The sequence below is a fragment of the Terrapene carolina genome, unplaced genomic scaffold (assembly GCF_002925995.2).
Source record: "Terrapene carolina triunguis isolate 2854851 unplaced genomic scaffold, T_m_triunguis-2.0 Scaffold68, whole genome shotgun sequence".
In the NCBI taxonomy this organism is placed as follows: domain Eukaryota; kingdom Metazoa; phylum Chordata; order Testudines; family Emydidae; genus Terrapene; species Terrapene triunguis.
Genome location: NW_020664419.1, coordinates 36,774,178 through 36,844,598, shown reverse-complemented (window position 1 = coordinate 36,844,598; position 70,421 = coordinate 36,774,178). Strand labels below are relative to the sequence as shown.

The 70,421-nt window shown below is 40.7% G+C and overlaps 1 protein-coding gene across 1 annotated transcript; it reads right to left on the bottom strand.

The window, feature by feature from the left end:
• Positions 1 to 18,572: 18,572 nt before the first annotated feature.
• SLC13A1 (solute carrier family 13 member 1) lies at positions 18,573 to 62,493 on the bottom strand. Its single transcript, XM_024219622.1, has 15 exons — positions 62,395 to 62,493; positions 52,336 to 52,464; positions 49,474 to 49,610; positions 44,837 to 45,024; positions 44,673 to 44,730; positions 44,533 to 44,581; positions 42,560 to 42,720; positions 37,361 to 37,480; positions 30,559 to 30,657; positions 30,363 to 30,464; positions 25,018 to 25,121; positions 23,015 to 23,124; positions 20,393 to 20,554; positions 18,865 to 19,002; positions 18,573 to 18,716 (listed from the first exon to the last, which is right to left on the bottom strand). Exons 1-15 carry the CDS (start codon positions 62,491 to 62,493, stop codon positions 18,573 to 18,575), a joined length of 1,800 nt encoding a protein of 599 aa, XP_024075390.1.
• Positions 62,494 to 70,421: the final 7,928 nt, after the last annotated feature.

Sequence of the window (70,421 nt, the reverse complement as noted above, 5' to 3'; positions counted from 1 at the left end):
GAGAGAGAGAGAGAGAGAGAGAGGGGAATTGGAAAAGGTTCAGAAAATGGCAACACAAATGATAAGTGGCATGGAACCGGTTCCGTATGAGGAGAGATTAATAAGACTGGGACTTTTCAGCTTGGAAAAGAGATGGCTAAAGGGAGATATGATTGAGGTCTATAAAATTATGATTGGTGTAGAGAAAGTAGATAAGAAAGTGTGGTTTACAACTTCTCATAACACAAGAACTAGGGGTCACCAATTGAAATTAATAGGCAGCAGATTTAAAACAAATAAAAGGATGTATTTCTTCACACAATGCACAGTCAACCTGTGGAACTCCTTGCCAGAGGATGTTGTGAAGGACAAGACCATAACAGGGTTCAAAAAAGAACTAGATAAATTCATGGAGGATAGGTCCATCAATGGCTATTAGCCAGGATGGGCAGGAATGGTATCCCTAGCCTCTGTTTGCCAGAAGCTGGGAATGAGCGACAGGGGATGGATCACTTGATGATTACCTGTTTTGTTCATTCCCTCTGTGGCACCTGGTACTGGTCACTGTCAGAAAACAGGATACTGGGCTAGATGGACTCTTGGTTTTACCCAGTAGGGCCATTCTTATGTTCTTATGATGAGATGGAGAACCGGGACTAACTTGGCAAAGGACTAGGACAAGGAGCCAAGAAAGGAGGAGAGAGAGAGAGAGAGATTCAGATAAATTGAGAAGCCCAGGAAGGGAGACTAGGACTGGGAGTCATTGGGAAGGATGTGGAGAGAGAGATCGGACAAGGAGCTGGTTGGGGGAAACTGGGACTGGCTAGGTCACTGGGGTTTGGATAGTGAGCCTGGAGTGGGTAAATAGGACTGGATGGGCAAGGAGACTAGAACTGGGATGAGAAAACTGAGGAAGAGAGACTGGGAAGGCAAGGAGAATGGGACTGGGACAAGAAGCTACTGGTGGGGAAGAGACAAGACTGGGGATGTGGACAGGTTGGAGGGGTAGGGGGAAAGGGGTCAAGCTTGGGGGCGGGGAGGGAAATGAGCAGGAGAGTCTGTGCTCACTAAGGAACACTCCCCTCCAAAGCCTGGAGCAGAACTCAGTTCCACTGCTGTCAGCAGACACCTGTGAAATCCATTGGCAAACTGTGTCTCTGATCTCCCTCTAGTGCTGGTCCACACAGAAGATGACAATCCACAACGGCTATTGGTTATTCTGTTAGCTCAAGTGGCAGGAGTCTCTGTGGTGGATCTAAAGATTCAACCTTGCTGATTAACCATGTGGTGAACCAATATGATACCACATCATGGAATTTCTGGTTTTTTTTTTTCCAAAAAAAAAAAAAAAAAAAAAAAGTTAAGCCTAGGAAATCACATACAAAATACTGTTCTAAGAACGTTAAGAGTGCAAAGTGCAAGTACTGAAAAGTTAGGAAACACCAAAATTATGATGATCTGTGCACCCTTAATTCTACCCCCTTGTGCATATACACTATCGTACAGTCTTAATTACATAATCATTTATTATTTTGTTAACTTTGCTACCTTAAAATATTTTAAACATAATTTGTATAATATTATGAAAGCAGTTGTTAGAAACCCTTTATTTAGATTGTCCACAACTTTCCATTTTAAAAGATTCCTGCAAGCTTTTCTTTGAGAAACATCAACACCTCCATTGTTAGCAGTAGGCCTTTCATATTCAGCTGAGGAAAAACCCTCAGACCCTAGAAGTGACTTTTCTTTGTAATGTGAAATTCCATTCACATTTAGCTGAGTTGTAAAGGGTTAAAAAAAGTTACAATTTCCCTTCTCTCACTTGTGTGCTGGTGCAGCCTCAATTTCACTCTCATACATATGCATTATGATACAGTCTTTAATTACACGATCACAAACTACTTTTTCTCTCAGATCCTGCTTCATTCAGCACATAGGATGAATGCACAAATAGGCCAAATTACGGTTTCACAGGCAACCATAAATCTGGCATTTTGTAACTTTTCAGCATTTGATTTTGTAACTTAAATAACATTCATTTAACATACTGCTTATGCACATATATGAAATAAACTAATAAAATTGAAAGTATGAAATAATACTGGGTTTGCTCAGTGACTAGGAGAGAGCTGCACAAAGAGGAGCAGACAGGCCGACAGGAAAAAGCCAAAGAAATAAATGGATCAAAAAAAAAAAAAAAAAAAAAAAAAAGGAGCAGAGGTGGAGTAGAATGAAACTCACACAGAGAGACTGTTAAAGAGGAACAGGGTCAGGGAGGGAAATAAAATGAAGAACCTGGAGTCTTTCCCTGTGGCAGAGAAAAGCTCCAACTGCAGGGAGGCAGTAAGACACTACACTGCTAAAAATAGCAGCATAGATGAGGCGGCCCACCTTGGGCGAGTAGGAAGCTATGTAGGACATGTACTCGAGTGGATACCCACGCACTCCAGGCATGTCTTTACTCTACTCACCTAAGCTGTGCCTCACCGTCGACACTGATATATACACCCATGCTATGGGGCTATATGCATATATACATGACACAGCCAAAAGAAGTGTGCCGTGTAGATGTACCCATAGTGTATGCTTCTTTTGGTGGCATGTGGTGTATGTACATGTGTAGCCCCTCTAGCACAGGTGTATAAATAGCAGTGCAGATCATGAGGTGCATAGAATTAAGACAAGTCTGAAGGGTATGAGTATGTACTAGAGTACTTTCTTTACATGGCTCTCTAATCTCTCAAGCCATGCCTCCCCCTTGATGTTTCTATTTTTAGCGGTGTAGCATCCTGCTGCCTCCCTGCTGCTGAAGCCTTTCCCTGCTACAGAAAAAGACTGTCAATGGGGAAAGGCTCTTGCACGGGAGAGCCCTTGAGGACAGGCTCTGGCAGCTCCCTGTTGCTGGAGCCTTTCCCCACCACAGGGAAACACTCCAGCAGCAGAGAAAGGGTCTGGCAGCTCCCCACTATTGGTGCCCTTCCCCTGCCACAGGGAGAGACTTTGGCAGCAAGGAAAGGCTCTGGCAGGGGTGAGGCTATGGGGAAGTTTTCACAGGATCAGAAAGAGAGCAGGATGACAGAACATCCAGGGTGTGGGAGCCAACCTCTCACTATAAGTCTAGAGCCAATGGAGATTAGACAGGAGGCTGCTGGAGTCAAGAAAAGTAAAAGAAGGACAGCATTTATCAGGTAAAAAGCTGCAATGCTACCACTGGTAATAAACCTCAGAAGGAATCCCAGAGAAGGCTTCCTGATAGACTGTCTGCCCACATTTTCACTCTTTTTAATATATTTACAATACTTACTGAAATACAGACAAAAATTACTCATTAAAATATCCCTTTGAGAACCCTAGTAGCCATGTGGAGATCTCTTATGTTTATTTACATTTAGATTGACCTGAAAAGGCCTGCCCTTTAAATTCTTGTAAAATGTATAACACCAGTGCAAAAGGCATTTGCTGCCCCCCACCCCCAACAACCTACACTTCCATCCTTATCTCCATTTTGAAGGGCCTGTCAGGCCACCCCACTTTCAAGCTCTGGTTTCATATGTACTCTCCTGGTAATTCTGAAATGTGTTTTTGAGTTCCCTGACACAGGATGTGCTGAAGATTCTGTACACCCCATGCTAATTGGTGTAGTAAATAGAAACAAATCTTAGTTTCCTGTGGACCCAATTCATTAAACCTTGACATATCATTTATAAAGGCTTTCCTTAGTGTTTTACCTGTATAAAGTGTAAAAACATTTTTTCAAGTTACACATTCAAAAAAAAAAAAAAAAAAAAAAAGGAAAACTAGTTGTCTGCCATATAAAAGTGGCTTCCTTCTCAGACACCCTGAGGATGGCAAGAAACAGATCCAGTAAAGCACATAGGCACTGACTTAATTTTAAGCACATGGTTTACTGGACTGGAGCCAGAATCTTGTAGGATTGATGCCAATAATTAGCATTTTGATAACTACCACAGCAAACTCTATATACTGCTTACTGGTAAAGGATTGGAGCCTATCTTATGGCACCCTCCTCCTATTGGACCAGGTTTTGCCCTTACTGAGCTAACTCACTCCCTGGGATAATTCTGTCAGAGCTCTCTCACAGAATCCAGGGAAGCAGTTTCCAACAGGGTTAGTTGGTTTTTATTTTAAGCCTTCTTAACGAAACAAATCAAACCCTCACAGACTCCTCCCTCAAAGTCTGTGCAGGTTGGGCAGTCCCTTCCCCAAGTCTTCCTTTCACACCAGTAACTCCAGCAACCCAAAATTTCCTGGCTCTTACCTCAGAGCCTCCATAATAAAGGACTTTGCACTGTCTCCCTTCCATCTGTTTGGTTTCTGGAATAATTCCTCTCTGCTGTAACAGTCCATGGGGAGCATAACCCCCAGCCCCTCTACTTTCTGAAGAATGTTGCAAGCTCTACCCTCTGCTTCCTGCTACTCTCTTTCATGAGGATCAGACAGTTAAGTTTCCAGCTCTTTTCCCAGGTGCAGCAGGTGGGGCTAATCAGCCACTTAGCTAGCTGCAGGCCTGACTGCAGAGGAATGGTATCCCTTATACCAGGGATTGGCAACCTTTCAGAAGTGGTGTGCTGAGTCTTCATTTATTCACCCCAATTTAAGGTTTCGCGTGCCAGTAATACATTTTAACGTTTTTAGAAGGTCTCTTTCTATAAGTCTATAATATATAACTAAACTATTGTTGTATGTAAAGTAAATAAGGTTTTTAAAATGTTTAAGAAGCTTCATTTAAAATTCAATTAAAATGCAGAGCCCCCCGGACCGGTGGCCAGGACCTGGGCAGTGTGAGTGCCACTGAAAATCAGCTCACGTGCTGCCTTTGGCATGCGTGCCATAGGTTGCATACCCCTGCCTTATACTGTCACTCTGCTACTTCTTAGAGAAACCCATACATTATTAATTCTAAAACACAAGCATTTACTTTATCTATATATTTTAAAGAAAGACATCAGCAATTTTTCTCCACTTTTAAATGCTGATTTTTTTATAGTGAAATTCTTGTTTTTTCTACAGTTTAACATTCAGGTAAATAATAATACATTTCTTCCTTAAAAACGAATAGCTGCATTTGATGAAGAAGGGGAGCAGAGAATGAAAGGAAGAACTAACATGCATCTTCTGGCCATTCTCTATGAGGTCAATCTTTTATTGCTACTTTTACAAGAATTCAGCCATATCTTGTTAGATAAGGAGCTCTGTGGATTCCAGTGATGAATATATGATTGGTTCTTTCCCCCCCATTATACAAATATTATTTGATTTTCATATCTGTCATTTACTCACCCTAAATGCCACCACTGTCAGTGAATACTTAGGATTCCGCCCCCTCGCCCCTCTCTTTCCGTTTTGAAGTAAAAGGTCATTATGTTACCCAACTTCAGTTTAAATGGCTTGGAACAAAAATACCCCATGAAGAGAACTTTTAATGTATTTATAATGAAGCTCCTCCTTTGCCATGGCTCTGTGCTCACCCAGAGTAGTGCTATTTTTAAGCTCTTTCCTGAACGATGGAGTTGCCAGCCTCACCGATATTGCTGGGTGAAATTCTATGGCCTGTGTTATACAAGACATTGGAGTAGATGATCATAATTACCTCTTCTGGCCTTAAAAAAAAAAATCTATGAGATACCTTGATATTGTTTCCATCCAGTGTTTGCCCATATAAATCAGCCTGGAGTTCTAGGAGACACCCATGGTTCACCCCTGTGGCAAAGTCTTTGGTTAGTCTTGGAATGGGACCAATTGCTTAAGCCATATTCTGAGGTTTGTTTCTTAAATTCCCTCTTGACTGCCCAGCTAATGAGGTCATTCAGGACAACTCTTTCATAATGGTCTGGTTCCACTTGGGTAAGGTGACTCTAAGGGATCTACACTGCAGCTGGGAGCGTGCTCCCCTGCTCGGTAGACAGCCACACTAGCTAGCACACCAAAAATAGCAGTGTGGCCAGGGGTAGCATGAGCTGCAGCTGCCTGAGTACAAATCTGCCAAGACCCCCTGCATATGTACTCGGGTGAATAGCCCAAGCCACTGCCCATACGACCCCCAGCTACACGGCTATTTTTAGCATGCTAGTTCGGGAAGCATGCTCCCAGCTGCAGGGTAGACATGCCCTCAGAGATGCTTTGAGAAGACACCTCTTAAATAAGTTGCAACCAAAGCAAATGATAACTATGGTATTTTTACCACTATTTACAAGGCCAATGTCATGAAGCAAAACAAACAAGAAATTAAAATGGAACATATTGAAACTGCATTACCAAAAACCTAGCTAGAGAATTAAATTGGAGTATTGGAAAGCTCTACTTTGGACAGATAAAAATTAAACTTCATAAGACTTACCAACACCCAGATTCAGGAGCTGACATACATTCTCTCTGAGTGAGCCCTCCAGGAACAACATTTGCTTATTGAGCTTCTGGCCCTGGCCTCTCTCTTCTACAGAGCTGAGAGAAAGGGTGTCTGCCTTTCCTTCTTCATATCCAAACTGGGACTTTAAAGGCACTTTAGCCTTTGTTAATAACCAGCAATACCTGACTTCAAAATGTGCTTTGGGGATATTATATTACTGATCCAGCAGATCTTCACCACTGACCAGGAAATCTCAGCTCCTGGGCAGGCACAATCATAAGAGGAGTTTCACCTTTGTGTGTGCGTTTTTCACATTGTGTGCTCTGCACAGTAGACATCAGCCCTGCATAATGAAATGAATCTAAAAGGTCCATATGACACACGCAGAAACCCTTCTTTGGGGGTGGGAGAGAATATTCCAAATAAACAACTGATGCGATGAAAACAAGCAAATGCTGTTTAAAAAAAATCCAGTGGCTTCAATCAAAGCTGTTCTAAGTAATTTTAAATTGACAGGCTAAACTCTTGCTGCTATCACTTCACTGTAACACTATCCCTAACCATGACATCTGTGTAGCTCGAAAGCTCGTCTCATTCACCAACAGAAGTTGGTTCAATAAAAGATTATTACTTCACTCACCCACCTTGTCCCTCATTACTTCAACATTCAGGAGCAAATCTTTTTTCCTAGCCAAGAGCCAGAGATCTGCAGAGAGTTTTCCCTCTAAAGTTCCCCCCAACAACTCCTTTTTGGGTCAGGACCCCTACAATTACAACACTGTGAAATTGCCAATTTAAATAGCTGAAATCATGAAATTTACAATTTTTAAAATGCTATGACAGTGAAATTGACCAAAATGGACCATGAATTTAGTAGGGCCCTAACTATGATGTGTTTCTATACAGCAGCATTCATACAGAAGCATCACAGAATCCATTGCATCTCCCTTGCACTGTGTGCATGCAACTCCATGTGTGTTAAATAGGCTGCCTCACACCTTTATTTCCATGTAAAACCCATTTAAATTATCAGACTGTTAGGCCAGGGCAGGTATGTCCAGCTGCACTGACCTAACAAGCTCATTAGTTATTTGTTTCCGGTATGATACTCAATAGTATGTGATTACTGCACTTAAGAAGGAAAAAAATCCAATGCACAACTACAAAATGGAGAATAACTGGCTAGGCAGTAGTATTGCTGAAAAGGATCTGGGGGTTATAGTCGATCACAAATTGAACATGAGTCAACAATGTGATGCAGTTGCAATAAAGGCTAATATTGTTTTGGGGTGTATTAATGGGATTGTTGAATATAAGACCTGGGAGGTAATTGTCTTGCTCTACTCAGCTCTGATGAGGCCTCAACTGAAGTACCATGTCCAATTCTGGGCCCCATGTTTAGGAAAGATGTAGACAAATTGGAGGAGAGCAACAAAAATGATAAAAAGTTTAGAAAACCTGATCTATGAGGAAAGGTTAAAAACACTTTTCAGTCTTGAGAAGACTGAGGGGGGGACAGATAGTCTTCCTCTTCAAAGCTATTATAAAGAGGACAGTGAGTAATTGTTCTCCATGTCCCTGAAGGTAGGACAAGAAGTATTTAGCTTAATTTGAAGCAAGGGAGATTTAGGTTAGATCTTAGGAGAAACTTTCTAACTATACGAATAGTTAAGCTCTGGAGTAGGCTTCCAGGGAGCTTTTGGAATTCCCATCATTGGAGGTTTTTAAGAACAGGTTGGACAAATATCTGTTAGGGATGGGCTAGGTTTACTTAGTCCTGCCTCAGTGGAGGAGAATGGACTAAATGATCTTTCACGATCCTTTCCAGCACTACATTTTTAGAATTATGTGATTAGTAATGGTGGCATTTAAGGACTGAAGCCATGACATTTAGAGCTGGATTTGGATTTTGAACACCTAAAATTTCTGGGCTGTGTAGGTGTAGTGGGGCAGCTGCCCCACTCCCTGAGATTATGGGCTGTGGCAGGCCAGTGGGCCTGCGCAGACGCACAGCCAATCAGAGAAGGGCTTACTGGGAGCCAATCAGGGCCCAGGTTGGAGACAGCCAATCAGGGCCAGGCTCAGCCCTATAAAAGACTGCACGGGGCAAGAGCAGTCAGTCTGTCCCAAGCCTTTAAGAGGGGAAGGTCTATCTCCAAACTGGGAGACTAGTACTGCAGACAGCACAGTGCTGGCCAGTCTCAGGGAGCAGAGGGGAGCTCTAGCCTGAGGCCTGCCAGGCTGCAGGCCCTGATTGGAAGGGCCTAGCGGGTGCAAGGGGCTGTAGGGGAAGCGGACAGACGAGGGGAGAGTAGGAGGACAGTGAGGCTGCCGCCAGAGGGTCCCTGGGTCGGGACCCAGAGTAGAGGGTGGGCCTGGGTCCCCCCCATCCCCTTGCAGTACATCTAGCCATTGGCCGTAGGGAGTGGCCAGTACAGACCATGCCAGATCCCTGACGGGAGGGATTAGACTTTGGGGTGTGTGGTTGACTACGGTGGCTGAACAAGGAGACTGCTGATTGACACCCCCCTGGAAGGGGATGTGGAAAGACAGAGGGGCACTGCCGGAGGGCAGTGTTCCCGAAAAGGCGCGAGTTGGTGAGCGATGAGGGCTCAGACACGCCAACCGAGGGCGAGACGATGGATGGGACACCACCAGGAGGGGTGCTCCACTGGACTGAGCTAATTCCCGGAACAACCAGTAGGAGGTGCTGCAATGGTGAGTCCCAACCCCGTTACAGTAGGGTTTTGGACAGCATGTGTCGGATCCTGTATTTTGACTTACTGATTCCATGACAACTATGCAATCACTTCCAACACTGCACAGCTTTGGCCTCATGGAGATGACACCATCCCCATAATCTGCCTTTTAGTAACACAGCCCCCCACTTGCTGCTCCTTAGCAATTTTCTAGTGATTTGCATCTTCCAAAAGTCTTGTAGGCGTAAGCGTTTCATCTCTAGTATCCAGCCCAAGTTCCAGTTTGAATTAGGATAACTCCATTAATTTTTTTTTATCTCCTAGAACTGAAAGGGACCTTGAAAGGTCATTGAGTCCAGCCCCCTGCCTTCATTAGCAGGACCAAGTACTGATTTTGCCTCAGAACCCTAAGTGGCCCCCTCAAGGATTGAACTCACAACCCTGGGTTTAGCAGGCCAATGCTCAAACCACTGAGTTATCCCTCCCCCCCATAATAATTACCCTCTGCCCACCAACAGTCTCACTGCATTTTCAAATGGTTATGGTATTCTTCTTTCTGCTTTAGTTAATTATGTAAGTGTTACTCTTTGCTGGTAAGAAGCTGCCATGTTCCATCTGGGCTTTGGCTGCATTTCATTGTGGGTAAAGTGAATGCTTCACCATATTTGGAGGCTGGTGTGACCTAATGACTACAGTTAGGTAATTTTTTTCCCTACAAATTGCATTTATTTTATTTTTTTGCCAAAAATGCATGGGGGGGGGGGACAAAACTCCTGAATCTGGCAAATAGTTGCAATAGGAAAAATGTTCAAAAGAGTCAAAACACTTTGTTTCAGCCAGTTCAAAACATTTCATTTCAATTTTTTCATTTTGAAATGTTTTGCTTTGACTTTTTGGCTTGAAATGGCATTTCAATTTCAAACTTGGACAATTGGGTGTTTTTCACTTTTTCAAAGAGGCTGAACTGAAAAAAAACAATTAATTTTTTTTCAGTCAACTGAGAAATAGTTTTTTCTGTTTTTTTTTTTTTTTTTTTGATTATATGAAAATGTTTCAATTTGAATGAACCAGACCATAGTTTTTAATTTTCTGTTTGGCCCCTGAACCAAAATCAATTATTTGCTCAGCTCTACTAATGACTTGCACTGTGCCAGAAGCCAAGAATTTATATTAAACATATGTTACTAACTTCAACAAATGTTTGCAATGAAGGTTTCAGGCACCTGCCTAAAGTCTTTATAAATCCCAGAAATTTATAATTTTCTCCTGGATTTCCTTTTTCCAGTACCAACATGAAGATATGAATTCTAACACTAATAATACTTAGTAACTTTTTCTGTTATTCTCCAGGATCATCTTTGAAGAAAGTAAGTGGGAGTTTTGCCATTGTCATCAGAGGCAGCAGGATCAGACTGAGTTTCCCTCAAGACTTACACAGTGAATCAGTGACAGGGTAGAGAAGAGAACCCCATGTTTCCTTCTCTCTCTTCCCAAACAGCTGGTGCCATTTTATTATATGAGGTGTTTTTTATTTGTTTGTGTGAGCTGGCCAATAGTTCAATAAGTAGTTTCTGGAGTTTAATGTATTAATGGCTAACTGAACATTGTTACATATTTTAATTGCATAGTGTGATTAGATAATGCCATGACAAATTAAAAAAAAAATTAAAAACCATCTTTCTCCAGTTTACCAGTCTTCATTACATTCTTATCATTTAGAGCCGACTATTCTTGACTATCAGTAAGCAACTCTAAGCATGAAATTGGGGCAGTGATTGTCATTAAATCAGTGTTTGCATTTTACTCTGTTTCTCTTTTTCAAAAAGCTGTGGGGAAGGCACTGGAAAATGTCAGTAGCAATGAACAAAGACCCTAATATATTTGCTGACCTTTATTCCCGGAGATGGGTTAGTAGTCATTATAATGCTGTGGATGCTCTCTTAAATAATTTAGATGCTGTTGCCTGCCTCGTGGAGAGTGTGGGCACTTCATCAAGCTCTATTAAAGCTCACAAAGCAAGCATAAATATGGAAATTCTTCAGAAATAAAATACACAAAATTACCACGTTATTGCATTTTAGGTGGATTACCTTTTAGTTTCTGCTCAGCTATTCAAAGGGCGTCCTCTGTACTCTCTCAGATAAACGTTACAATAAAGAGGTGCATTCTGAAGCAGAAACGCGTGAAGTGAACATATAGCCATGCTTAGTAAATGCATGCTCTTTGCTTTCACTTCAGCAAAATTCCTCCAGTGCAGATGACCTAAAGGAAAGGAAGCCAGGCAAAGCAAAGTAACAAGCTTAGCCATATGGCCACAATCCATAGAAAAAGAATGGTAAATAAAAATACAGAGACCAACTTGTGATTTAGGGTCACATTTTCAAAAGCACCTAATTGATTTGGAAGCCTAATTTCCCACTTCAGAGCCTCAGTCCTATTGATTTTCAGTTAGGCTTAAGCTTCTAAGGGCTAGATCTACAAAGGGGATGTATGGCTTGTCTACATGAACAGTTTGAGGCAAGATGGGTTATGAATCTACCCTGCAGTAGCTTGGCACAGACTAACTGTCCATTTAGCCCTGGTGATGCACATGAACTGTTTGTTAATGCACTTTGATCTAGTCCTCATTGAAATGGGACTAATCAAAGCACATTAACAAACTGTTAATGTGTGTCAGCAGGGGCCACGTGGACAGTTAGTGCATGCAGGATAGTGCAGGGTAGATTCACATCCCAACTTGCTGCTAACTAAATGTTTGTGGAGATAAGCCCTTAGACTCAGTGTTGCAATGCTTAAGTAGAAGGTCCCTGCTACCTACTGGAGTCCACAGCCCTGAGTTAGGCATCCAAGCTCCCTGTATAATGCATGGGGAAAGTTAGGTGCATGAGAAGGGGATTCACAGAAACCAGCATGCTGAGTGGGGAGCCACCTAAACTTGTCAGTAGGAAATAATGAGGAGAAGGGTGGGGCTTAGGCTCTGCCCATCAAAGGGAGTTAGGCAACTCCTTGTGCTGAGGATTCATGGGTATGAATACTCTTCTGGAGTTCAAGCCAGGTCAGGCCTTTTTCACAGAAAATCCAGAGGCCACTCCCTTTTGCCCAATGGGTTGAGCACTCACCCAGGATGTGGGAGACCAGGGTTCAAATTCTCCCTCTACCTGATGTGAAGCAGGGACTTGAAGCCAGATTTCCCAGGTGAGTGCCCTAACCACTGGGCTATGTGTATTCCAGGGTGGGTCACTACCTCTCCTCTTGAAGCTGTTCCACTTTGTATAAAATAATTACATACCTATTGGAACAGGGCCTGGGGTTTCTAGGCGAGTACACAAGCCACTAGACTATAGTCATTCTCTCTCTCTCTCTCACCCACTGCCTGTTTAAGTACGTTTTTATGTCACTTTCTGAAATGGGACTTAGGCTCCAAAGTCATGCAAGACCTTCTGAACATTTTACCCTTCGTTGTTTCTTGATTGCTGGAGGAACAGAAGTTAACTTTGGAGGCTGAATTACTTCATCTCTTCAATGTCTTTTGAACCACTTCATTGACTTACTAAACCTCACCCTGGTCCTCTAAGATTCTCTACCTGCCTTCAGTTCCCATTGACTTAAGCAAAAAATGCTTAGGAGCTTGCAGGTCTGGGCCCAATGACATACCAGTACAGATTGTACAGCATGACAGGCCACCCTACTGAAGTTGGGCTAAAATACCTGTCCTCTTTGAGCAGATAGTTGATGTACCTTGTCCATTCCACTTTCTTATTGTTGAATACAAAGTAACCATTCACATTACTCATTTGAACGCTGAGTGCTTTTGTTGGCAGGTACTATTCATAATGGCTGCCAGGGGATATCATAATGAAAGGAGACGTGGCAGCCATATTAACGTTGTGCTAAGCAGGGAAGGAGAGAGTTTAAGGAACACAACTATTCCCCACTTGTTACTTAGGTCCAAGGTTAGAATTGTAACATCCAAATTACTGCTAAAGTAGGTTTTATGCCATTTGGAACAATACTGTTTTTCACCCCCTGCTAATATCAAACACAAAAATTGTGACAGGTGCTAAGTTGTGTAATCAAACACTTTTAAAAGCAGTCTTTGTGCCAACCCTGCATAAGTGGAACTGGGAGATTATGTTATGGGCAGAAGTGGTCAAAAAAGAGAAACAGTTTTGTGGGAGATTTCTAAACTTTCTGTTTCACAGGATTTCAAATGCACTCATTTTTGGAGTTTTGTGAAAGTTTCCTTGACATTCTTATGGCTTTTTAAAATCAAAATTCTGTTTAGAATCCTTATCAAACAAATATTCAATAATTTTTATATACATTTTGATTTTTTAAAAATGTGTTAATGTCTCAAACTTCAGGAAAAATGGAAAATTTCAAGGCTGACAATTTTCACAAAAAATGTGACTTTAAAAGATTGTCTGCAGAAAAGCCTTTAATGTGAAAAATTTCAAGCAGCTCTAGTTACAAGTGATGACAGAGAGGCCTATAGACTAGAAAGGCTGTGCAAGAGCTCCACAATCTGGCTCTGGGCTGAAGGCTGTGGGCTGGATTTCACCCACACAAAGCCTGATGTGCATGGAGTTAGTTTTATCCCCAGTGAAAACAAAAACCACCAAGATTAGGAAAGTCTTGGTTTTTTTAAGTATCAGAGGGGTAGCCGTGTTAGTCTGGATCTGTAAAAAGTAACAGAGTCCTGTGGCACCTTTAAGACTAACAGATGTATTGGAGCATAAGCTTTCGTGGGTGAATGCCCACTTCGTCGGATGCATTCACCCACAAAAGCTTATGCTCCAATACATCTGTTAGTCTTAAAGGTGCCACAGGACTCTCTGTTGGTTTTTTTTAGTCATTTATTTAGGATTAATGACTTTGATGAATTGCATCTCTTCCATTTTTTTCTTGTTTCTCAATAGATTTGGAAATGGTTTGGATTTGCCCCCACAGATATTCAGAAACAATGGTTAAAAACTTGTAAGGTTCTCATGGCTCTAAAATTTATTCATTGCCCTTAACAAATGAAATGCTACTTGCCTTACTCACTTGATGTCTCATCCAGGACTGAATTTAGACAATCCTGGAAACCTAGTCACGTTGTAACTCCTCCCCCATAGTTCTGGCCTTTTTCCATGTCCCCCTCCTCTCCTGACTTGCTGGGACACCAGCATGGGCCCTCCTTCTTCTCTCCCAGCAGTGGCAACAGGGTTCCTCCTCTCAGGAGCTGCATCAGCAGGCATCCCCTTTCCCACCTCAGGGATGGCAGCAGGGAATCCCCAGTATTTACCCCCAGCAGGCAGGATATATTCATTTAGTTGAGTGGACTAGGCCCACTGCACTCTTCTTCTCCTGCCACACATACAGCCCTTTGCTGTATGATCAATTTCAGACTATGTTGCATATCCTTGATGAGTGCCCACTAACTTATTTCAACAGCGGGCTACCAGCTCTCCACCTGGCTGATGATGACACCATCAAATGGCTGAGCACATTGAACATACGCTGATATATTTTAACTGAAATATTCTTTAAAAGCTTTTTCAAAAAAGTTATGTCTGAACAATTTTAGTTCCACGTTAACAAAGCTGTTTTGTTTGGGAATTGTCTTAGTTTTTTTTAAAAAGTTTAACAGTGGTTCAGTCACAGGAATCCCACATTCACTCAACCACCCACTCCTTTACTCATGAAAGGATAACATTCTTTTAATGAAAATTGTGCTCATTTTAGCTGTCACTACTATCATGTAATATCATAATTAAAATATTGCTAAGAATAAAAATCAACTCACAGCATTGTATTTCATTTTGAAAACAGTAATATAAAATTTATAGCAAATATTACTATTTTTATAAGTTTAAATAAGGACTATATTTTGTAATGCACCCAATACCTCCTCCATATCATCCAAAGTATGATATTCCCTCATCGTTAGTAATCATGTAGACAAACACCTTATATTAAATAAGTTTGGCAGAATTTGATTTTTATTTTTTTATAATTTTGACATAAATCTTAATTTGTAAGCATTTTTTCAATTTAAATTTTCAATTGCTCAAAATTATGGGTTTTAAGGTTTTTTTTATTTAAGTTAAGTTATTTAAATTTTCACACCTGCGGGAAATTATAGGGGTATCAGAAAATAGGGGGTTCAGACAATTAATGACAGTAGATGTTGAGATTCAAAAAGTTAAAGCTTTATAACCATTAACACACAAATTGTCGACATCACATGACAAAATATACAAGGTAAATATCTTTAAATCAAACTAATAAGTTCTCAAGCAGCATTTTTGTTACTTCGCTATCTGTAAATTTCAATCATCATTGATGGAAATATTTTTTCTTCATTTTGTGTGTGTACAGTGAAATCAATATTTACTGACATTTGCCAGTAAAAATCTAACCCTTCCAAGCCTAATCATAAAGAACATGGACTCTTTGAAGGCCCTTTCAAGCCAGAGCCAGAACATGGTAGGGTAGGAGGAATGCATGTCAGGAGGCATTGGGAAGTGTCCCCTGCTACATGCTTTAAAATATCCAAAAATAGACAGAACAAATCACTGCAGTTTATATTTTCTGTACAACTCTCACTCCCCCCTCCTGTCCCCTGCAAACTATTCACTTCAAATGCAATCTATTGGTAAAAATAACTTTTAAGAGTGCATCCTTTCTTGAAATGTTTAAACTTGTCTCTAGTTTACTTGGATTTTTTTTTATGCTGTCAATGGGATCATTAAAAGCCTCTAAATAAAACAGCAGTAAAGCTAACTGATAGTTCTACTGTACAAACTAAACACCAGTTTTATAATGAAACAGTGGTATTAACTGTTAAGGGGCTGTAACCAGTCAGCATTTTCTTTAACAAAGATGGAGAGAATACAGGTATCCAAGCATGCAAGGAGCTCCATTCTGATTTGATAGAGTATTGCATGCTGGGACCAACAAACTTGGTGGGCCACAATGCCATATTCAAGATGACAATTTCAATCAGTTCTGCTGTATCAAAATCAAAACACTGGGTGTGACTCTTAGACAATAAGGAATTGCCTTGGTAAGACAATAGCTATCCTTGGGATTGCAAACCATGGATAACTAAGGATGTCACATTCATTGTGGCAAAGGCACAAGAGGTTTGCTTACTTCATGTTCTCCATGGCAGAAGACAATATGCCCCCTTTCTTTAAACTTGCCAAGAAAATATCTTTGTAAAATTTTGTTCCCTGGGATTGCCTGAAGAAACACCAATCTTATTTTTGTGAGGTTCCCCAGGGGGAAAAACACTCCTATTGTCCCATCCCACTAGGGTTTACTGTTTGTAAGGCAGCCCCGAGGGTGAACCGGATCTCAAGTATGCAGACTTGAGTCTGTCTAACACTTGGATGATGGTACACATAACTCACTAACTACTATAACACACTAAGAGGCGAATGTTATAGCTCTTAATCTGCAAAACACATTATAACAATGTAAATGATCTCTAAACAGCTTTAACTGCAAACTTCCTCTTCAGTCACATGGACTTTTTAAAATATTTCTAACATTAATACAGTCTAGGAAGCTTAAAATTGTACCTATTCTGAAGGGGATATCAACTTGTTAAAGAGAGTTGAATTTTAACTCACCAGGACTGTATACTGTGTATTAATCTAAAGAATGCATCTATTGTTTTGACAGGTCCTGAGCAGAGAATTATTCTGATAGTTTATTCTTCACTCTTATAGGCTCCAATTCAGGAGAGCATCTCTATCCAGGACAACTCTAAAGTGTCCTTAACTTTAAGCAAATGCTTAAGTCACAGATTCACCCTACTCTGGGTGCCAGCCCCAGGGGCTGACCCTGAGCTCCAGCAGCTGCCGGTCCTGGGTGCAGATCCCCGGTGCTGGTCTTGGGCTCTGGCAGGTGCTAGCTCTGGATGCTGACCTTTAGCTCTGGCCGTTCGACAGCAGGTGCAGACCCCAAGTGCCAGTCCCAAACCTGTTGGCAGTCAAACCCTGGCCACGTGCTCTGACCCGCAGTCCTGGCCGCTGACCCCGGGCACTGCTCCTGGATGTTGACCCTGGGTTCCGGCAGGTGCTGGCCATGGGCACCGATCCCCAGCCCCAGGCACCAGCCCCGTGTGCAGATCCCCAGCCCCAGTCACGCAGCTGTGGACACCAACCCAAGGCTCCGGTAGATGCTGGCCCTGGATGTCGACCTCTAGTCCCAGTTGCGCAGCGCTGGCTCCAGTGGGTGCTGGCCCAGGACACTGACTCCTAGCCCCGTCTGTGCAGCAGCGGGCACGGACCCCAGGCACCGACCCTGGGTGCTGACCCTCAGCCCAGTCGCACAGCAGCAGGTGCTGGCTCCGGGTGCCAACCCCCGGCTGCATGACAGTGGGTGCTAATCCCCAGCCCTGGGTGCCAATTCCTGGCCCTGGCCACGCAACTGTGGGCAATGACCCTGGGCTCCAGTGGGTGCTGGGCCAGGGTGCTGACCCCCAGCCCCAGGTGCCGAGCCACACCTCCAACCATGCAGTGGTAGAGCCCCCCATCCATTGCCCCGGCCTCTGCTGCCTCACCCCCAACCCCTCCATTCAGGTCTTACCTTGCCAGGACTTGCTGTGAAAAGTGATATTAACAAACACACAAATATCACTTTTCACAGCATTATTTGCATTGAGTCTGCAAAAAAATCCTACATAAATAAATTACAATGATCTGGATGTGTATACATGCATATTTATTTGTTTTTCCTAAAGTTAATTAAGTATGTTAGGAAAAAGTGTCAGTGCGGCCACCAGCAAGAGTTGGTGGCCACACTCTGAGGCCACCAAAAAATTTGTTGTGAGAACCCCTGGCTTAAGTACAGTCCTGGATAGATTTAAATAAATGCTTAATTGCTTTCCTGAACTGGGGTCTAAATGATTTTCCCTGCAGATAGTGAGGGGATGGCCAGAGAAACGTTGACAGAAAAGCGGTAGTATAAATACCCAGGCAGCTCTCCACAGATTGTACTTTTCCTACAAGATCAGATTTATGGACAGGGCAGTGAATGGATTGTTCAGACAATCCCCAACCTGACCTTTCATTTGTAATCATCATCATCATCATCTAAAATTTTATGACTTGAAAAAAAACAAACCCAACAACCAAAAATACAGTGTGTTCTACAGACCAGCAGCAAATGTTCCTACATTATTTAAAATGTTAAAATAGATAGCTCCTGTTATTTTAGGACCCTAAGAACAGGGCCAAATTGTCATTCATAAAGAATGTGCACATTCACAGATGGTACTCAACAACATGTACAAGTAAAATCTGAATAAGATGACCTGGATAAGAAACACATTCAAGCTTGATGGTGTTTGCAAAGTCCATATTTGGATAACATTATTCCTGATTAGGATCAGCAGATCATCAATCCCTGGGACTGGGAAATATGGACTTCAAAGTAACATGGATCACTATTATTATTGTGGTGTATTTTGCATTTCTACTAACTCACCAAATAATAGTAAAAAACCCCACAAAAACCTTGCCAGTTAGTTTTTATGGCCCTGTGTTATTCACAGTGGAAAGATCTGGTGCCCAACTTGGATATGTTTGAAGATCAAACAGGGGCACTGCCCATGTTGTGACAGCAAGCATAACTACAGCAACTCCGATGATATTAACACCCAAGCCAGCTTTCACCTAGAGTAATAATAAAAATCAAAAGTTGGTATCAGAAAAACTAAGCAATTCTGAAGAAAATTTCCAAAATGGCAAAATCAGACATTAGCATTAGTGTGATTATCAGAGAGTAACACTAGATGTTATGGAAGTTTTGTTAATAACTCACCATGTCAATAACATTCAAATGACCATATGAAAATACAATGGCATTGGGTGGATTTGATACGGGAAGCAGGAATGCAAATGAAGTACACAGTGTAGTCGGTATCAAAATATAAAGTGGGTTCACATGAATAGCTTCAGCCTGCCAGATGGTAAAGATAATGAGAAATAACAGATTTCCAGGGACACATACCTACAAATGCTTACTTGCTACAATAATACAAGCGCATGAATGAACTGAATAACTTGTTCAAATACAAAGAAACAACCTTTTGAAAGAACGACTTATTTGTTTATATTGTGTAACAAAATATTATAATTGCAGCTTGATTACATTATAATACTTATTGTAATTATAGTTAATAAACATTAGCATAGTAAGTACAGAGTGTTTTATTAACCACAGAATAAAACAAAGGCCCCTGCATCAGAGTGTTTACTTTCTAACAGATACAGTGCAACAGTTCAAGGAAGAGCTTTAAAAGAGAGGGGATGAACTTGAATTTGGATGTGGTAAAAGACAGGAAGTTAGCAAAGGGAGTCAGGAAGTTAAGTAATGTGACTGGAGCAGTGGGAGAAGATAATTATATAGGAGCCAGGCAAGACGAGAAGACGGGGAGCTGAACATAGTAGGTTACAAAGGAGGAAGAAGAGTGGAAGGGTAAAGAACACAGAGGGTGCTGATGGTAAAAGGAAGGAGAGGATGAACTTTTTGCCATTGCCCCAGTATTTGATCAGGAGAACAGGGAGAGATGGAGAAGTGATTGAGAAAGTGGGAAATACATATTCAGCAATTCTCAGTTGGCTTGCTACTATTTTTCAGATTGAGCTTGTCAAAGATTTTGACTTTTGATTTCTCAACAAAGTGTTTTCTCAAAAAATTTCAATGTTGATAAAACCCTCCATCAGAAATTTTGTTTGAAACACTTCAGTTTTAAAAAACAAGATTAGAGCTGGTTGGGGATTTTTTGATTTTCAAAGCATTCAAAATTCCATCAAAATTTTGAATTTTTTTTTAAATCAGGTTTTTTGTTTGTTTTAAACTATTTCTTTGACCAGGTTGGTTTTTAAGCTGATGGCACCCATGCTTTGAGAGTCCATTATATATTATTGTTATGGTCTCTTGGGGTGGTCTCTTGAGGGGTCTCAGCTTCTTCTGACTGACCCACCTTACTTTGCTTCTCAGTCAGGTCAGTTCCTGGACCCTCACCTTCAATTAGGTCTATCAGTCCTTCAATTTTAGGACTTGCCATCTCCTTACTTTTTCTTGAAGGCAGCCTGGCACAGGACTGTCACCCCTTTGCTATCCCAGGGCTTTCGACCTCCCCTTCTGGCTCTGTACTCTCCCCTTTATAGCAGGCTTTGTTTTCTCTACTGGTTGCAGCTGTGGGTGCCTGCCTCCACAATTGGCAGCTGTATAGTGTGTGTGTGTGTGTGTGTGAGTTTATAGACACATTACAATTATATAGTGTATTTTTCTTGGATAGAGCAAGGAACATGAAGGTTAAAACAGACCTAGATAGAGTACTCACCAAAGGTGCTAGTATAGGCAAGAATATAGTGATGGTAGCTGGATTGCTTGCCACTTCTGTTACTGAGGTGACAATCAGAGATGATATTAGGATAATCGACCACATTGGTAATGATCCCAGAGGGGTTAATTTACTTCCTATCCAAGCTGATAGTTTTGAAACCTGAATAAGGAATAGGATTATACAATTATTGAATGAAAAATTTAAACAACACAGTATTAATGAAGTTTATTCACTTATTAATATGTGGCATATTTGTATGGTTAGAGATAACACAGATCATAAAATATACTTCATCCTACCATGTGTTTTTATTGCAGTGCTCTCATATCAAGACATTGCATTTCTTCTCATAAGCCAAGTGGACAAACTATACTGCAATGTTTATACCTCACAAATGTTTACAGAGACAACCTGGAACAGGTACAGAGAAGGGCTACTAGGATGATCTGAGGAATGGAAAACCTGTTTTATGAAAGGAGACTCAAAGAGCTCGGCTTGTTTAGCCTAACCACAAGAAGGCTGAAGGGAGATATGATGGCTCTCTATAAATATATCAGAGGGATAATTACCAGGGAGGGAGAGGAATTATTTAAGCTCAGTACCAATGGGGACACAAGAACAAATGGATATAAACTGGCCATCAAGAAGTTTAGACTTGAAATTAGACAAACGTTTCTAACCTTCAGTGGAGTGAAGTTCTGGAACAGCCTTCCAAGGGGAGCAGTGGGGGCAAAAGACATATCTGGCTTCAAGACTAAGTTTGATAAGTTTATGGAGGAGATGGTATGATGGGATAGCCTAATTTTGGCAATTCATTGATCTTTGACTATTAACGGTAAATATGCCCAATGGTCTGTGATGGGATGTTAGATGGGGTGGGATCTGATTTACTACAGAGAATTCTTTCGCGGGTGTCTGGCTGGTGAGTCTTGCCCACATGCTCGGGGTTTAGCTGATCGCCATATTTGGTTTCAGGAAGGAATTTTCCTCCAGGGCAGATTGGCAGAGGCCCTTGGAGTTTTTTGCCTTCCTCTGCAGCGTGGGGCACGAGTCACTTGCTGGAGGATTCTCTGCACCTTGAAGTCTTTAAACCATGATTTGAGGACTTCAATGGCTCAGACATAGGTTAGGGGTTTGTTGCGGGAGTGGGTGGGTGAGATTCTCTGGCCTGCATTGTGCAGGAGGTCAGACTAAACGATCATAATGGTCCCTTCTGACCTTAAAGTCTATGACTCCATGACTCTAACCTCAAATATTTTTAGTCTGCTCAAAAAAGAACTAGATAAATTCATGGAGGATAGGTCAATCAATGGCTATTAGCCAGGATGGGCAGGGATGGTGTCCATAGCCTCTGTTTGCTAGAAGCTGGGAGTGAGTGGCAGGGGATGGATCACTTGGTGATTGCCTCTTCTGTTCATTCCCTCTGGGGCACCTGGCATTGGCCACTGTCAGAAGACAGGATACTGGGCTAGATGGACCTTTGGTCTGACCCAGTATGGCCGTTCTTATGTTACTTGACAACCTTTAGGACCAAATCTTGCTCACCTTAGTTATGGGATAAAACAGTGGTGCTCTACATGGGAGCTCCACCCAAGCAGAATAAAACTGGAAGAATTTTTTTGGCAAATAGTTTATTCACTGAAAAATGCAGTTTTGGGCAACCTGACACTATCTGTGAAGTTGTTTTCACTGGATAGTTTCAACTGAGAAACCTTTAAATTTTTGGGGCTGGAATCAGAGCTCTCATAACTTTTAGCCTGGTGGTTGGGGCACTCAGCCAGGCTCAGTTCTCCTCACTACCTGATGTTGAGAAGAGATTTAAACTCAGCTCCAGCCTATACTATAGGGAGATTGCCTTAGCCACTGGGATGGGTACCTCTCAATCTCTCCAGTTGAAGCTGTTCTACTGTGTATAATTAATTAACTAACCAGTGGAGTAGGACTTGAACTTGGGGCTCTCTCATCCTAGATGAGTACCCTAACATCCACATGGCTCCAGAGTCTGTCTCACTCACAGTTTCTTGCCAAACCTAGGATGCGGGAGACCAAAATTCAAATCTGCTTTCTGGAGTGTTATTTGTTTGTATAGTTTCTAGTACAATGGAATTCTAAATCCCTCTTTGGATCCCTAACAGCTACCACAGTAATAATAACAAGTAATACAAACTGCGACAGGATTAAAAGATTTTGAAATGACTTCACTGACTGAAATATTTGTATTTTTTCTCCAATTCATTGCTTGCCTTTAGATTTTTTTTTTCAACAGCAGAAAAATACAAACTGTTCAGATAACAAAGGATTTGGATTAACTGGGAGTCATTTATATACAGTGAAATTCAGCAAGTAAGTCTTTATGTCAAACTTCTGTGCACAAAGACTTAGATGCTGCTAGCTTCAGGCACATAATTTATGAAGTCTGTTAATTGAGGCTTGGATCTGTTTTTTTTTAGTGTCCTATCTGAATATTCTTGCATCTTCTCTGCATTTCCATGTTCCAGGTTTAATTGTCAGCAAGACACACTGGTAAAATGACAGAATAACCTTGAATATGCCGTCAGTCTGTGTTTTTCTCAGCGCAGGTCATGTTAATTGTTCAGAATCTTGTAGAAATTGCATTACCTCACAGCCCTCTGCCAGTGCAAAACCTCCACCAACAAGAATCGTTATCTCCCAGGGCATGCATGACTGAAATTCCTTCCAAGTAATCAGAGGAGTGTAATCAAAAATAGCTAGGGGGAAAAAAAAGTTTTAAAAAGACTTCTCGATATAACTTCTCTCCAGATATGCAAGTGAAATATTTAAAGGCAAATCTTTATCATCAAATTAAGAAGGCTTTTCTTCTGATCATCTTGAACTTCCTGGGGAAGACCCTATGCAGCTCTGAATTGTCATTACACCATTGACTTCAGTGGAGCCATGATACTTCACACCAGCTGAGAAGCTGCCCCCTTATGAAAGATAGTTATTGATGGGACTAATGCAGCAAGATGGCTACTCTATTTAAATAGATTGCAGTGTAAATTCTGGGCTTCGCTGAGACACATTTAGGGTCTGATCTTGTATTCCTTGTTCATCTAAAAAATTCACTGATTTCAGTAGGAGTTTTGAGTATATACAGAATTCAAGCTCAGGTCATATTCTAATCTAGGTAAGTTACTTTCTAAGACAGGAGAAAGGAATGAAAATAGACTCATTCACCATTTTATATTTTCCTAAGGTTAATCTAAATAAGAGCTAAAAATATTTTGTTAAAAAACAAACCCTAGTGTCTGATCCAAAGCCCACTGAAGTCAATGCAAAGGTTTCCACTGAATTCAATGGGCTTTGGATCATGTGCCTACTTAGAGTGAACTTCTGCTGCCCTTACACTGAGTCTGTTCTTACTCTGCAAGTACTACCACTTGATTTCCTTGGCAAGGAATTAATTTCCTGCTAAGGTACTACTCATTGTGATGGTGGCAGAATTAGTCCCCTAGTGAGAAAAGAAACCCCCCCACAAACCAATAACACCCCCACAAAAAATCCCACACTTGTTATCTAGAAAAACGTATATATATATATATATATATACACACAATTCTGATTCTCATTTATGCTATAGACACTTTACACAACTCTACCACTGTAAGGGGACCTTAAAGCAAGTGTAAATTTCAAGGCCCCTTTCCATTTATGCTCCTTTTAAAACCTCTTTCCACAGCCAAAGCTATTTAAAGCCACCTTATTGTAAATGAGAATCCGGCCCATATATGCACATATCAGTGAACCCTTTTTTTGAACACATGTAGCTAGTTTATGTACTGTAGCAACAATAATATGTAAAGTAACATTCAGTGTAACATGGACTTTGAGTTAATCTGGATTTACGTGAGTGAAACTGAACAAAATCTGGCCCAAAGAATTTTAACAATCAAATGTACTTCTCACCATTTATCCAGCTATTTTTAATTTGTTCTATTTGGTCTTCGCTCAGTTTGGACACTGAAATTAAGCTCAGTATCACTTTCTCGTCATAGGTAAATTTTTCTTTCTGAAGGCTTGTCTCCACTACCAGGGAGATTGACACTGCTGCAATCGATGCAACGGGTGTCAATTTACCGGGTCTAGTGAAGACACGCTAAATCGACGTCAGAGTGCTCGCCGGTCAACTCTGGTATTCCAGCTCCCCGAGAAGAGTAAGGGAAGTTGACCAGATTGCGTCTCCCGTCAATGCAGCACAGTGAAGACACCAAGGTAAGTCAACCTACGCTATGTCAACTCCAGATACGTTATTCACATAGATGAAGTAGCGTAATTTAGGTTGAATTACCCCGATAGTGAAGATGAGTCCTAGATCTCAGGCGCTAAGTCAATGCTCTTGTGTTCTGGTTTCCAGCACTGCAGGGAGATGTTTAAATGGGAACAAAAACTATTTGAATTGATATCATGAACATTTTTCTATTTCTATCAGGTTTTTCTAAAAACCTCCATCCCCTATCCACTTTTCTTTTTATTTAACAAAATCTACTATACCTGTTGGGCTTAAATACCTGATAGAGTTCCTAGAACAAACACTGAATTATATTCACATAAGGTCACTACAATCCTTGCTCTAGCAAAGGTCCAATAAAAATATACCCAACTGTTTTCTCCATTTGAAGTCCTAGACAAAGTTTTTGCTGGAATAATGAAGAAGAGGAGGCCAATTATTAAGGCAGCTGTTGAATCTGTAGCAAAACCTGGGTATCTAAGGAGAGATTAAATGTATTTTTAGTAAACAAAGAATAAAGGATATACAGCTCCAGGAAAAATAATATTCTGTAGAAATATTATACAAGAAGAATATTCTAAATACTAAATGAAAAGGTGAGCTTTATGCCACCTTAACACACAAATACTCACCCAATTTATGCTGTGTGCTTCTCAGGCATAGGCAAGGATCTAGTCCATTGTGTCCAATTCTGCACTTCTTACTCAGCCAAAACTCCCATTAAGTAGAATGAGAATTTTGCTTGAGCAAGAAGGATCCGAGCCAATGTCTTGTTAGTATTTATTTATTTATTTTTGCAAAGGACCCCTGGGATCTTCTTATTTTTGGATTGATACAGAGTATTTTTCCTTCCAGCATCATGCCACATTTCCACATATTTTTGGTCCTATCCTGGTTTAATATGTTCCAGGAATAATTTGACCCTTAGGTTTTACATTATGTTAGCTATTTCCTTGGAATAAACCATCATACTTTGTTACACTTTATAACATTGTATAATCCAACAGGGCAACCTAGGATATCCTAAATCTATTAACAATGCTGAGTGAAACTCAAAGATATTTTAATATGAATATTGCACTGAAACCACCTCATAGTTCTTCTAAAACTAATTTTGTCCCACAAACTCTCATGTGAAAGGAACACTGCTAGCTAGCTTCTTAAGGATGTAAAAAGAGGAATGGTCTGGGAGTGTGCCTTAAAGTATTTTTGTTCTGTTGTCTGCTACCACGGAAAAGATTTGTTTTTGCTGGCTATCATTTTTAGAAATATGTGGGACACATTAATGCCCTGCTACTGCAATACCCTTATGGCTGCATGTACAATACCCATGTGACAATATTGCTCAACCTTCCCACTTCATCAGTTCCTAGTATAGCCACATGCTCCCTGGTATTCCAAGCAGACATTTATAGGAGGATCCTATTCTGTACTCTGGTATGAATTCACTGGGAGTTGTACTGGAATGTAGGATTTGGCTTGTAATGATATAATGTCTGCAACTACTATGTCTAGGCAGCAGACACATCTGTGAACAATAGTGAGGTTACAGAATTAGATTTTCTGATGCAATTCCATTATTCCTGGAAACTCTGCTCTTGGGACAATACTGCATACACAGAAATGGATTCAAAAGGAGAACAATACCTGAACTGGAATTAAAAAATGGCAGCTGTCACTGCTGTTTGGCATGATGGGCATGGGTGTCTCTCTAACTGTAGTTTTCCAAAGACCACTGTGTATTGAAATATATGATTTTTAAGCACCTATTTGCCTGACTTATGATACATGGATACAAAATATGTATCAGCATGAGGTGCTTTAAAATTAATTGCCCCATATATCAGCTAGGTAGTGTCCTGTAAGGAAATCTCACAATGGGATGAATTGAAGCAATCCTGGGAAATAGGCCCAGTGGCAACCTAATGTGAATGATTCTATTCAGATTCTTGTCCCACATTCATCACTGTGTATCTGAACACCTTCCAGAAGTGCATGTAGATGGCCTACTATTAGAATTGAATAAAAAAATATAATCAATATATGTCATCCTTGCACGCACTCCACAGTACATTATTATATTAAAATTAAAGTCATTCAACCCCCTGAACAAATTCTTAACTCCCTTCTGAAACTGCAATGTACAAAACTTGGACAAAACTGTATTTCTGATAAATCTGAGGAGGACTGTAAGAATAAGAATATAACTGCTCATTTTTATGGAAATTATTATACAATCAATTAATTATAACAAGAAGCATATTGAATTGCAGAACATGTTGTTTCTTATGCTTTCATTGTAAAGCAGTACAGGCTTCGTATTTCAACAGGTTAGGTCAGCTATCATATAATACAACATGATTTAGCCTAATGTGAAACGAGACATGTTTGCAGTCTATTCCAAATGAAAACATTAAAGGACATCCACAAGTAACATACGTGTGCAGTACCTGTGAATAGTATAGCTACACTCCACTCATCTCTTTTTAAGATCAAGATAGTTTGATAAACAATAAACAGAGAAAATAATATAGGAACATATCAGTGTGTGCACCTTTAACAACTTGTTTACAATTGCTTTTTTAGTATCGGGGTAGGTCATTAAGTGATGCTATATGAACATTAAATGCTATTTTAAAGCAGGTAGGCATGTTCAAGTCAGCTTGATTGCTTGATTGGTTGATTGCTTGATTAGCTCAGCACTTTAAAATCTTCTTTAAAAAGACGTTGCTTCATGAAAGAGCAAGATCAGAAGCTCTTCTATTGTTGCTGTGGGGGTAGATTTTTTTTGAATTTTTGCTATTGTTTGAGGAAATATGTTTAAAAGATAAAAAACAATTTTAAAACTCCAAGATGCATTATACTGATCATTATAAACTGATGATCTTTCTTTGGGTGTCACAAAATAACTGTACTTAACACTTTACTTTTTCAAAGAGCTACAACCATTAACTAATTATTCCTTACGACACCCTCCCTGTGTAAGTTTTGGGAAACCAGGCAACTCTGTGTGTGTGTGTGTGTGTGTGTGTGTGTATTTATAGATACTAAGGAGAGAACTTACTATCCCAGCTGAGAAAGAGATATAGATCTGGGCGTCATTATAGATAGTACTTAAAGCTAGCAGAACGAATGAGGTTGCCCAAGGAGAGGATATATAGAGAGAGAAGAGCGGGGCCAAGGACAGGCCCCTGGGGGAACAACAACAGACAGCTGGAGAGTTGAAAAGGAGGAGGAGCTAGAAGAGGATATGCAGAAGAATTGGTTAGGAAGGTAGGAATAGAACCAGAAGAAGTGAGAGAATCATGAGCTTGGGGAGGAGAGTTTTCAGTATAACAAGTGTTCAACATGTCAAAGGCAGCAGACAGACCAAGAAGGGTAAGAATGGAGTTGAGTTATTGATGAGGTGCCCAAGAAATTTAGAAGAGAAGAAGAGGAAGATGGGGTGGTACCCAGATAAGCAAGTGGGGTCAAGACAGACTTTTTGAGAAAGTGAGATGAAGGGCGATGGAAAGGGAGGAGTTGAGGAGGTCAGGAGACAGAACAGGATTGAAGGACATACAAATGAGAGGAGGTTGGACACTTTAGCACTAGAGATCATGCTAAAGGAGGAGAAAATAGCAGGCTGTGGGAAATGGGGCAGAGAGAGGGGGATTGTTTCACACTGGCTCACATTGATTTTTTTTTGTGCAGAAGTCAGTCAGATATTGCAGGTTGAGGAGGGATTTGAAAGCAGAGGATGCACTTGTGTGGCGGAATCATGCATAGCTAGTCTCTGGATTTTCTCAAGAGTCATTCAGGGGCACACAAGCAGCAGCAGAGAAAGAAGATGCAAGGAGTGAGCCAAGCCTGGGCATGTGAGGGATAAATACGGCTGTTTGAGAGAAGTGCAAAAAAAGCTGAGACTGGATGAGAAGATAGAGTTGTGTGTGGAAACTATGGTGTCGATGTAAGAGTGAGGTAGGACAGGGAGGAGTGGATGGAGGACATTAGAGAAATGGGTGATAAAGAGTTATAGGACATTTTAATGTAGGCTACCAGATGGATTCCTTCCAAGCCCAGAAATAACCAAAAGATGCACTATTTGGTGACTGCATTATGGTCTGCATGAAGTTACTGATATTTATTATTTTATGACACAAACGAGTGTGCTAGTTGCTTCACAGAAAAACTCCAAAAGGACAGATCCTTGCCCCCAACATCTTAGAATCTAAATGGAAGACATAACCAGCAAAAAGAAAAACAAGGTGGTTAACACCCCTCCAGTCAGAGGGAGAAAAGGAATGGTGGGGAGGGCAGCGCAGCTCAGGGGAGTTGTTAGTGGATTATAGATTGTTGTAATAAGTCATAAACAGCCCCCTCCCCAACTGGAAAGGTGTTAACGGGCCACTTCTCCTTGAATGGTCCCTTGAAATATGTGTTAACTACAGGTGCTAAACAATTTTTTCCACCTCATTTTCAGCTTTGACATTCTGTGGCCAGGTCTACATTACAGACCTATATCGTTATAACTATGTCGCTTAGAGTGTGAAAAATTCATACCCTGGAGTGACGTAATTATACTGACCCTACTCCTCTGTGTAGACAGCGCTGTGACGACAGGAGAGCTTCTACCATCGACATAGCTGCCACCTCTCAAAAAGGTGGATTAATTATGCCAACAGGAAAGACTTCACTTAAGCACTACAGCGGTGCAGTTGCAGTATTTTAAGTGTAGGCCTGCCCTGAGTTACTTTCCCAGATCAGAAGAAGAACACTGTGTAAGCTTGAAAGCTTGTCTCTCTCACCAACAGAAGTTGGTCCAGTAAAAGATATTACCCCACGAACCTTGACTTTCTAATATCCTGGGATTGACATGGCTAAAACAACACTGCATACAGGCAAAAAGGAAGGGGAAGGTGAGAAAGGGGCACAGGTTATGTACATGTGATTAGGTGGTTATTCCATTTAGGTAACACACTAGTCATGATGGTACAAGATGTTTGTTTTCTGTTTTGACTGAAACAAGGTGGTGCTTTCAATTGAATTCCTAGTAGGTGGTTGTCTACATCACATCTGGCACCACTGTTTGGAGTTTCAGCAGAGAGGCTAAGGACTGAAAAGACATGGAAATTGAAATACCTTTTCCTCCGGAGGTATTTCCTCCAGATTCAATTGGAGGCACACTGGAGAAGGTGGGAACAGTCTGGAGAAGCTTGCCGTACTTGTTTGGTTTGGTCATCTCATTGGTTATTCACCAAACCACATCCCCTCTCTTCATTCGAATCCACCCTAAAACCCCATTTCTCTGCATTGCTGATAAGCAGCGAGTTAATGTAAACAAAGCACATTTTTACATACTCAAAAGAACCACCACGATGTGCCCACTCATAACTAACCTCATTTCTCAGATAACTACATAACCCCCATCCATCCCCTTACTCATTCTCACTCATTGGGCATGTCTAAAATTAGACTGAAGTGCCTCAAATGTCCACCATGTCCTTGAATTTGTTCTGTAAAATTAGTACGTTTTAGTACTACTACATTTTCAATATTGTACAAAGAAATAATATTGCTGCCTGTGCTGTACCCATTTTGTAGATAAACAAAGATTTTCAGTGCTGTCAGTCTACAATCTTTCACAAGTACTAAAGTTCACTTTAAATCTAGGAGAAAATGCAAACATTTAATTAAATACAATACAGTCATTGTTGGTATTTCAGCTGTTTTACTTACTGAGGAAAAAGAGAAGACCATCCAGGGATGAATCCAGGTTCTCTTGTAAACCACAATAGGGCCATTAAAATGAACAGGACAAGGGTAATGATTTCTGGGTAGCTGGAGCAAAAGCACAATTTGTTAGTGTCTGGTTTCCTTACATTTAAATCAGTGCTCGTTTTGAAATGGCCTGGTGTTTTGCAGTCTGTGTTACCTTATTGGTCCAAGCTTTCTGTACTCCTCTTTAATCACCTGTGCTGAGGCCTGTTCTCTGGCTGTTTTTTCCTTGCCACATCGGAACATTTCTTTGAAACTGGAATGTAAGTTAACAATAATGGAGTGTTACTCTTACAGGATAGTCACAGATCCCAGCCTTTCCAGCTAAGTGTACCAATTTACTAGGCTAAGATTTCAGTTCTACCAGCCAGTGCTCATTATCTCCTGTTTAATTGTGCACACTCTGAACTTTACAATACTGATTTGGAGTAAACTGAGCAGGCTAGAGTCTACACAAGTGAATGGGAGCTTGGCAGAGGCAGCAGCAAAATATAGCCCAACACTCAGGCTTGTCATTAAGGTAGAGGAGGCAACCTACAGCCCTGGGTTCTTCAAGGATGCAGTATGGTCTAGTGGCTAAGGCACAAGTCTAGGAAATGAAGAGTCCTGGGATCTATTCCTGTGATGTCCTGTCCCTTTAAATATTTGAGCACTCTGCAGTGTAAACCTCACTTTTGTGTTAGTTTCAGTTTTGCGAGCACAGCAGACAGTTGTCTTTCTATAAGTTCCCTCTGTATCTGTGACTCTCTCCTTCTCTGCTGGGCCCAGAAATATAACATTGGCAACACAGGATTTATAGCCCATGAGTGTCCAGTGCTCCCATTACCTGAACAACAAAAAGAAAGAATAAGCAGATAATACTGTGAAAAGGGGACAAAGTTCACCTGGAAGCACAGGCTGACAGACTGCTGTTTTTGCTTCTGGGAACCAGTTAGCTACAGAGGGGGAAGTAGGCAATTAGAAGCAGAATAAAGGAAGAGGTTTCTGCTGTTGTAGCTGTTCAAACAAGACAGTGAAGTAGAAGCAAGCAGCCATCTTTGTTGACCTGGTGCAAGCAGGCAGGCAAACAATCTGTAGTCTGCACTACAGGGTCTATACCCAGCAGAGGGAGCCCAAATGCAGCCAAAGGAAGAATTCTGAATTTTGCAGTGTAAGCACACAGCCAGCAGAGGGTGATCCAGAGCAGATAGTGTACAATTAAAAAAAAAAAAAAAAGAGAGAATTTCCCTATGGAAGAGATGTACAGGAGGTGTGAAGTTCAACAGGAGAGCAGTAAAATGGCAACTTTTATGGGCAATGTTGGTGAATAATAGGTGGTGTATCTCAAACATTCTGAGCAATTTGTAACCTGCAACACCATTCCAGATGGACAAAGAATTTCAACCTTGCTGACTGTGATGGGTCTGAAGCTTACACTGCTGTGTCTCCAACTATGCCCAGAACTGCCACGTATGCTGCAATTACTGCAGCAATGCAGGATATTTTTCTCCTATCCCATCGATGATAGCTAAATGATAGTGGTTTCATTAGTGACATCAGGGAAGTGGAGAGTTTGTTGCCGCTCTCAGGAAGTTGTCAGAGCATTGTCAGTTTGGAGACACGTTAAGTGATGCCCTGCATGACCAGTTAGTCTCTGGGTTAAAAACAATGACCACATTGGAATGAAGTTACTGGCTGTATCAGAGGTTACATTCAGAAAGGCTGTTGATGTAGCAGTTGCAATGGAAACCACAGAGAAGGATTCTCTGCAATTTAATGTGCACTGAAAAGTTCATCTCGTGAATCTACAAGACAGAGGACCACAGAAACATAAGGAATTTCCATGTGGCAGTTTGCACAAGCTGTGCCTGCTGAAAAGGACTGCTGGGCACACCAGGTCATTTGCAGAAGAAAGGACACATCAGCATGATGTTGCACAGTTCAACAACCAGTAACAGAGTAAACATACATAAAAGACACCTGTGACAACTGAACCTAAGAAAAGATGGAAGTTGGGAATTCATAATGTGGAAAAAGACAAGCGCTGTAGTGATGCTGATCAAGACCTAGCACTGCATGTGTTATCAGAAGATGGAGTCACAGATGGGTCACACCCTTGATTGAAGGAGTTCCTACAAGAATTCAGCTTAATACTGGGGAGCTGCTGTGTCATTGATTTCTGCATCCACCTATCACCAGACTTTGTCACAAGTTCCACAAGAAGGAACCTCCATGGTTTTGAAATGTTAGTCCTAAAAGGGATACCAGAGAAATGTTAGTCCTAAAAGGATACTCCAGGTAAAAGTTCAACTAGATGGACTATCAGTTGTTCAATCACATACAAGGGTAAAACAAAAGTATCCACCATTATTTAGCAGATCTTGGCTTGAAATGCTCAAGGTGAATTGAACCGAGATCAGGGCGATCACGAAAGCACTTCAAAATCTTCAAGAAATACTGGACAGACATTTCAAGCTCTGTTTCAAAATCTTTGGACAGAGCAACATGTCAGTGAAGCTCACTGTTAAGTCTGACAGCCAACCATAATATTGCAACCCCAGAGTTATGTCTTATGCTCTCAAGCCTCTGGTAGAAGCTGATTTGGACTGTTTAGTGAACATTGGAGTCTTGTTATTGGTTTCACAAAGAGTGGGTTACATCTCTTGTACCAGTGTTCAAGAAGGAGGCTCAGTCCAAATTTGTGGAGATCTCAAAGTGATGCTGAGTCCAGTTTTGCATGCAGACCAGTATCCTCTTACTGAAGATTTATTTGCCACTCTTAGTGGTGGACAGTGTTGCAGTAAATTGGATTTGCTCAGAGATTGATCCAGCATCTCACAAATATCTCAAATTCAACACACAAAAAGACTTATTTATTGCAACTGGTTGCCTTTTGGTATCACATTGGCACCTCCTCTGTTCCAGAAAGCCATGGATGAGATTCTGAAGGGACTGAATCGAGTTCAATGCTATTTGGATGACATCCATGTTACAGGAAAGGATCACGAGGATCATCTTTGAAATTTGGATGCCTTTAACATTTGGAAGACCATGGACTAAGATTATGTCGAGACAAATGTGAGTTTTTCCAACCTTCAGTCGAATACCTTGGACATGTAATTGGTGCCATGGGCTTAAGGAAATTGCCAGAAAAAGCGCACCATCTTCAGGCATCATCAACAGAGAACATTTCACAGTTATATTCATTCTTAGAACTGCTTAAGTACTATGGTGAATTTCTGCCTAATCTGTCAACAGTATTGGCATCTTTACATGAACTGTCAGATGCCAAGAAAAAAGGGAAATGGACTAAAAGGGTGTGAGTGTGCATTTAAGGAAGCAAAGAAACTGTTGACATCCGCTGAAGTTCTTATACATTTTGATACTTCACTACTATTGCAGTTGGCTTTCGATACTTCACCATATGGTGTGGGTGCAGTTCTTTCCCACATTTTTCCTAATGGCATGAAGAAACCAGCTGCCCTTGCATCATGAACACTTACTACTCCTGAGAACTATGCGCAACCAGAGCAAGTAGCTCTCAGCATTATCTTCAGAATTCGGAAGTTCCATAACTATCAATATGATAGATATTTTACCTTGCTGATGGATCATCACCCATTACTTTCAATTTTTGGACTGAAACATGGAATTCCATCATTAGCTGCTGCTCATATACAACGATGGGCATTACGTCTTTCAGCTCACTCCTATGCTATTCAATTCTGTAAAGAGACTCAGCACTGCAATGCCAATAAGCTGTCACTCCTGTCATGCCCAAGCTCTTATCAACCCAAAGGAACTTCAGATGAAGTATTCTATCTCAATTTGAGGGATAGGTTACTCATTACTAGCACAGACATCCACAAAGAAACTGCTAAGGATAATGTGTTTTTGCCTATGACGGGAATGGTACTACATGGTATGGCACTGGATCAACATAATCCCCAGTTTACACAATTCGTATCACATCAATATGAATTATCTGTGAATCATAGTTGCATCTTATGGGGAATGTGAGTGAATGTTCCAAAATCACTTCAGGGTCAGATTTTGGAAGCTCTTCATGAAGGTGATTTTGGCATTGTACGGATGAAGACCATAGCCTAGAGTCATGTCTGGTGGCTGGGGACTGACAAAGCTATTGAGAGGAATGTAAAGTGCTGTACTATGTGTCAGCAAATTCAGCATGATCCTGACCCATCTCTTCTACAGCCTTGGTCATGGCCTCAGACTCCTTGAATACATATTCATGTGGACTTTGCTGGACCTTTAGAAGATTACATGTTCAAAATGGCCAGAAGTTTTCAGAATGACTTCTACAACAGTTACTAAGACCATTGGACATATTTGTACTTTGTTTAGCAAGTTTGGTTTACTGGTACAGTTGGTGAGTGACATTGGACCTCAATTCTGTTCTGAAGAATTTCACAGGTTCCTAGCTTCAAATGAAATTCAGCACATATGCTCTGCTCCATATTATCCTGCTACAAATCAACTAGCAGAATGCGTTATGTAAACACTTAAGCATGCCTTAAAAGCTAACAAATCTATTTTGAGTCATCAGCAGAAATTGGACAATTTTTAGCTTCTCTCCAGGAACCCTCCACATGCTACTACCCAGGAGTCACCTACACCTCTTTTCTTGAAGCAGTATTTGCGTACCTGTTGGAACCTGCTACGTCCTGAAATGTCTTCATGTGTAGCCAAATCCCAAACTATGCAAATTGATCAATCATATGAGACTCGTCATCATTCTTTTCAAGTTGGGGACTTAATGTAGAATTGCAACTACAGTTGGAGAACTTGTAAAATGCACAGGACCTGTTTTGTTCATGGTAGAACTATCCAATGGTATTTTATGGAAATAACATGGACCAGTTTCAGTCTTGATGAGTACCAGAGTCCAGGGATGTTCCAGTAAGTCTATCTGTTCCTCTAATTGAACCTCCTTCTCTTGCAACTCTTAGTTTCAGTGACTTGTTGGGAAAAAATGTGGTACCCGATCCAGTTGATTCCATACTAGATGCAGTTGATTCCTAACCACTGACTGTTCCTGTTATTCAGAACTCTGCTGGACCACCATCACCACATTGACCCAAGAGCATACAAAAACGAGTTAAATTGTTTAGTTAGTGAGTTGCTATTCCAGCAACAATCCCTTGCATTTTAAGAGTCTGCTGTAGTCCGCCCACAATTCTTAGTTAAGTTATATAGTGTTTATTTTTAGCTATGTAAACGATAATGTATGTGTGTTTGGAAAGTTTTTATAGTAGGTTGGAAGAATGTGATGTCCTGCCCCTTTAAATGTTTGAGCACTCTATCCTCCCCAATGCAAAGCCTCACTTTCATGTTAATTTCAGTTTTGCAGCCTGAACAATAAAGCCAGCACAATAGAGATCTGTGGTTCAGTCAAATCTCTTTGTGCCTATGTCTCTATCTCCTTCTTTGCTGGGTCCAAATATAACAATACCCAGCCCTGCCAGTGGGCCAAGATGTGGTCTTAGGCAAGTCACTTTACTTCTGTCTCTCTCTGTCCCATCTCACTCTTTGTTATTCTATTTAGATTGTAAACTACTTGAGGCAGGCACTGTGTCTTGCTATGTGCTTATGCAGAACCCAGCACAAGTAGGGCTCTAGGCTTCTCAAAGCAGTGATATTAATAACAACAACAGGCACATAAGACTGGAGTACTGGTGTGTCTACCAATAAATATCTATAGCTAAGAGCCACCTCATGTCCGAACATTGGAAGTTCATGTTTTAGACAATCATCATTATGCCCGTGCAGTATTATTCATCATAGTATTTCTGTCAGAAAGAACAAAGGCCTTAAAAGTCAAATTGGCTTGTTTGCCCATGAAGGGGGGTGCTTTCCCAAAGGAACAAATGAAGCACACAACATATCCATCTAATTAAGGGAAGTCATCTATGTCTTCGCTGAATCAGACTTTCTCCTGTTAATACATTGCCTTCTTTTCTAATGGGAAAGTTTTTACTGTGTAACTAGCCAGCACATTAATCAGAGTGTTCTGTAGCATCTTTCACAGGGGACAAGATTAGCAATTTTGGCTTTCAGTCCACACTCTTGAGGTGAGCCACTCCACAGTGTTAATAAGAACACTGTCAAAATGGCCTAGAAAAATGAAATGTTAACGTTTCAAACTATCAGTGGAGTGAGAAGGAAATTTAAGATGCTTCTATTTAAAATTAAATATAAAGGGCCTAATTTTCCACTGTCTTCACCTTAAGCAGCCATTTACACCTGTGGAAAGCAAATGCTATGTGGGACGCAGTTCACACTAAATTACCCTGGCTCCATTTTTCATACTTTTGAGCACCTACTTCATACAGCTGTAAATAAGTATCCAGAGTGCAAGGCAATGGAGAATTGGGCCCAAAGAACTGTCATTCTATCCAAAAACTTGAAGCACAAAACTCAGGAGTGAAGCAAACCCACCCAAAAAACACACACAGGAATATCTGTGAACAGGAACCATTGTATTTTTCTCTAAATATAATATGTCAGTCTGCTCATCAAGTTTGTTAAATAAACATTGTTCAAACATAGAATCAAATGCTGGCCTCATTGAAATCAGCCAGGAAACTACTGTTATTTCAATAACATCAAGATTTGGACCACAAACTGTAAAATCTGAATTCTTCTCTCAGATACTCTCTACTAATGATGTGTATATATTCTATAGAAATGTACAACATATTTTACAAAATGGATCCTTGAATAAGTTTTCCCGTGGTGTCCTGTTGGACAGTCCAGAGAAGCCATAACAACTGGTAGTGTGAATTCCTAGCACTTCCAGAGAACTCATTTGTGCTATTTGACAATGAAAGGACAATAAATTGTCACCATTCTACAGTGTGTGCATTAGATATAGATATGATGTTCTTTTTTTATCTGTATAGAATATCTCATGCATTATCAACCTGTCATTTTACTATTTGCTTTTAACATTTACTCACTTGAAACCAAGGAAAAGCCACTGGAGCCAGACCCAGGAGAGCAACATAATAATAATAGTGATGGGGATGCAAAGTATAAACCAGGATCCAAAATTGATGCATTGGCAATCTGGGTAGCGTCTGAATGAAAATAAAATAGACTTACATTAGGCATTGCAAGAGGAATCAAACCATATATAAAATGCCATCAGGCTCTGCCGCACAGGAATACTCGGGAAAGGCTGCTGCTGTCAGCTGCCTCCAGTGGAGCAGGAATCTTCAGCCAGAGACTGTCAATGGCCTGCTCTCACCTCACTCTCTTATCCTGTCCCATGATGATAATGGCCATTAAAATAACTGGGCTGCTCATACCTCTGTGTCCAACCCTCATGCCATGAGCACTGAATAACAGAGCAGCAACAGAATACCCCATTGCTCCCTGGATCAAAAGAATTAAATATCTACTCTGTGGTAAAGGCTCCTCATGGCTCATGGGGATGGCAGTGGAGGAGGCAGGACCATTAGGACTTTGGGGCAATGGAGGAAGAGAAGGAAGGGCCTTTCTCTGAGAAGGGGGTAGTAGTGGAGGAAGATAGGGCCTTAGGGCTCTAAGATGGGCAATGGAGATGGGAAAGAAAGAATTGGAGGGAAAAGGGCCAATGCACATTTAATAACAATGATAATTGCTCATAAAATGTCCAAGAACATATGCTGGGTTGGAGCCTGTGGGAGAGGTGCGTGGAGCCCTGCGATCTGGTTGGGGCCCCATATAATCTGAACCCACCATGCCAGTTTGCAGGTAAAAGGGCCACCCAGCCACAAACACCCCCCACCTGTAGACATCTAAGGAAAGTAGAGTTGTTGTGGGATTTTCTGAAAGAAAAGGACTGGCTGTTGCAGGAGATGGAGACCAACTGGGGAAAGAGGTAAATGAGCAAATGTTGTGTTTAAACCTTTTCTCCTATAAACAACATTTTTTCCCTCTCAAGCTCTACCTACAGAGCCTTTAACGCCATATGGAGCAGATGCTATACTATGGGGGCAGTCTCTCCTCTCCTTGTTAGGGTCAGAGGGAAAGGAAATTGGGACGTTTAGTCAGAGACCCTAACAATTCTTTACACTTGAATCTTCTGTATTCCAATATTTTTAAAGGAAAGCCTCTGGTAATGTTCAAATAGGTCTTTGGGGGCAGGGAGCATTTTCCAAAGTGCTGTGCAAGTTTATAATTAAAAAGATATGCTTCTCTAATTTTAATTTCATTTAATTATAAGAATAATAATAAAAAAAATAGATCCTGTCATTATAATGCCATCTGGGAGTGATCCAAAATGTCTGCCTCCTTCTTGAGATTAAAGTTCCAATCTTCATCTGTAACTAGTGCTGAGACAGCAATGTTTGAACTCATTGCTGTCATGGAACAGGAATTAAATTCAGACAAGAAAAGATAGCACATTATTATACATACTCTGTTGACTACATGGCTGTTTATTTCTTATTAAATGATTAAAAATACTCCCTTGAACATACCTCTTTCTTAGATAGTAGGCAAGTGACTTTACTGTTACAATTACTCAGTTTCACGATTTATCCAATGTTTTGATATAGTACTTATCATCCTGGTACCTGATTTATGCTCACATTAGTTAGCAATTTTTGCCAGGAAGAACAAGCTCTTTACCTCTCTATACTACAGGGCAAGTTCTGCTCTCAGTTACTCATTTACTGGGGTCAGATTGCAGTGTAACTTTGGGGATATTTGAGGCTATACTTACGTAGTTCTAGTAACTTGAAGATTAAGATTACCTAATCATTAGCCCTCTGGCAAGTATTGTTCTGAAAGACTGTTGGACTCATTAGAATTTAAAAATTATTTAAATGCTAATTAATCTAATATGTTGACCTAAGTGATGACACAGATGGGATTGTCCCGTTGATACAATCTTGCCTTTGAACAGAAATGGACTGGATGACCTGCTGTAATAGCTTTTTTCCATCTTTAACTTCTGTGATAAGCTGTAATATGCATCCTATATTAAAGTGACTTATACTCTCAGTATTGAAAACAAAATTCCCTTCCTTCCAAGGACAGGCTATTACTTAGTAATGTGTTTTTATTATTTTTAGAACATTCTTAAGCATTTATATGATTAATTCTGGATAAGGCTTGACTCTTCCTTGTGGAGTTTATATACGGGTCAAAGTCAATTACCTGAATATGTTTGCAATAATCTAGGGAATTTTCAGTGGGCACAACAGAAGGAAAACAGAGGGTCCCCTCTGTAGGATCATCCCTGTCCAGTTGTAGGGACAGGAGTCAACCTCCTCTGTGGCACCATCTCCAGCTGCCCCCTCCCTGGGACCAGGCATGTGTAGCTGGATAATAAGTAATCTGGGGATAGCACATCATCCCAAGCCTACAAAAAGTTAATGCAATTTAAGGCTGCATCACCCTTTCTGTGGCTTTCCTCTGCATTTGGTAATCTGCCTTAAAAGTGGGTCTTGGAAGAACCACCAGCTGAAAAACTTTCTTTACTTGCAAACTCAGTGCATTTCATACTGAAATCAGTGAGACACAATGAATATGAAACCCCATTATGCTATTTTAACTGCACTGTAACAAAGTGGCCAACTCTAGATGTAAGGCTCCTTTGCAGAATCATCCTGTTATCAGGTTTTTGAATTGTCCATGACAGTATAGTGCAAAGATCTGTAGGTCATACTAGTGGGGCAATTCAGTTAACTCCCAACAGGATATAAATGGGTTTGGAGCCTCTCTTGGAGCAGAGGGAACTAGGCATTTGGACAAAAAAGAGTTTGCAGTGAAAACCCTGGGAACAGCCACGCTAAGGTTGAGGAGAAAAAAAGCTTGAGATTTATGATCAGTAAATGCCCTGAAGGATGTAAAACCAGATTATGTGTGTCTATACTGTGTTCCTAGGATGGATGGGGAACAATGCTGCTTACACACACTTGAAAAGACTGTTAAAGTCTAGGGGGAGTTGGAAGATAGGCTTTGAGCCAGTTTCCTTCAACCTAACCCCCAGTGCCTTGGGGACCTCCTAGGCTGCTGGAAGAAACTGGTGCCTAGCAGAATCAGTTAAGTGATTTTTCATTAAATGCATGAGCACTTAGCTGTTCCTACAGATTTCTGGAAATTTGCAGGAACCCCTACAGACTTACAAAGGTCTTTCCTGCAGGGCTCAGTCTCATTTAGCACAGCCCTGTGCATTAAGGGCTACACGGTGATCTCATAATCTACCCTGAGAAAGGGGCAGCATGTCATTGTGTTGCCCCACGAGCAGACTCTGTGTTATAATTTGGTCCCTGCTTTCCTCATTGCTCCATGGGAGACATAATCTGCACCAGACCTTCTCCTAGTGCAGTTTGCTTTCCACCCCCCCGTACTAGTTCAGCTGTGGTGGCCAGTGTATTGTGGGGTAAGAGCCAAGGCTCCACTCCCCACCTCCCCTCCCTGGTCACCGGCACAGGAAGGGTAGCAGCCCATCAGTGGCTGCTCTCCCCTCTGCATTGCTATGTGTGTTACAAGTAGCAAGCACAGGGGAATGAAAAGAATGTTCAGGCCTCCTTACTTCCCTGCCTGAGTATGCAGCAAGGATCACACACTGGTTCTGAATGAGAAGGGTTTCAAATGTTTTAGTCAGATCGCATATTCCACAGCTTACTTATACACACTTTCAGAGCCAGTACAATGCCAGGAGATCATTATTTAACAAACTCTTATTGTTAGAAAAATAGTACACATGTGGAGTATGATTCATGCTGTTGGAACAAAGAAGAATGAAAGTCATATGTTCAGAGTGTCTCTGTGCCAAATCTACCTACCTACCCTCCTGCTTTGGCGCCAGAGCTGCTCATAAAACCTTGTACAATTTTTTTCATGTATTTATTTTTAGTAATGGCAAACATATTCTTTCCCCAACTCTTCTTGAAAATGGTTGGACTTTTTTCTTCAAAATGTCCAAACTAAAAAAACACACATGTTTAGTCAGAGATCAGATCCAGAAAATTTCAGTCTTAAAAGATGAAAGTTTGAGAAAAATTTTACGCAAATGAAAAAGGGGCTTTTAGATGAAATGTGCTACAGATTTGATTTTACAATCTATTAAACAGGTTTTAGGGTTTGAAAACACTATCTTTAGACTGGTGCAAATGCGTGGAAAATCAGCTATAGGGCTGAATCCTCAGGTGTGAGCAAGAGCAGGAATTGGCTGTGAGCTACCTGGGATGAGCTGGGGACCAAACTACCCCCTAGTGCAAGTTAGAGTAGCCACAGGGCTGCGCTAAGTTATGCTACTTGGCACAGGAGCACAAGAGTGCACTGCACTTTGGCTCCACTCCAACATGTTTCTTTCTTTCCCAGAGGCTGAGGAAGCAGGTGATTACCTCACAGCAGCAGAATGCTCAGTGTCCAGATATAAGACTGATTTTAAGTCCCATTCTGATGATGAAGGAGAGGAAATAGACCTTAGCTGGGGCCTTAGCTGTTTTGGTTTGTTTGTCTGGGTTTTTTTTAATCTAAATGATGGTATATTCCCTGCTGTAAAAGTTCGATTTTCAATTATGCCAGTTTTAACAAAACATAGGGGGCAGTCAGACATTATTCCTACTACTTAGAAATAACATTAGCCCATTAGAGACATTTGAGACACAAAGTGAAACTGACAAAATGATCACTGATATCACTCAAAGAGATGCCAAATAGTATCAGGAAGATTAAATGGTGCTGTCACAGCTGCTTTGGAATTAAAAGGCAATAAAAACTTAGCTCCAATTCTATTTAGCAACGAACAAAAGTCTCTTACGGCCAGATATTGTGCCATTGGTTACCAGTATTTACACTGAGTGGTACCTAACTCCTTGAATAAACCCATCTGTTTCAATGGGAGAATTCAAAGAATAAGGTATTATTCAATTTGAGAAGGATGACAGAATCTGGCTGTCATTTTGCATTTGTAGAATGAGTCCTTGCAATCTTTTCCAATGCAACTGAATGTACGCAAATCAGATATCATCATGGAATTTCATTGTATGTCTTATGGGAAAACAACAACGTCATGATGTCAGTCGTGATCCCAGGCACTGCCAAGCCATAGTCTAAAACTCCAGACTATAACACACTTGGGGGAACCAGCTAAGAGTACAAAAAGTAGTATTTGGACTTCTGGGTAACAGGTATAGAAATAACTTGATATTTCTTACGTATTGAATTGCTCAGCAAAAATCAAATTTGTTGATGTTCCTGTGATTGTAGTCAGCCCTCCAATGGTAGAAGAATAAGCAATACACAAGCACATCACTTTGCACATCATCTGGTCTTTCTGGTTTCTGTATTTCCTTCCTGTCTCAGCTGGGGGCAGATTCTGCTCAATAAGAATACATATTGATTAATGTATGAGAAGGGTTCATCTGACATTATAAACTCTACATAAAAACCAGTGTCTTTAAGAAGCAACCAGCTTTCAGGATTTCCCAGCATTCCACAGGGCTGTTTCATTTGCTAGGAGTATTGTCATATGCAGCATTTGTTGGTGCCTAGGACTATGGTTAGGGCCCTACCAAATTTACGGTCCATTTTGGTCATCTTCACGGTAATAGGATTTTAAAAATAGTAAATTTCATGATTTCAGCTATTAAAATCTGAAATTTCATGATGTAGTAATTGTAGGAGTCCTGACCCAAAAAGGAGTTCTGTGTGTGTGGAGGTTGCAATGTTATTGTAGGGGGGGGGGTTGCGGTACTGCTACCCTTACTTCTGCACTGCAGCAGATGGTGGCGCTGCCTTCAGAGCTGGGCAGCTGGAGAGTGGCAGTTAGTGGCTAGGAACCCAGCTCTGAAGGCAGAGCCACTGCCAGCAGCAGTGCAGAGGTAAGGATCGTATGGTATTGCCACCCTTACTTCTGTGCTGCTGCCTGCAGAGCTGGGCCCTCAGTTAGCAGCTGCCACTCTCTGGCCGTCCAGCTCTGAAGGCAGCAGCGCAGAAGTAAGGGTGGCATGGTGTAGGGTATTGCCACTCTTCTGCGCTGCTGCTGGCGGAGCGCTGCCTTCAGAGCTGGGTGCCTGGCCAACAGCCGCTGCTCTCCAGCCACCCAGCTCTGAAGGCAGCAGTGCAGAAGAAAGGATGGCAATATCACGATCCCCCCAAAAATAACGTTGCAACCCCCATGCAACTCCCTTTTGGGTCAGGACCCCCAATTTGAGAAACTCTGGTCTCCCCTGTGAAATCGGTATAGTAGAGGGTAAAAGCACACAAAAAGACCAGAATTCACAGGGGGAGACCAGATTTCATGGTCCATGACGTGTTTTTCATGGCCATGAATTTGGTAGGGCTCTAACTATGATGATAGAAATATTACAGAGAAGAGTTTTTCCCTAGTTTTTCTCAGTCTTTACACAAGTAAAATTCTCACTGAAATTAATAATCCAGAATAAGGATGAGTAATAACTGATTAATAACTTCAGGATTTGGCCCACACACATTTCAAATTCTGGGGAATCCTGACTGGATGGTGATGTGCACTATTTGCCTTTTGGTGGAAGGTACTAATTTAACTCCATTATGAGGGGAACTAAAATTCCTCCTTAAAACACACGTAGGTCCTTATTCTGTGCCTATTTAAGTCAATGGCAAAACTCCCATTGATTTCACTATTGCAAGAGGTGGTTCAGCAGTGACTTCTGGAAGCTTTCTGCTCCATCTCAAGGCCCCAAACCTGCAAATACTTTACATATGTGCTTATCTTTATGTGTGGGAGTAATCACACTGAAGTCAGTGAGACTACCCAAGTGTGTCATATTAAGCAATGCATAGACATTTGCAGGGCTGGGGCTCAAATTTGTTCCCTAACCCAAGGTATTATATATCTCTGAACTGATTTGTGAGTATTTGAAGTAGGTTGTAATATGATCCTTGAGGCGGTGACAGTGTTATGTAGCGCCAAGCACATTGTGAGCATTCAAATAAATGAAATAACAATAAAATAATAAAAACTGCATGTCATATGTATTTAAATATCTATATATATGTGTGTGTGAACATATAAAAAATTAAACATTTAGATAACAGTGAAAGGTGCTATATGAAAACTTAGATTTGATCGCTAGGTTAAAATTATGTTAATTAACATGTAGTAACTGCATGGTTTTTTTTCTCAAAATAATCACAGCTTAAATACCTTTTCCTTTTCAATCTTGCACACAGTGTGACCCTCACCATTGGTGTATCTGGAAAAAAATTCCTTACTGTAATAAAAGAACTATTTTTCTTAAACAAATTATTAATTTCAATATGAATGATGAAATCCATAAATTGTACCCATTAACTTCTTTTGTTTTCTCTTTCCAGTCACTAGCTTCACATTCACTAACACTTTCTGTAAAATATTAGTGGAATTAGAAAGATAAATACTTCAATTTAGCTGGTCACTTTCAAACTGAAGAATGTGGGTGGATCAATATCAAAACTGTATCTATGCCTACCATCAAGTTCCAATGCCTCATTGGTGGATCCAGTTGCACAATTCATCTCTAAGGCATCGACTTCTGCTTCAGCACCCATGATCTGCTGAGCTACAGCCTCTACAATTGGCATCACCATAGCAGCAGTAGAGGTGTTGCTAAGCCACATAGACAAGAAGCCACAGCTAATCATGAAACCCAGCGTAAGCCTGAAATGAGAAATACTTCAGTCTATTACTGTTCCAGTCTATTACTGTTCCATTAACCTTTGCTATCAGCATCCAATTTAATACAAAAGGATAACTTTTTCAGCATAAAGATGGGACTATAAAAAACACCAGCGTTAAGAGCTGTTAATTTGATTGTGATTTTTTTAATATATAAAAGAAGAGTTATTCATACAAATCGTATATACTGTAAAATTGTGTACAGATTAAATATATTATCCAATTAAAACAAGAGTAATGTTATTTACTTATGGGATCATTATCCATTTGGACAATACTTGATTCAAGATATCATGACACATCAGACTGTTTCAAGTTCAAATGGACATCTACACATGCTGCAGTCACAGCTCTGATTGCAGTGCAGGCATACATAAAGTCAGCACTGATCCCTGGATGGTTTTAGGGGTCACCTGCAACACATACTGTCTTCAAAGGAAACATAAAACTGAGGTTAGATCGTATCAGCTGTTACTGATCCTTGGTCTGGCACTGATCTCACTTACAGTGGTTTTACACCGATGTAACTCTGTTGACTTCATTGGATTTACCACCACTGAAAGTACACCAGAAACTGATGCTCCAAGTCACTTTCTGAAACAGCAGACGTGTTAAACCTAGCATCATGAACAAGTTTTAATTAGGAATTTATCATGTGTCTACCTACATTTTTCTCTGTAATTTTAAATTAATACAGCCTGCTTCACTTCCTGTACTAAATGGTTGTGTATTATTGAGTGCAGTTAAACAGTTGACATTTTTCACACCAAGAGATGGCAGCAGTTCAGCAGTGGGTTCATTGAAATGAACGAATATAATTTTTTGCAACCAGTTTGTAAAGGTTGCAAAGCACTTTGGAACTTCCCTAGATGAAAGGTGTTACATAAATTATAAGGATTACTCAACTCAGCAGGAGCAGATTTTTTAAAAAAATATGCAAAATAATTAGAGTATTTTTTAAAAATTCAAAATGACTCCCATGGCATTTCTCTCCCTAATGACTAAAGGCAACATTTTCATTTAAAAATAGAAATCCATTTTCATGATGGAGACACAAAAAAGTGATTGGGCTAAATTCAGGCCCTGGACAAGTAGATGATCTCTCTGCTTGTATTTCTTCCCATTTTTAATAGCACTGATAATACAGAGTTGTACTTTATTGACTGTAGAACTTGCTAATTTACAGTCTGATCCAGAACACTAGACTGACACTCATGGAACTCACAGGGCTTTGGATTAGATCTTCAGTTAGTCTCTTGTAGGAGTTGTGTAAGAAGTGGGTTTCCAGGACCAGTAGGAATTGGAATGAGGGAAGGGGAGTGGCTTTGAAGGCCAAAAGCTCTGGAAACAGATTTTTTTTATACTGGAAAAACATACAACCTTAACAGAGCTAGCAGCAACCTTAAGAAATAAAGAAAAAGAAGACATTCACTGACAGCTGCTTTGAAACAATTTCTTATTGATGTCATATATTTGATGACGTCAAATATTTGATGGTCAGATGTTCAAATGATCATTCAATACACTGGAAAATTAACCTATTCCCAGTAGCTTCAGAGATTAAGAGCTGATGATTCACTGATCTAAAAAATAACAGAGTATGTCCTAACCTATTCAACCTCAATTTTTCCTAATCTATTCCACCCACAGTATTTCAAGTGACCCTATGTATGAAATCTTGGATGACGGCTTCATTTATAACCAACAATAAAGCTAATATCCTTTTGCCATATAACAATGAGAGGAGACTCCTGTTTGCCTTACTCACACAATTCATCCCTGTGGGCTACATCCTCTGCTGCAAGTGAAATACAGTGCAATTGGTGGTGAGGCAAAGGTTGCTCTATACTATCTCTGTGTTTGTTTACTGATCTTGGGGCCAACAAGGGAGTAGCCCAGTCACTAGTGTAATTTAGAGTAGCCTCAAGGCTATTCTAAGGTATGCCATACTACGCTGTTCATGGCCCTCAGGGGCCTTTCTGGGTGCCAAGAAAAACCAAAGTACAGTGCAGCTTGGCCAGACCTGAGGATGGAGCCTACTGTCTGTCCATTCTGTCGAATTCTTGAATGAAATCCTGGCTCCATTGAAGTCAATGCCAAAACCCCCATTGACTTAAATGAGACCACGATTTCACCTCGTGTCAGTGCTGAGGTCTAGGGCACAGTTCTAACCTGAACTCCAGGTCAGATGGTGCACAGATGTCACAACTGAGCATTTAAAACACAGCTAGCCTGATTGACTAAGAAGGCATCTCTACCCTGTATGATTTTGGCCTGCATACAAAGTGGTGGTATTACATCTCAAACTGTCAAGGTTGTAGGCCTCGCTGTATTTTACTGGTGACACTGCATCTAAAATACTGTGAAATGCAAATACATAGTACAAAACTGGAGGGGATTTAGAGAAGAAGAAAAAATGGGCAAATCCAGCTTTCACTTCTGCGGCTTTATAGTCTCCTGTCAGAGAAACTGCTGTGGTTCCTATATGCAAGGGTAGGGCTCGGGTGCAGGCTGCTGCTCAGAGAAGCAGAGAGCTCAGCACAGAGAGCTTGTGTCTGGTAGTTTGCAGTAGGCATGTGAGAATTGGGCATGAGCTGGATGGGGCTGAGGGTGAGGCGCGAGGAACCTCCACTACTTAGAACCTTCTCATGAGGAGATGGTGGTTTAGCGGTGGGGCAGGGGGAAAGCGGAACTGCTGCAATCCTCATGGTTTCAGTATTGCCTGTGGAATGGCTCTACGTCCACTCTATGGCTTGAGGGCAGAATTCCTTTCTCCATAACTGCACAGGGGGCTACCCAGCAGAGTACTCAGCACAGCATTCAGGTCATCTGCCAGGTTACTAGACTTCAGCCAAAATGAAAGGCCTGGCGAGTGTGAGTGATTAGGAAAGATTAAAATAGCTAATGTGCAAAGCTTGGCTAACCAACGAGGAGGGGAGATACAAAAGCTCGGTACAAATATTTGAAAGGCATGAATATCAAGGAAGGAATAGAATTCTTGATGGGGCTCAAGGAGGATAGTTAAGAATAATGGGAGAAAATTGAACGCAGTAAAATGTAGAATAGCAGGAACATTTTTCTAATAATAAAGCCTGTCAGGGAAGAGAATAGTTATTAAAGGAAGTGGTGGAAGGCCCATTAGAGAAATTATTGAAAACTAGGGCAGACAAAGGATTGGAGAATAGGGATAATTCTGCACTGCCAGAAGGAGAGATTAGATGATCTAATAGGCATTTTCCACCGCTAATATCTGAATTCTTTTTGTCTGGCCTTTTAACGTCTAGCTTTTAACGTCTGTTTCTTAAAGTAGGATTATGAGAATCTCATATTCTGGGGAGCCAAACTGACACAGCACATTTCCTGTCCAGTCTTACAGAGGTGCTGATGGAGGCCTCTACCCCACCCAGAGCTTCTTGTTCAGAAGCCAAGAGTAGGGTTTTCACTTCATATGATATCGCTAGCTCATTATCAAGAGATGAATGTATGATGAGTATCTTCAGTTCCTTCACTGCATCATCTGACCATTCTGAGGCTATGTCTACACTAGCACTTTTGTCAGCAAAACTTTTGTCGGTCAGGGGTGTGAAAAAAAAACACACACCCCTGACCAATAAAAGTTACACCGACAAAAATGCCGGTGTGGACAATGCTATGTCAGTGGCGGAGCATCTCCCGCTGATGTAGCTACTGCCACTCATTGGGGGTGGTTTAATTATGCCAGTGGAAGAGCTATCTCCTGCTGGCATAGAATGGCTACGCAGGAGACCTTGCAATGGCGCGGCTGCAGTGGTACAGTAGTGTAGACATAGCCTGAGTTGGAGAAGTTCAGTTCTGTTTGGGAGCTGCTTTCTTCACAGATAATGGCAAAGAGGAGCCTAGGTGTAGATAGCTGAGGCTCTCAATTTTCTTTTTGTAAAATATGTTTTGCCCCCTCTCCTCCACCAGTCTTATTGTCCTTCCTACCTTAAACTGTGAACTATTAGGGGTGAGGACTGTTTTACAGTATATTTTGAAAGTGCCCAGAACACTGCAAGTACTTCTAAAATACAAATTACTATTAATAAGCATGTGACGTGACTCTTCAATTGTGGGCTTTACGACCAATCATTAAGAAATATGAATTTTAAATATATTCACAAATTCATCATATATTTGTTCTGAATATTACATAGTTATTGTGAATATCAGAGGCATTAGAAATAGAACTCATTCGTATCCTAATTATCCCTATAATTAGAATTTCAGCAAAAGAATGTTTCACCTACTATAGTTCAACCAAAGCATTTCACATATTTTCATTTTATTTCGGCAGCAAAAGGTGCCTGGATTTTTACTAAGGAACAAAACAATACCCCTCTGTAGGCAATTATTTCTGTAGTACCAAGTTTTCCATGAGCATTACCATTTTCCAATGTAGTATTTAGTACATACCATGCAGGGTTCACACCCACTATCATCACCATTTTCAAAGCAATTCTCTTGTGCAAATTCCATTTTTCTATTGATGTGGCCAAACAAATTACTCCAATTAATAGCAAATGAAAATCTTTGAAATAAGCAGCTGCCACCTGAAATCAAAAACAATTTGTTGCTGAAACAGGTGCTTTTTATCTATCATTTTTAATATGACCAAATAAAAAATATCAGCCTCAGCAGAAACAAGTTAAGGCATGAATTGAAATATGTGCTGGAAAGGTCCCATTTTCTTTTAATTAGGTCAGTGCTATTGCTTAAACCCATATGAATCACTGGGTACATGGAGTTAAAGAGGTGTGAAACAATGGAAGGAAGAGGATAATAAGTAAGGCTGTCGATTAATCGCAGTTAACTCACGTGATTAACTCAAAAAAATTAATCACAATTTAAAAAATTAACCAAGATTAATCACACTGTTAAACAATAGAATACCAATTGAAATTTATTAAATATTTTTGGATGTTTTTCTACATTTTCAAACATACTGATTTCTGTAGAAGACAGAATACTAAGTGTACAATGCTTATTTTATATTATTTTTTTATTACAAATATTTGCACTGTAAAAATGGTCAACAAAAGAAATAGTATTTTCAGTTCACCTCCTACAAGTACTGTAGTGCAATCTCTTTATCATGAAAGTGTAACTTACAAATGTAGATTTTTTTTTGTTACATAACTGCACTCAAAACAAAATAATGTAAAACTTTATAGCCTACAAGTCCACTCAGTCCTACCTCTTGTTCAGCCAATCACTCAGACAAACAAGTTTGGTTACAAGTTGCAGGAGATAATGCTGCCTGCTTCTTGTTTACGTCTCGGGGGAGAATTGTATGTCTCCTATTCTGTTTTACCCACATTTCATGTTATAGCAGTCTTGGATGATGACTCAGCACATGTTCGTTTTAAGAACGCTTTCACAGCAGATTTGACAAAGTGTAAAGAAAGTACCAATGTGAGATTTCTAAAAATAGCTACAGCACTTGACCCAAGATTTAAGAATCTGAAATGCTGTCCAAAATCTGAGAGGGATGAGGTGTGGAGCATGCTTTCAGAAGTCTTAAAAGAGCAACACTCAGATGCGGGAACTACAGAACCCGAACCACCAAAAAAGAAAATCAAACTTCTGCTGGTAGCATCTGACTCAGATAATGAAAGTGAACATGCGTCACTCTGCTTTGAATTGTTATCAAGCAGAACCCATCACCAGCATGGACGCATGTCCTCTGGAATGGTGGTTGAAGCATGAAGGGACATATGAATCTTTAGCGCATCTGGCACGTAAATATCTTCCGACACTGGCTACAACAGTGCCATGCAAACGCCTATTCTCATTTTCAAGTGACATTGTAAACAAGAAGCGGGCAGCATTATCTCCTGCAAATTGTAACCAAACTTGCTTGTCTGAGTGATTGGCTGAACAAGAAGTAGGACTGAGTGGACTTGTAGGCTCTAAAGTTTTACATTGTTTTATATTTGAATGCAGTTATTTTTTGTACATAATTCTACATTTGCAAGTTCAACTTTCATGATAAAGAGCTTGCACTACAGTACTTGTATTAGGTGAATTTAAAAATACTATTTCTTTTATTTTTTACAGTGCAAATATTTGTAATCAAAAATAAATATAAAGTGAGCACTGTACACTTTGTATTCTGTGTTGTAATTGAAATCAATATATTTGAAACTGTAGAAAACATCCAAAGATATTTAAATAAACGGTATTCTATTATTGTTTAACAGAGCAATTAATCGTGTAATTACTCGCGATTAATTTTTTTAATCATGCAATTAATCACGATTAATTTTTTTTAATCGCTTGACAGCGATTAATAATAAGGTTCATGATGTAAGCAACCTAAGATCATCAAGCACATTTCACATATGACCTAAGCCAAAGGTGAAAGCCTGCTGTATTGGTCCATTTTATATTTAACCCATCCAGCTACCTCTCCATTGCAAACACTTTGAGGTATAAGGATTTAGAACATGATCCTACAGTGCCTATCACAATGGTGCCTTAAGCTCAGGGCTATTCACATGTTTAAATGTTTTTCTGGTTTGAGATCAACTGGTATCAATTCCCATTGATATCAAGGTAGGTGTTATTGGGCCCTTAGCATTTCATATTTCTGATGTAATGTAGTGTAACATTAATAACACTTTGCATGTCCATCAGTAGCGTACTGGGGGGGGGAGCGATTTCCTGTCAATTTCCTGGCGCCTTTGTACTCACCCGGCGGCGCTTCGGGTCTTCGGCAGCACTTTGGCGGTGGGACCTTCACTCACTCTGCGGGTCTTTGGCGGCATTTCGGCGGTGGGTCCTTCAGTGCCGCCGAAGACCCGGAGCGCCACCAGGTGAGTAAAATAAAAGTGCCGCAGCGGGTGGCGCCTTTTTTTTTTTATCGCTTCCCCTGTTCCCTCCACCTGGCTACGCCCCTGATGTCCATAGCACTTTTTCATCTATTGATCTCAAAGCACTTTGCAAAGGGAGATGTGTTATTACCGCCATTTCACAGATGTGACAACTTTGGCTCAGAGATGATGCCTGCAATAATTTGTGCTGGCTTCTGCTGCAGGTTTGAGCATGAGGCGGAACCAATTGAATAGATCGCGGTCCAGAAAGATCTGTGTGCTTAACTTTGAGCATGCGAGTAGTCCTGAGCTTGAGGCCCCATTGTGATAATTGCTGCAGAAACACATAGTAAAGACAGCTGATGAAATTGCAGCATTACGCAGTTCTTTCTTTGGGGATTCCACAGTTTATGACTATATAATATGTGCAGCGTAAGAAGATAGGGAAGAAGAGGAAGGTTACCTCCTTGGATGCCATAATACCAAACATTGGGAACATTAAGGCAGGCAGTAAAGCTGAAACAGCCAGTGGCAAAGCTTCTGTGAGCCAAAAGATCGCAACTACAAACAGCGTGTATGCACATTCTGCTTCCTAGAATACACAAGATATCATTAAAAATAAGATTGGATTCATCTAGCAAACAATCCTACAATGGTATTGGGGACTAATCCAAACCCCACAGAAGTCGATAGAAGGACTTGCGCTGACTTAATTCGGTTTTGAGTTGGGGCCCAAAGCTTAATTGTACTTAATATTATCATCAGAAGCAGATAATTTGATTTATATCCTTATAAATAATAAAAAACATTATGATGAACTATTATTTTATGCATTTATTATTTTATTTATTATTTTTCTCTGTTTATAAACATGCACCATTAAAAAGAAACGCCTGCCATTTGCTCCAGGCACTTCATGAGACATTTTGAAACTACAATTATACAAGTAGATTATGCCAGGAACCTCTCTTCACCCAAGAATTAAAATAAATCATAAACCCCAGCAACTAAAAATATCCTTTTGATCTTTAAGATTGCCCAGAGAACTCCCGTGCAAACAGTACGTGAAATCCTGTCCCTGCTGAAGATAATTAGATTTTGCCGTTGACATCAATGGAGCAAGGATTTCACCCAGTCTGCTTCGATACAGTTGTCCTTATATCTTGCAGTTTTAACATGTCTTTCATTCTGAATCCTGAACACAGGATTCACTTTACCTTCACCACTGAAATGCAGCTACCGTTGCAGCAATTGAAACTGTAGAAGGAATTGGGGTAGGTAGAATGAAATTACCAAAATTGGAGTTTGGCCAAACCTGCTCTGAGCTTTGGGTTTCTACTGAAACCAAATGCCTTGTGTTTGGAATTCTGTTAGGCATACTTTGCACAGCTCTGGTTTATACTTCTGCTCTTGAAAAAAGTGCCTTTTTTACCATGCGAGGTCAGGAGAGGAAAATGGCATATGTATTGTTGGCATCCTTTCATCTACGAGAGACGGTGGGAATTGCAGGCTATGATGGTTTGCAATGTCTCATGTGACTGAATAGTCCAATCTGAGATTTGCATAATCTTTGGCAGTTATTGCAAATATATGTAGCTTGCTTGGGAGCTGCTTGCTTCCTAAGGGCTCTTTTCTGTTCAGGCTGTAGGAGCCAGCTTCTGTCATGGACTTTGATACCCTGATGGAGACGATGGCACCACTTGTTACAATCATCATATGTATGTACAGAGGCTAATACTAAGAGATGTAGCTTTGGGGATAAATGATGGGATACAGTTTTTACCTTAGGAAGGCTGGTTCAAATCCAACCCAAGGGAGTAATGGCCAAACATTCCTTCTACTGGCAGTTTTTGGTCTATGTGAAATAAGCGGAAGAGTCTGTATTGCAAAACTTCTACCAAATTTGACACTAATTTGCACCTTTGTTCACAGATTTAGCAGAAACTGGACTGCTCCCCACCAACTAATGGTGAATCCTGCAGAAAAAAAGAGGAGGTGGATTTGTGAGGCATGTGGAGAAGGTTGCTATCTGATAGTGTCTGTTCTGTGGATAACAAGACACCTTCATTCTCCAGGACCTTCAATCTAGCGCCTTTTATTTGCAGTAAAAATATACTAATAGTTTAGAAAAGCAAGCAAGCAGTGGTATCCTTTGCATCACTGTGTATGGTGTTTACATTGGAATATGTATGAAAGCATCTCATGTAGTTTCTCCGATATCAGCAAAATTTAGGCCCCCAAAAGTCAAAATAATGTGCAGGATTGCATATAACCTTTGTCAGGTTCAGTGAAATTCTTACTGGCTTAATGCAGCTACTTCTGAAGGATTCAGTGAATGATTTATTTTCCCCCTTTTGGTTGTATAATTTTATAATGGGAGTTTTCCACTGAGACTCAATGACTTCTGAACTAGACTTTTACATGCTATCATTTTTTCTACTGAGATTAGATCAATGCCAAGAAGAAGTACCAGAAAAACCCTTATCCGGTGTGATTGTTCTGCCAACATGGAATTGGCATACCAGGAGCCATTCAAGCCTCAGAAGTTACTGGCCTGAAATGACTTCATACATTTATTTTAAGTAAAAAAAAATTAAAAATGATCCCTGCTATAACCTTTCACTATATTTGTAGGTCACCTTGTTGTCTTGATATGGTATCTTTATATGCCATTTATTTATACATACTAAAATGTAGGTAACCTGACCTGAAATTGAAGACATGGGTCATGTCAGATCAGGATTTTATTAAATATAATAACTTTTTTAATCATTGAAGTAAGAGGGCCTGATTCTTGTTTACAGTTAGGCCCCTTGCCCTACACGGGAAGTACAAAGGGCCCTTAAAGTGGGTAAAAATTGCATTTACTGAGACTGTACATGTAGATTGTTGCTTAGATTAAAAACTTTTCAAGGTAGGGAGTTTCTTCTTGTTCTGTGCCTAGCATAATGGGGCTCTGGCCCATGGTGGGGGAGCACCTTGTCACTACTGCATATCTCCCAACATTTCAAGGGGCTAAAGCAAGATGCAGTGCCACTCAGATTTGGCCCATCTACTTCACTGTAGACAACGATGGAAGGGTAGCTGGGCCAAACCTGAGTGGTGCTGCTACCCTGTTTGCCAGGTCACAATGCCACTTGGTTTGGGGGCCATCTTTAATGGGGGTGTGATGGTGCAGCCTGGGACTGTGAGACCACTGTGCCCCCTAAACTCTCTCCAGCCTGGGCTGTCTCTCACAATGCTTTGTTAGTGACCAGTAGCAAACTCCTCCAGGAGCTGTGATCACTCAACACAATAGCATGTGGAGTCCCCACACCCAGCAAGATTGCATGAATGCTCCCAGAGCCACTCATGAATCACACAGAGAAAGGAAACAGAGCCAAATCCCCCCAGCTCCCAGCATTGTAGCTCAGGAATATACTGTCTTGCACTGCTCAAGATGAGCAGTAAAAATGTATCAATTGGTTCACCACTTCATCAATGGAAAGTGGATATACACCAGCCTTTGCAAAACCTGAGCAGATTTGCCACACACTTCAGGCAAATTCACAGGTAAAGATAAAAAGTTAAAGAAGTTTATTGACTACAAAAGATATATTTTAAGTGATATTAATCGATAGGCAAAAAGTCAGCGTTAGTTACCAAAAGAAATAAATATAAGCACGCAGTCTAAACTCTCAACTCGATTAGCCTGGGCAATAACTAGACTAAGCAGTTTTTCTCACCCCACTGTATATTGCAGTCCTTAATATACAGATTTCACCCTTGAAATCTGGGCCAGTCCCCTCAGTTGGAGCCTTCAGAGTGTCCTTGTTGCTTGCAACGTAGGTGGGTGAAGGAGAAAGGCCCAGCATGTGGTCACTGTGTCTCTTTTATATACTCAGTCCCATGTGCTTGGGGAGCACAGGTCCAGGCATGTCTTGGGGCATTGCTGAGTCTCCAGGCAAGGCTGAGCAATTGCCCTGGTGTGGCTTCATGCAGGTGAGTCATTGCATTGTAGCTCCCTTGCTGGACAATGGTTGTTGGTGGGTTGACTGACACCCTGCCCGGGTGTTGGCTACTTTCCTTGCTGTTGCCTCGGGGGAGCTAATATCTGGCTGATTCCCCAACTTACAGCATGTTTTAGTGACCACCATACACCACATTTCTCATAACTTCATATGTGTTAATGATATATGTATACGGATAGAGAAATGACGTTCAGCAGATCATAACCTTTCCCCCGATACCTTACAAGGCATGCTTTATATGTAAGATCATGATTATATAAAAAAGAGGAATATGGGGGTTCCAGGATGCTCCCCAAAGATATAGACTGTCACAGGGTGTCCCAGAGCAAATTGCCCCATATCTTCTGCCCCCTCCCCCCCCCAATCTCGGGTGGCTCTGAATACAGGAATGTTCCACTTCAACCAGGACAGAGAGTCTGGGGGGTCAAAGCGGGATAGTCCCGCAAAACCCAGGACTGTTGGAAGGTCTGCCACTGCTATACAAATATTATGAATCATTATATTTACTCCCCACTTTAGATTCTATTTACACAGCCAGAGTGGTGTAAAAGGGCCTTACTGTAAATGAGAATCAGAGTCTACATACCCGGGCCTACACTTGGCCCAACACTTGGATACAAGACTAGGTCAGTCTTTACACCATGCAAGTACTTTCAGCTATTGCAATACATTCTTCTTTTATTAATTATTATTATTAATTATTATTATTATTAGTGCCAGAAATGTACATGTGCTACACCAATGTAGTGAAGACAGTCCCTTCCTTGAAGAGCTTACAGCATAATTCCGACAAGTGAACAGAAAGCATAACAACTCGAACACATAGGGCTAACTCCCCTTACATAAGTAATACCAGTGAAGTGAAGTTTCAGAGTACTCACTTGAGTGAGTTAGACAAGCAGGGGTAGGCCATGGTGCCCAGAGGACGATGATGGCAGCAGCAAAAGGGGGCACTGAGCCATCCTGCCTGGCAACTGCTTTTGTAGCTTTTGTATTGGATGTATTATGATCAACAGTGCTCTGCTTCCTCACCTCAGCTCCCTCAGAGAAGGACAAGATTTTGTCCTAAAATTCTCATACGTTCAACAAGTGCAGTGATTTAGCATTTGCTCTGAACTTCAGTCTTGCACACAAGAACAGTTTGCTTTTTAGTCTATTAGCAGGCAGAAAGAAAAATATTAAGAAATTAACATCTTGTAAAGTTATGCCAAACACTATGGGGTAATAATAATGGGTTGAAGGTAATCCTAGGCATGTATCTGCATCCTGCAGATTTTTGTATTGAAAAAATGCATGACAGCATTATCAAAAGTGCTGGTGGAAATTTAGGGGTTTTGACAGCTGGAGAGGTGATAGCTGAGGCTTCTGACACTCAGGGAGATGTGGGAACATTTTGTTTTTGTAGCTGCAAAGCAACTGAAGCCTTTGATATGGGCAAGTGGGTGCATCTGCTCTTTAAAATCCTGATTCAGTAAGATAATTGAGTGCATGCTTAAATTAACTCATTGCAATCCATGAAACTACGCACGAGTTTAAAGTTATGCACACTCTGTACCTTGCTGAATAGGGGCCTAAATTTGGGAGTGGATGCAGGGTTGAATTCTTCATTTGCTACCCCAACAATACTACACCTTACTTCATCCAACAACAATACAGAGGGACCAGATGGATTTTTCTGTTAAAAGGATCAGCAGTGAAAGCATTACCAATATTAAACTTATCATGAGACTTCAGAGTTGAGACGTCATAGATTCATAAATTCCAAGGCCAGAAATGATTATCTAGTCTGACCTCCTGTATAGCACAGGCCATAGCACTTCCCCGAAAAAATTCCTGGAGCATATTTTTTAGGAAAACATCTGGGCCTGATTTAAAAATTGCCAGTGATAGCAATTGACCCATGATAAATTGTTCCAATGATTAATTACTTTCACAGTTAAAAATTTACACCTTATTTGCAGTCTGAATTTGGCTAGCTTCAACTTCCAGCCTTTGGATCATGTCATATCTTTCTCTGCTAGATTGAAGAGCCCATTATTAAATATTTGTTCCCCATACAGGTACTTATAGACTGTAATCAAGTGACTTCTCAGCTCTCTCTTTGTTACACTGTATAGATTGAACTCTTTGAGTCCATCACTATAAGGCATGTTTTCTAATCCTTTAACCATTCTAAAGGCTCTTCTCTAAACCCTCGCCAATTTATCAACATCATTCTTGAATTGTGAGCACCAGAATTGGACACAGTATTCCAGCAGTGGTCGCACCAGTGCCAAATATAGAGGTAAAATAACCTCTCCACTCCTAACTGAGATTCCATTGTTTATGCATCCAAGGATTTCATTAGTCCTTTTAGCCACAGTGTCGCAGTGGGTGCTCATGTTCAGCTTATTATCCACCACGACCCCCAAATCTTTTTCAGAGTCACTGCTTCCCAGGATAGAGTCCCCCATCCTGTAAGTATGGCCTACATTCTTTGTTCCTAGATGTATACATTTACATCTAGCCATGTTAAAACACATACTGTTTGTTTGTGCCCATTTTTACTAAATGATGCCGGTCGCTCTGCATCAGTGGCCTGTCCGCTTCATTATTTGCCACTTCCCCAATTTTTATGTCATCTGCAAACTTTATCAGTGATGATTTTATGTTTTCTTCCAGGTCACTGATAAAAATGTTAAATAGCAGAGGAACAAGAACCTATCTTTACAGGACCCCACTAGAAATACACCTGCTCGGTGATGATTCCATGTTTACAATTACATTTCAAGACATGACCAGAATGGGGCAGTTCATACCTCTACAGAGTTATTTTAAGGAAAACAGTGCAAATTCTGACATTCATTAATTTAACATAAATTAATTTAATATTTTGAAGGTTGTTTTCACAATCATAGGCGATAGAGCCATTTTTGAAAAATGTAGATTCTGGAGAAAAATTACATGGGTAGTTTAAAAAGAAGAACAATTATGCATCGATTTATGTTGCTGCACAGCCATATTCTCTGGGCCCTGAGAAAAGTATATGTTGACCAAGGAGAATTCTGGCTGCCTTCCAGAATTCATTGTACCACAATGTCATAATATGGAAGCCACTATCCTTGACAAGAACTCATAAATTGCTAGGAAATGAGCTATAGATAAATCTGTTTATTGTAGGCAAGGCTGGTATCACCGCTTTTTATTAAGGTTGCTCAACATTTCCCATTATAAGACCTTGTGTTCAGTTGCTTATTACTTTGCCAAACTTTAATCACTGAAATTGTCCATGCTAGGATACCTGACTTGAGATCCAGGGGTCTAATTTGCATAAGTTCTGAGCATTCACAGCTTTGACTGAAGTAGATAAGAACTGCACATTGAACATATAGAGTACTAATGCTAAGTACTCTGAAAAATCAGGTGCTAGGTATAGGGATAGGAATAGGGATAATACCACCCCCTCCCCTCTCATGGATGCTGTGAAAATGAATTCATTAATATTTATGGATGCACTCAGATGCCACAGTGATGAGTACTACAGAAAAGTCCATGAGGAAACTAATAACTCTGTCTTCAGAGCAGGGTTTGCATAGAGTGCAGTAAATAAGGCCTTGAACAATCAGAAGAAAACAAACCACTGAAACCTGCGCAATTAGTGAGCACCATCCACTGATTGAGGAGGGGTCCTAAGGAAAAAATAATATGTGATCATTTAAAATCTATATCATAATTCATACACACAAGGGGGCCCCATTAAGGCTGCACAGGCAATCTTAATTCTGCCATTTTCTACCTACCTTTGCAGTCTTAAAAATGTTCTTTTAATATAGCTTTTTGTGTTATGGTAAAACTACTGTAGCCATAGACTCTTGATTAGCCCTTTTGAACAATATTCATATATTCATTTTCCAAATACATTACAGAGAGGCCTTCTTATAAGAAACTATTAAAAAAAACCCCAGCATGTTTATAAGAATCACTTCTCTGTGTCCCAGACCATATTATACATCTCTTAATTACAGTGCTTTTAAATGAATGAAATTGATTAAATGCATTCATATATCCGCTTTATTGCTTGAAATTTTTAATCTTCCCCCCTACTTCCTGCAACCTCCTCATCCTGGGAGAAAAGGGAAGCTTATGCCATAAACAAAACTTAAAAATAAAAGTGTCCTGGATTGCTAGAAGCCCTCCTTTTAACCCACCAAACAGGTACAGCACAGGCACCAGCACTGCAAGCTTCATCACATTGCCCTGCCAGTGTGCTCCATTCCTAACATTGAGCCCTCTGCCAGAAAAGGAAAGCTGGCTGAGTGTGCATGTCCGGGCAGACTCTGGCTTCCTAAAACAGCCTGTCAGGAAGGATGCCCATTAGCATCAGCAGTGATGACACAACAATTAGATGTTTTCTTTAATATAAATCCAGCTCTTGCAGTTAAGATTAGCTGAAACATGTTGCGGTGGTTTTTTTTTTTTAAACTTTAAAAGTGGTTGCTAGCAAATTGCTTTCGTTTCAACTACCATTAGGTGCTTTAAGTCCTGAAAGAAACTGGCCAGCTCAGCCGGGTGGTGGAGAGGGAATACGGACTCTGGACACACCTGCCCCCTTCTCATCCCTCTTGCATAGCAACACTGCTGGCAGCGGAGACCCTGGAAGATTTTTTATAATAAGTCATTGAACAAAACTGTAAACCCCGTATGTGAAGGAAGCCATGTATTCAGCTGCTGCCGTATCTTCAACACCCCTAGTTCCAGTGCCTCTGGCTGGCAATGCTACCCACCTGGACTTTCTGCATTCCCCAGACACATTGCCACTGGCCTCTGGGCAAGTGTGCACAAGCATGGAAGGTTTGGGGCCCCCTCTTCCACTTGTGCTTTTGCACAGGGCCAGCCATGATCTCACTTTTAATACTGACATATTCAAACAGAGATTCTTAATTTAACCCAGTGTTGTTCCACTGGCATTTTCATTGGTTTGAAATGGATCCAGTGGTTTGGGCCATGTGCCAAATTCTCTGCTGGTGCAAATGAGTGCTGCTCCACTGAAGTAATTGGATCTGTGCCAGTTTATACCAGCAGAGAAGTTGGCCCCGTGTTTCCATTTATCTATTGCTATCTCTTTCATTTTTAAAGCAGTGTCTCAGTTTATACATTTTTAACCTCAAAAGACATACTTTCCTTCCTAGAACATGCTACTTTGATGGAGGACAAGAAACAATTCAAATCAATACATTCCTGCTTTGATTGGTGACAGATGGACTGATTAAGAATACATTTAGCATACCCATAACATTCAGATCACTTTACTGCTCAGGGAAAAATCTTTTCGTTAACATTATTATTTACTTTTAACGAATGTCTTGATTACACAAGAATGGCCACATTTCACCAACAATAATCACGTTATCGTTTTCCACAAAGGGACAAATTCAGTTGGGTGTTAGATGCTCAGTAAATGCAAGGACTGTAATCTAAAACACTGATCTTATGTGCAACAATTGGACATTTTCTTAAATGTAAATCTGGCTTTTGCTGTTAGATTACACAAAGCATTTTTTCCCCTTTAAAAATAGTTGCTGCAAATTTCATCTGAAAGATTCAGGCAGACACACTTGAGAACAAGTGCAGAGCAGGGGAAAAGATACCAGTTGAAGGGAAAAGTTGGTTAAATGTAACTAGAGCAATGGACAAACATAAGGAATTCCACTTTTTTAGGAAGACATGTCCAGCCTGCCTAGATCTAAGATCAAATTCTTCCCTTCTCTTCTTTCTACACATATGAGCCAATGAAGCCTGTCAAGTGGAGCAGGAGCACTTGCTCTGTAGCAAACCTCTTCATTTCTGCTTTGGGCTCCAGGAACATGGGCTTAGGGGCAGGCCTATGAGTGCAGCAAAGAGGGACTGGGGAGCGTGGTCTGCTGCAGATGTTGTGGAATAGCTGAGATCTGTACTTAACATTTTGGAACAGGCCAGTGAAACAATTTTTCACCTGTCCATTGTATTCAGATAAGGAATGCAACAGCTCCTACTCCAGTTCTCCAGTCTTCCAAAGAGACCTCCAGGTTAGACAAGAAAATTGATACTCCTGATATTTCTAAGGTAAAGAAGAAGCAGAACCTTCCTTTTAAAAATATGAAACAGAGAGATCTTCTTTATACATTAGGAAGAAACAAAATAAAAGGCAAAAACCCATATTTCCCCCTTTTTAGTTCATCTATACTGTAAAATATACTGCAAATAGATTGAGCAACTTCATTGTGTCCAAAATTAAAACAAACCAAACAGGGTAGGATTTTCAGAATAGGCAATGTGATTTGGATGTCCAATTCCCAATGTTAGTGAGAAATAATTGTCCCTTTGCTGTTTACATTAAACGTGTTCTGTTTTATATATTTCTGTAAAAACACTGCAATGTGCTGAAATAATCCCTGACGCAAACATATTTGAGAATCTAGCCATTCTGAAAGGACGTGGGAAACTCACACAGACATACAGTATATAATAATTGCCTATAACATCAGTTCACTTACTTTGGTTCGAATGATGAGAGGCAGTGGAAGTAAAAGCAGTGGAGTGAAGAGAATCAGTAGGAACCTTCGGTAGATCCAAAGCTGACTGAAAATTTTCATGGCTGAGAGCTGACGGCTCAGTTTTCTGGTAGAAACTACCAAAAAAAAAAAAATCAGATGGCCTATAAATAGTTGACTCTGATTAATATTTCTCTAAACTATCACCTTTAGCCTTTGCAGCAGATTGGTTAGTCAAGCTAAGTTAAAAACAAATCTTTCTCTTTATTGTTTTAGTGTCTTTACTAACACTAGGAAGATAAGATTGGTGTTCACCTGTAAACCCAAGGCTAGAAATGTGCCCTGCATTCATGGTGTAGTAGTTTTCTCATTACTATCTTCTTCTCCCCCATAATATATTCCTATAACTGGAATAGGGCGTAGAGAGCTAGATCCTGCAAGGTATTGAGAAAGCTCTTAACTACCATTGACCTAAATAGGAACTGAAGACCCCCACACTTACAGGAGTGGCCCCTTGCAAGTTCCGGCCCAAAGACAGGTTATATCTCTATGCTTGACATTTTATTTATGTTAAGCTCAAGCCTAGCCTGCTCTGTTTTAAAGGGAGCCCAGGAACTAACAAGATCCACAGAAAACATGTGATCTGGAAGAAGAAAATTCTCTACCTACCCATGGCACTTCTAATACAGCTTTACTGTTAGTGAAAAAACAGGCTTCATTAGCATGAACACAACATAAGCTGACATTTTTGAAAGACAAAATTGAGAACACATGCCTACAAAATGTAAAGTAGAATGGAGTGAAAGTCACATCTCTGACTGTAATGGCCCATGGCCTCGTATGTGCTGTGAGAGATGCACTCAGCTCAGAAAAGCTTTGCCAGGCTCCCACTGCCACCGATCCATTTTCATTTCCTCCACTGAGCAGAGTGATTGGCAGCTGGAATTTACTAATATTCAGCCCTTAAATAGCACTTTTCATCCATAGATCACCAAGGAAGGAAAATATCATTATCTCCCTTTTACAGAGGAGGAAACAGAGAGGTAGAGGGTCTCGCTTGAGGCTGCACAGCAGACGAGTAGCAGAGCCAGGATGTCTCCCGCTTCACTGATGCCCATGATGCCTCCCATCAAATTAGGGGTGATGTAAAGAGGAGATGGCAATGTGCTGGGCCCTGATGAGGAGTCAGTTCTCTGAATAGCAAAGGGAGGGACAGAAGCAATGGATATTGGGCAAAGGCCATGACATTAATAGGATTTAGCCACTGGAGTGGCAGACAGTACTATCCACTTTTCTTTCCACGTATTCAAGAGCTCCCTTTTCTGAACTCATAAGCAATATGGGGTCAGAAATGACTCTCTGACCAGCTGCAGTATTTAATACATACGTACACACATACCTACTAAGGGGGATGCAATCTGATGCACTTTAAACCTACACTTTTATCATGTTCCCTTTTTCTGATTCCCTCCCGATGAATAATCACTTCTGACCCTTGCAGAAATGCAATCAGATTGCAAAACAATAAAATTAAATCAAAAAATAAAAATAAAAACCAACATGCAGAACAACTGGAAGAAACAACTCTATAAGATTTTAATAAAATGTGATTTAGGAATCTGGACAAGAAAACATGGGTTTAGGTCTCAGCAGAGGTGCCACTAAAAACATTTAGTTTGTACAGGTTCCTATGATCTCTTTAGCTTGATTTTCTTAGGGCTGCTAGTGGATTGTAATTTTCTATTTTTCTTTCCAGCTGTTCCATGTGACTGAACTTACATTCAAGAGCTGCAAAGCAGCTGGGAAAGAGATAGCAGCATAGGAGAGTCCACTGGCAGCCTTTGAAGAAGCAGCTCACAGAAACCACATGAAGCCCCATTTTCTTCATGTGACCCTGTGATCCACTTGTCCATAGAATGGGGGGAAACCACTTATATTTTATGCTTAGCTATGACCTCTATTGCTGACTGTAAAATAGTTGGCTTGCATCCAATATATTCCAGAACAGTGTTCTTGTAGCATAGTTCATTAACAAAACATTTTGCACTTTTAAAATCTTACAGTAGGAAGGAAAGTGGAAGCTTTGTGAGCTATTGATTATAACACATTTTATAGCTCCTGTGAAGCTGGCTGACCAGGTCATGTCAGAATGTACTCAGGTCAATTCACTTGTGTATTAGTATGGATCAACGCAATTAGTGTTTTGGGTGTTTAAACTTCATAAAACTAATGGGATGTTACATGCATTGTTTTCACTTATCTGTTCCTGTCATAATGTAATACCAAACATCCACATTGTAAATACCCTTGTAACTAAATAACTCAGACATCAAAGAAGCCTTGGGGAATGCTAATGAAGGACTTTATTCGAAAAGGTGCTAAGTCCAAAGCAAATGGCCATTGTGGTGATGACCTGAGGTCAGAGACTCCAAATGCATTCCGCATGCAAAGGAAAAGTCCATGTGGGTAAAGCCCATGTCAGCTTGTCTTCTATGAGAAGATATAAATATGGATTCAAAGAAAGACCCATTCTCTCTAGACTGTTTGGATTCTAATGGCAGAATAACTGAACAAGAAGACGGAGATCCCCCGAGTTATTCTGAGTAGCCCTGAGAGACTTTTGGGAAACCGGCAGATTATTGCATCTCTGCTACTATTTGGAATTATAAACCGAGACTCACCTGTACATATATTTTACCTGCTTTAACCTCTCAATAACTCACCTTTTCTTTTCTTAGCTAATAAACCTTTAGTTAGTTTACTACAGCATTGGCTGCCAGCATTGTCTTGGGGTAAGTGACTGGTCTCTTGGGACTGAGAGATACCTAAATGTGATGTGATTTTTGGTTTAAGTGACCTTTTATCACAAAGTCCAGTTTGTCTGGGTGGCAAGATAGACTGGAGAGGCTAAGGGGACTGTCTGTGACTCCATGGTAAGACTGTAGAGTGATCCAGGAGTTCACATTTGTTACAGGCTTGGTGAAATCTAATTATAGAACACATCACCAGTTTGGGGTCTCTGCCCTTGTTTTCTGACAGTCTACCCTGAGGTAGGCACTCAGAGTTGTGAGCCACTCCAGACAGCAGGGCCGGCTCCAGGCACCAGCTTAACAAGCAGGTGCTTGGGGCGGCCAAGGGGGAGGGGCGGCACGTGCAGCTATTCGGGGGCGGCAGGTCCCTCACTCCCTCTAGGAGTGAAGGACCTACCGCCAAACTGCTTGGGGCGGCAAAAATGCTGGAGCCGGCCCTGCCAGACAGTGTGACAGCTCCTTTTTAATTTTTGCAGGCATGGAATTCCTCTCATGCCTGGATGCTACGGTCATGGTTGGGGGTTAGATGTATCTCTGACCTCCTTTATAAGTCGGAGTGCACTCCCTCTCAGGGCTCAGGCCTTGAGCATTCACATCTCTGGGTTGGAATCATGTGATTCTCTCACCTTTAGGCTTGGTCTACACTTACCCCCCAAGTCGAAGTAAGGTATGCAAATTCAGCTACGTGAATAACGTAGCTGAATTCGACATACCTTACTTCGAACTTACCGTGGTTCAGACGCGGTCCACACGCGGCAGGCAGGCTCCCCGTTGACTCCTCGGTACTCCTCTCGTCTAGCTGGAGTACCGCAGTCGACGGCGAGCACTTCCTGGTTCGACTTATCGCGTCCAGACCAGACGCGATAAATCGAACCCGGAACTTCGATTGCCAGCCGTCGAACTACCCGGTAAGTGTAGACATACCCTTAGACCAGGGTACTGGGCTACAGGCCCCCTGTCCACCAACTGTGATTATTCAGCAAGCCCAATGGGACTTCACCACACTACGAAGCTCTGTTTCCTCACTGGGAAGTTCTGACACCACTGCTACTCATCCCAGGTTTCCAGAATGATGTGATCCCACCACACCATGCTGGTTCTCCTGCACCAGAAGCGATGGTCCAACCATGGGCATACTGTGGCAATACTGGGATTCGCCATATCTGTTCCATGTGAGCTGAATGAGTTGTCATTGACCCTCCTGGTTATTCATCTTCAACATGTCAGAAAATTCAGCCCAAATTCCATCCACCTACTCCACTGTATAAGCATTTGTCCCATGATACGAAGCAGTTGCAGAAACAGAGCATCATCCCATTTCTGCATTTCTTCCACCCAGTTTAGCAGGGAATTACAGTGAGGGGCAAAGTCATCAGGAAATGTTTGATTGCAAGGGACAGCATCAACACTGCATAGGAAAGTGGTTCCTCGAACGTCTCCCTGTCTGCACGGAATCCTGGGATACACCATACAATTTCAGTGGTGATAACAACAGTGGCAGAGTGGATGCGGGTATACATGTATACCCAGTGTTAAACCCATGTCCAGCACAGCATAAGGTGGACACTTGCGGTGGGTAAGGGGAACGTGCGTGAGCATGTACGTGGTCCAGTACTCAAGTGTGTGCATCAGCGTAGACATAGCCTATGTGGTCTTCCTGCTAGAGTAACAGTCCTGCCATTAAAATAACCATTCCATACCGTACAGCTCTAAATAGTCACACAGTAAACATTTCCCCTGACCCGGTCACATACAGTCTCTGAATTAATACAGATCGAGTATTCCTAAACTATTATATATCAGCCAATGTCCTTCATGACTACACAAGTCTAAGACTGCATGGTGTTACTTATTGGATGCACTACAATGCCGGGTGACCATAGGCTACAGCTGACAAACACTGATAATCCTAACCCTGCTTTTCCTCCATTTTTTTGATTAAATCCTCAACACCATTTCTCTTTCTGTGTGATATGTACCTAATAGTGTTCTTATTGCCAGGTAGTTACCCAGATTCCCCTGGATGCACTTATCCTTTACAGCCAAATCCTCCTCACCTTATTCACACAACTCCCATTGGATTCAATGGATGTTTTACATTAGTGAAGAAAGCTGCTTTTAGACCTTTATGATTTTGTGTTTGTTTTTTACAAGTCTCCTTTTATAAAGCTGTGAGTCGCTTAACAGTGTTGTTAAAAAGTGTGTGCCCACATGCCCTATGCTGTGATTCATCACTGTGAGATTCGATGATTCCTGCTTGGCTCTTCCAGGTACCACCCATTCCTTTCCCGGTCAGCAGGCTTCCCTATAGCCTTCCTTCCGGCCTGCCCTGGGTGCAGCATGCTCCACAGCCCACCTTCTAGGGGCTGCACTGAAGAATCTTTTAACAGGTTTCTCTGTTGCCCTCCTTCTAGGGACAGCAGTCCATCTGCCCTGGGTGAAGGGCTCTCAACAGTCCTCCTGCACTTAAATCCTGGCAAACTTTCTAGCCTAACACTTTCCTGGCTCTGCTGCAGGATGGTCCCACGCCCTGAGTGAATAAGCAGCAAGTATATCTTACAGAAGGCACTATGTCTGGGCTGCCATCATGCGACTCTTGGTCATTAGACTCACACACAGGCCAGAGCTTGGACCTCTAACCCCTTACAAGCTCAGATCACCCTGTACCATTTTTCCCTAGAATGTGATTTTTCATTGTTTATTAATAATTATTATTTGTTGAGTATTGACCATATACTTCATGCTCTATGAATACAAGAGTCCTTTACAATCTAAGGCCCTTACCCTACATTGCTGGATCCTTACACCAGTGCAGACTCCTGTTGTGGTGAAGGAGATTCCATACAGACCAAAGGGTCTTCCTGTGCAGACATGATTGCTGAATCAGTGCCTGAACTTTTCAAGGAATTTACAATCTAAGCTGTTCAGACTTGTACCAGTTGCTGCAAGTTCACTCTGTACATAATGAGGTACACACTTTTGTGGAGTGTACATTAACCTGTATGCCTCCCTACATTTTTATCAGCTCAGAGTGCTAATAATGTTCTTTGTTAACTTACGAAAAACCTTCAATACACTTTTGTTTGTAATTTTGTTTTTCAAAATGGTACATAATTTTGCAGAAAAATCTGAGCTACAAGAATGTAAAATACAAAAATCAGAATCCAGAATCATCCTGATCAAACACCATACTGTGCCACTGATTTTTATTACTTTCAGTTAAAGTTGTGCTTTAAAAACTAATCAGTGGTGCAATGTAGCCCCAGGTACACTTCCTTTAAAATAGGCATCATTCTGTAATCTCATAAAGTGAGTGCACACTTTGAATTCACTTACAGCTACAATCTTATTGGATGACAGAAAAAGCTTCGGATGATGTAAAATGGCACAATTTATTCTAGAAGGCTGTTTGTGGGGATCTCCTTCATTAAAGTGAAATCTGTTTTGTACAGTCATCCAGCAACAAGAAAATGAGTCGGTAGCATTATATTGGATCGATTTCTGTTGAGACGAGTCACCAGAAAGGGGAATTATTTACAGCAGCTCATCATTTATTCATGTTAGTGTTAGAGCCCTTAACCACTGCAATTATTTCAAGTGATCATAGTTAATTTTAAGCAGCATAAGCCATACTTTTAGGCAGCATCAATTATTGCATCATAATGACAAGATAAGGTTCATGATTAATTAAAATATATCCATACTGGCTTTGTCTGAGTTGTTAGATCAATTTGTATTATATCAGGGTACAATATTAATTGGTCACAACTCTGAGCTAATACCTTGGAATGATTAATATTCAGCACAATCAGTTAATCAGCTTCCTCTCTCGGAAACCCATGGGGATAAAGAATCTTGAGGAAGAATATTCAATTGATCTTAATCAAACAGCAAAATTTAATCAAGGTAACAACATTGAATCAATAAACAAATTATTCAAAAAGCTTCAGCAAATGAGTCTTTGCATCTTTCTTGGTGGGTAAATTAGTAACCACTAAGACATTGGTAGTTCAAGTTTAAATTACTGGTGGAAATTTTCAAACTTATACTAGGGGAATTGTGTGGCTGAAATCTTCAAGTCAAATTTCAACGTGTGTGTGTGTGTGTGTGTGTGTGTGTGTGTGTGTGTGTGTCAATTACAAAATTCTTTAGGAGTAGTTACATTGTTAATAAAATTTCTTTGGAACATTCAGAATTCCAAGGCCCCGGTAGGACGTTTAAAACCCGTATACTGGAGGAATTAACTCTGATATTTTTGAAAGTTACCAAATTATTAATACATAGCAAGTTGTGACTTCTATGGTCAGCACTGAAGGCTCCTGTCACACTAGTTGAGCGAGAAACTGGATTTTGAAGGGTAAATTCTACTTGCTAAAAATCATTTGCATAGATTATATATTCAAACTTCCACAAAAAGAACTTGAAGGAGAGGTCAAGTGGGAGGAAAAAAAACCTTGAGAAAATTGCTATTACTTAAGTGATGAAAATCAGGCAATGTAAAATGGCCTAGTGTTCATAGAGTTAAAACAGACTTACTAACAAGTAGTTTAATTTGCATGACTAGAATATTTGCAACCAGTCACCTTACAATAAGTCTCTCCAGCTTCTGGAGCAAACTCCTTAATGTGCAATAACAAGCAATGAGCAATTTTTCATCTTAAGAGCAGGTTTGAATTTCCTTGCTTTCAACATATTTTCACTTCAATAAACCTGTTTATTGAAGAATCTGAGTGCAGACTCCTAACAAGAGAGCTTGTTCCCAACAACATTACTGATTTAACAGCTGTGGATAATGTTATATTTCTTTTAAGACAGACCAGTGATAATGAGCAATATGTTTTAGGTTCCACATGTGAGATCACACTACGGAGCTCTCTTTAAACATCCACAATACATTTATTAAAACAATACAATAAAAATACAGAATAACTACTTTATCTTTTAATACTTCCTTTAAAAACAGGCATGCAGTGCCAATTTCAGATCCAGAGCGAGGGCACCCCAAATTTTAGGGATCCACAGAGATTCTATTTGAAAAATTTGAATTTAGATCCAGGTTTGGATTTTAAAAAGCCTGAAAATTCAGGGTTTCTGGTCCTGGATTTTGGGTTTGGATCCATCCTTAATTCCTTTTTACTAATCACTCATTTCAGTTTCAAAGGAAGCTGTAAATCAATATCGTAAGACTATGCAGCCTTTAGAGAAGGATTCAATGTCCTT

What these genes read in the sequence shown, in the direction of transcription:
- SLC13A1 (XM_024219622.1), bottom strand. Translation starts at nt 62,493, where the DNA reads ATGAAAATTTTCAGTCAGCTTTGGATCTACCGAAGGTTCCTACTGATT. An exon ending in AGAAAGCTTGGACCAATAAG is followed by an intron (nt 30,465 to 30,558) that starts GTAACACAGACT and finishes CTTTTGCTCCAG; the next exon opens with CTACCCAGAAATCATTACCC. An exon ending in CACTGGCAGAGGGCTGTGAG is followed by an intron (nt 20,555 to 23,014) that starts GTAATGCAATTT and finishes TTCCTTATTCAG; the next exon opens with GTTTCAAAACTATCAGCTTG.